This window comes from Coenobita brevimanus, chromosome 30, assembly GCF_032717465.1.
Source record: "Coenobita brevimanus isolate Jiangsu-jjx chromosome 30, ASM3271746v2, whole genome shotgun sequence".
NCBI classification, from domain to species: Eukaryota; Metazoa; Arthropoda; class Malacostraca; order Decapoda; family Coenobitidae; genus Coenobita; species Coenobita brevimanus.
In genome coordinates, this window is record NC_136983.1 from 23,119,253 (window position 1) to 23,187,991 (window position 68,739).

The 68,739-nt window shown below is 42.2% G+C and overlaps 1 protein-coding gene across 1 annotated transcript; it reads left to right on the forward strand.

Moving 5' to 3' along the window:
* The first annotated feature begins 54,881 nt into the window (after positions 1-54,881).
* Positions 54,882-55,367, forward strand: LOC145395254 (uncharacterized). The gene has a single exon (XM_080268941.1). The coding sequence runs from the start codon at positions 54,882-54,884 to the stop codon at positions 55,365-55,367; it is 486 nt and encodes a 161-aa protein (XP_080125067.1).
* Positions 55,368-68,739: the final 13,372 nt, after the last annotated feature.

Genomic DNA, 68,739 nt, shown 5'->3' on the forward strand with positions numbered 1-68,739 from the left:
TGGCACTATCACTGAACCCACTTCTAGTATCATTGGAAAGAGGTTTGGCAGGGGTGGATGATGCAATTGGCTACAGGTGGCCAAGACAGAATCAGACGAAGAGGAACCCAAAGAAAGCATTGTACATCTGGCAAAGGCAAGGGACAGACTGACTCTCGCAGTTGTGGTATAGAGAGACTCCCTTCCTACCCTTTGGTTGTGAGATTAAATAGTGGCTAGCTCAAACAGTGGCTGGAAGACACTTGCGTGTATGGCTGCTAACCGATGGCCCCATGGAAACCACACTGTGACGTGTATAGACGTTGCTCGGCAATGAGAGTTAAAGCGATATTTACTTATAGACAGCTTAATTGATACTCCAGCATTGGCTAACTCGTTTAGGAGTTGGTCTAATTTCTGTAAATGCTTGTCTATTGTTTTTGTTGGAATTATAATGCCATCAAGAGAAACAAAAATGCCATCACCTAGCATTCCTGATAACACACTATTCATAATCGCTGGAAGGTGTCTGAAGCCATACGAAGCCCCATAGGCATTCTGCGGTACTGAAAATTACCACTATTTGTTGAAAATCCTATATATTTGTGTGATTCCTCATCTGATTCTATCTGGTAATAACCATTGAGTAAATCGATTGTTTAAAATGCTTGGTTTTCTGGTCCAATGTATTATAAGAAATCACTTAACAATGGCATGGGAAAACAATCATAAATAGTTTGCTCCTTTAGTTTTCAATAATAATTGACTGCCTGCATTTCAATGTTTATTTAGGTACAAAGAAAAGTGGTGCATTCCATGGGGACACCCAAGTTTCACTGATGCCCGAACTTAGCCTTTCATCCACATTATTTATCCAATACACGCTGCGAGTGTGCAACTCTATATGCTGACACATAGATAGGTTGTGTGTCAGGTTTTACATTAACTGTGTGCTGTACTGAATTTGTACAACCTAATTTTTCAACAGGTAATGCAACGCAACTGTCTGTAGGTGTTTCTGTAGGAAATCCATCAGGTCATTCTCTATATTAAAATGTTCCGAGTGAATAGGATGTTCTTTGCACTCTCTGTCTGTCAGTTTACTTTTGCTTGATGTTCCGGATTTGTTACTTCACGTATAGGAGCAAGACAAGTCTCTAAATTACATATACAAGTTCCTTTATTGATTTGCACATCTCCATTCATCAGGTTAACTAGGAGAATATTTGTTTCCCCGTTTTCCTCTAACATAGAGTACATTCTATTGATACACATTTCACTCTGCAAGTTTCTTCTAATACAGTAACACTGCAGTTCTTGAACATATTCTATTCGTGAGTTTCATAAATGATCTTGGTGGTAAAGTCCTGTCATAGTTGTTAATAGATGAGTGGGTGGTTGTTTGACCTGGGGCCTTGGGTGGGAGATGTGCCCTTGGCTGGGAGAGTCTGGGTGTAGTGTGAGAGAGTTGGTCTGATTTCTCATTTTCTCTGAGACAGTGTATGTCATACTGCCTGTTTCTTCTTTTGTGTTTAACCCCTAATGTACCATGACTGACGATCATCAGTTCGCAAGTTTGCCACGTAGAGTCCTATGACATAACTGCAGGTGTCAAAAACTACTGAGCACTAAGCTAGTCCATTTTATGACATACATGGTTCCTACCCAATCAGAACTAGGGGATGAGATGGTGGGACGGAAGATCCCGCCCCCTCACCAGGTCTATGGGAGGGACCCCCCCCCTCACCAGGTCTGTGGGAGAGACCCCCCCCCCCAGCCACTTCTCCACCTCCCTCCGGCTGATTGGATACAGCCTGCTCTGTCCCTTCCCATCCAAACTACACACCAATACCACATCTACATCGTATGGGGGGGGGTGTCTCATGCTGCTCACCCCCTCCTCCCGAGCCCCCCTCTCTCCTCCACTTCTCTCCATCCCCCCTTTATATCGAATGATGCTATGATCTCTGTGTGTGTTTCCTCCTGCCATAATACCCCCACACCACCTCCCCCACATTGGAGGTGTGTCTCATCCCCTCCTCACTGCAACCCGAGGCCTCCCACCCCACCTTCACCTTCTTCCCGCCTTATCCTTTGTCCAGTATATGATGCAGTAATTTCCCTGCAAGGATCAGCTTGTGTCTGTTTACTTTCATTTTTTTTTTTTTATCTCATGCTGACTTTTGCACCTAGTTTCATCAATAAAAACATATTTTACATTGTTTTCATTGATTTTTGGTAAGGTTCTCTCGGGAAAATTAGGTTTTTGCTGTTTTTTCTCTACCGCCAGGGGGGAATTTTTTAATTCTTGACAGGCAGTTTTGCAGTAACCATTAGGCCTAGAGCATTTTCAAGTGTGTAAATTCAATCTCTTCAAATCTGTATGAAAAAATTTAACTTTGTGAAAGTTGAAAAATTGACCAGAATTGCAGGAGTGGACCATAGCTTCACAAAAATGCAGTCTTTAGGGGTTAATCGCTCCTGTTACTTTGGATTTTCGACAAATCTTGGATGTAGTATCTGGAAAGGAAATGTCTTATATGAAGTCATCTTCAAATTGTATACCGTTAAAATGTGGCATCAGTAAAATATTTTCTTCTCTCATCGTACATAAGCCAAGAAGCATATTTGCTTTAACTGATAACATCTGTGTAGAATATAGTGGTGATTGTTTTGGTAGTCTTTGTAAATTTGATGTCTAATTCAATCATAACTTTAACAGGTATTTGTTTACAATCTACAGTGCATAAATCTAAGTTTGGTTTCTCCATAAATGCTATCTTTTTTCTATTTCTAAAAATTTGCTCTAATTCAGCTTGTGTGATTACATTGACTGGTGAGACTGTAACCAACAGTAATGAAACATTTTCATCACAAAAAGAGGAAACCAGAATGCTTTCATTTCCATCTATGTTTACTAACTTTACTCCTGGTTTGTTTGATTATTTACTTTATGTATTGTTGTCTTTTGTGGTGATGTAATCTTCCCCTAAATTGTAGGAAGCTATTAATTTTTCTACCATTTTACACTCTGCGGTCCAAAGACCGACAGTTTTGTGTTTCCTGTACCGCAGTAGGGTTAAAACCCTTTTCATTTGTCTCTGTCTTCTTTAATTGTGATGTAACATTCAGGGCTCGTGTGGTGTGGATTTGCACGGTAGAAACATAGTCAGTCTTTCGAATTTGACCTATGAAGTGATTTATCATATTTTGGTCTTTCTGTGACACAGTGCCTTCTCGGGCTATGCCAAAATTTCTGAGCCTGCCTGTTGTTAGGTGTGTGTGCGAGACCGTAAGTTCTGTTGACAGTCTGTTTGTCTGTATTCTGAACGAGACTTTCTTTAGTCTTTACTTGGACTAGATTTATTAATCACTGCAACAGTCTCTGCAACTCTCATACCTGTTTTATTGCTTTGTGCCATATCAGTCACGCCAGCCTTATTGCACTGTAATTCTAGTTCATACACATAATCTGGACTATAAGATTGTTTTTTGTGAATTTTAGAGTAGGTGGTGGCGACCATCACCTACTCACTTGATGTAGTGCTGCCTACTTCTTCCTTAGCCCTTAACATTCTTTTTCTGTGCCTGCCTTCCGCTCTTCCTATTTCTCCCATCTTTCCTGTCACCTCTTATTGCTTTTCTTTCCTTTACAGGTGGCTTTACATTGAGTGACATGCCAAATGGTTTCCTGTAAGCCAAGAAACCATTTACAGTGCTGGGTGGTAAACATATAACCAAACAATACGTGCTCCTTAAGTGTCAACAAGTGGGTTGGTAAAGGGTTAGTGCCCCTCCCCCTAAAACAAATAACTCAAAGTCAAATGGCCACCCCTTACGGGATTATGGCGTCTGGCAATAGATAAATAGATAGACAACACACCTAGTGTAGCTATATATTAAATTATGTCAGCAACATGTATTGGTGACATATTACTATTATCTCCAACCCATTCTGAATTTTCTGTGCTAGCTAACAGAGTTCTTGTAATGATGGACACATCAGCTGTTATATCACCCACATCTGAAGTGGAATTTGTTTGTTTTAGTAGGTCAATAATTTTATGTAATTCTGGGCTATACCAAATAAAGACTTTCTTCCTCCAGAGATTTTTTTCAGAAATTCTTTCTTAAACTCACATATTTTAGCTTGCAAAAGCTTGTCTGACTTAAATTAAATTGCCAGCTAGGGAACATTCCTGATTTATTCCTGCTGAAAAAAGTCTATATTTTCCTTCTCATCTGTAATGTTTCTATCTATCTATCTATCTATTGCCAGACGCCTCAATCCCGTTTGGGGTGGCCACAAACAAATCGCCTCCAAGTCGCCCTGTCCCCCGCCATTTCACTCCCCTGCTCCCAACTCACACCCCCCTCTCTCATATACCTCTCCACCCCATCCCTCCATCTCATCCTCGGCCTCCCCCTCCCTCTTCCCCCCTCCTCTTCACTCACATACACTCTCTTCGTCAGTCTTTCACCCTCCATCCTCTCCACATGGCCAAACCACCTCAGTGTGTTCCTCATAACGCTTCCTATCACATCCACATCAACACCACAACGCTCCTTTATATCCTCATTCGTCAGCCTGTCCCTCCATGTGACTCCACAGGCTCCTCTTAAATAACTCATTTCCACTGCTCTCACTCTTGACTTGTGTCCTTCCAACAACGTCCAAGCTTCACTTCCGTACGTTAGAGTTGGTATCACAATACTGTCATGTAGTAACTTTTTCACTTCCATGCTCACTTCCCTGTTTCTTATCACTGCTTTCAAAGAACCAGCAACCTTTCTTCCCTGCTGTACCCTTTCAAGCACTTCACCCTCCAAACCTCCATCCTTACTCATCACACTACCCAAGTACTTAAATGTACTCACATTTTCCAATTCCTCACCATCCAACCTCGCTGTACATTCACTGACTTCACCTCTCTCAAAGACCATCACTTTACTCTTCCCTACATTCACCTTTAGATTCCGTTTCTTACACACTCTCTCAAACTCATCCACCAAGCCTTGCAGCTCCCCTTCGTCTTCATTCAACAACACAGTATCATCTGCAAACAACAGTACAGGGAGTTTCCAAACACTATCCTCTCTCACCATGGCCACTCCAACATCCACTACCCTACCTTGTACCTCTTTTATTACCCCATCCATGTACAGATTGAACAACCATGGAGACATGACACATCCCTGTTTCAACCCAACCTTCAAAGGGAAAAATTCACTTAGTTCACCATCCACACGCACTGCAGCCTTAGCACCATCGTACATACTTTTCACAGCATTCAACAACTTCCCATCTACTCCATATATTCTTAACACTTTCCACAATCCTTGTCTATCCACCCTGTCATATGCTTTCTCCAAATCCATGAAAGCCGCATACAACTTCTTTCCCTTCTCTAGAAACTTTTCCACTAAAGATCTGAGAATGAATATCTGATCTACACAACCTCTTCCCTTCCTAAAGCCTCCCTGTTCTTCTCCAACTAATTTCTCTGTTCTTTCTCTAACTCTGTCAATAAGTATCCTACCATACACTTTTCCTATCATACTAAGAAGACAAATGCCCCTATGATTACCACACACTTCTTTTTCCCCTTTTCTTTTGTACAAGGGAATAATTATACCTGACTTCCAATCCTCCGGGACTCTACCTTCCTCCCAGGCCAATCTGCACATCTTCCACATCCATTCTACTACTATCTCTCCCCCATGCTTCAGCATTTCACCACACACTCCATCAATTCCTGGGGCTTTCCCTGATTTAACTTTCTTCATTGCTTCCACAACTTCTATCCTACTGATTTCTTCCTGTCTTCTCACCTCCCTCCTTCTCCCAGCCATTCCCCAGCCACTTATACTCGCATTATTCCATCCTCTACGTTCAACAATTCCTTAAAGTGTTCTCTCCATCTGCTCACTTTTTCTCCCTTCTCCACTAGTAATCTACCATTATTATCTTTCACTCCCCTGCTAACTTCACTTCCACCCTGTCTTACTCTTTTCACCTCTCTCCAGAACATTTTCTTACAGAAATCGTGAAATGTTGTTCACATTCGTCTAACACTGTCTGTATATCTTCTCCATACCTATCATTACCTGAAGATTTTTTTAGACTTATGTCCTCATGATAAAATACACTGGCACCGACTTTGTGTAGTGTTGTTGTGAGGAACGTATTGCACTGGAACTTGCATTATTTGTCTTGCTGTGTGTGTGTGTGTTTTTTTTTTTTGTGTACTGAAATTTCCATGCAGTTGTAATATGAAAGTAATACATGTTTCCTGACCTGTCTTCTCTCATGTTTAGGTTGTTTGATTTTACGTGATTATAATAAGTATGGATGAAAGTTCTAGTATTCTCACTGTCTGTGTCTGGCAGCTCTGACCACCCATCATCATTATTTACTTACTCATCATTATTTACTTGTGAGTAATTGTCATCTATATTTTCTTGTTCTGCCCGTATTTCTTGAGGGTCAGTTGTTTCCTGGGTTTGGTGTTCTGCGTCTACTTGTATTTCTACGTATGCAGGGTTCTTTGTTTCTTTGGTTTTCTGCTGCTACTTGTGTAGAGCTATTAGGTAATACTAATGTGGATTCCCTTCGCAATAAGCATGGTGTTTTTTTTTTTAACAATGATATATATATATATATATATATATATATATATATATATATATATATATATAGTCAGAAGGAGATCGGGGAGAGTAGGAGAGAGAGTAGGAGGTTGGCAGAGATTAGCTGTCGCTCTGACAATCACTGGTTCACGTCATTGTCCGCCACACAGGTGCAGGGGTAGGCAGTGAACGATATAACTGAGTCACAAAAAAACCCTAACCCCAGAGTGTCTCTCCCTCACGTTCACTTACGATATAAAATAGAGGGAGGAATGAAAGATAAATACCAACATGTTGTACTAACAATAACATATATATATATATATATATATATAATCATCATCATCAGCCGTTTCAGTATCCACTGCAGTACCGGCCTATCCCGACCGAAGTCGGGACGATACAGCCAATGTATCTCTACCAAGTGGCTCAGGCTGTCTGGTAGAGATTGTATGTAGGGTGAGAAGTGCTTGTAAGTGTAATTGTAGTGTTTGAGTGGCTTTGGATGTGTAGTCTGTGAACCAAGTGTAATCGGCCCACGCAAGCCGACTGGGTGCAAGCATACTTTACAGTAAGCGACACTGATTCAACCACAGCACCCCTTGTGTCCGCCAATGCAGTACGTGGCCGGGTGAATACTCCCAAAGTTTATTACCCTGGCGGGGCGCGAACCCTGGCCCACCCGTGTACGAAACGCACACTCTACCACTGTACCACAGAGGCTCCATATATATATATATATATATATATATATATATATATATATATAATATTATTGTTAGTACAACATGTTGGTATTTATCTTTCATTCCTCCCTCTATTTTATATCGTAAGTGAACGTGAGGGAGAGACACTCTGGGGTTAGGTTTTTTTTTGTTACTCAGTTATATCGTTCACTGCCTACCCCTGCACTTGTGTGGCGGACAGAGTGACGTGAACCAGTTATTGTCAGAGCGACAGCTAATCTCTGCCAACCTCCTACTCTCTCTCCTACTCTCCCCGATCTCCTGACTCCTACACCTGATTTCCAAGTATATATTACTGCCTGGTGTCCGGCTGGCTGATGTGTGTGTGTGTGTGTGTGTGTGTGTGTGTGTGTGTGTGTGTGTGTGTGTGTGTGTGTGTGTGTGTGTGTGTGTGTGTGTGTGTGTGTGTGTGTGTGTGTGTGTGTGTGTGTGTGTGTAGCATGCTTCCATCACGTGGCTAACTAGCTTCCGTGAGTTACATCCTGTGTTTGACTTACATCATGTGTTTGACAATCTTGGTAGTCTGGGCCAAGGGATGTGTGTGTTTCTCTTCCTGATGCGTCAGACATATCCACCTGCTTATTGCATATTGCGCTAGAATTACATATTGTGCTATGAATATTTTCATGCCTGTAACTATCACATATTGTACTATGACTATATTAATGCCTATACATGTGTGTGTGTGTGTGTGTGTGTGTGTGTGTGTGTGTGTGTGTGTGTGTGTGTGTGTTTACCTAGTTGAAATGTACAGGAAATGAGCTACGCTTGTGGGGTCCCATCTCTGTTTCTCGATAAGTCAAATTTTGCGCTGAACTCGTTTAATTTTTTAGATTGGCTGGTCTCTTTGTTGAGGCTATTCCACAGGTCTGTGCATCTATATGGAAAACTATATTGTTTCATATCCTTCAAGCAATTTGGCTTTTTTAGTTTCATTCCCTGTCTTCTTGTTAATCTCCCATCCCATACAAACAGATCTTCTCTGTCAAACTTCCATCCTGGCCCTGAACATTGCAATCATGTCGCCCCTTTCTCTCCTGTCTTCTAAAGAAGGCAGATCTTTTTCCCAGCCTTTCCTGCATGACAGATCTGCCAGGCTAGGGACCATCTTGGTTGCTGTTCTTTGAATTCTCTCAATCTTGTTTATATCTTCCCTTTTATGTGGGGACCACACTACTGCTTCATATTCCAACCTGGGGAGGATCATGGCCACTATAAATTTTTTCATCATCTCCTCATCCATGTAATGAATTTTTTTTAACGCAAGGAAGAAGGAACCAAAGGCCAGGAGCCCGCCAACCGTTCCTTCCAAGAAAAAAGCAAAAATAATACAAAACAGAGCCTAATTCAAGATCCGTTCCTTTCGAGATGTCTCGACACACTGCCTTTGAAAGACTGTAGATCATAGGAAGTACAAAATACAGACAGAGTGAAACAGTTCCAGAACTGACCTGTTGCATAAATGAAGGGCTGGGAGTAACGGATAACTCTTGCATTAGAGAGTTGGACAGAAAACGGATGAGAGTTTGTTGCTAGTCGGGTGCTATGTACCCGTCGTAGAGGTGGAGGGATGCAAGCAGACAGTTCACAGGAGCAGTGACCATTGAAGTAGCGATAGAAAAAAGAGAAAGATGCAACAGTGAGGTGAAGAGACAGAGGTTGAACGGAGCCAGTAAGAGAAGGAGAGTTGATGAGACGAAAAGTCATTGACTTCACCGTATTGAGAAAAGCTGTGTGGAGGGAGCCTCCCCAGACATGAAAGTTGTACTCTACACATGGGGGAATAAAACCCATGTATCAAGTCAATAACTGTGCATGGGTAAAGAAGGTACGGAGTCGGCATAGCACACCTAATCACTTGAAAGCAGATTTTACAAGAGATGTAATATGATCTTTCCAAGATAAGTCCTGAGTGAATGAAGCCCCAAACATGTTCAAGGGTGATGCAGGATTGAGCTGGATATTATTAAACATTAGTGGGTACTCCTGTGGAAGGTTTTGTCGGGTTGGTGGGTGTAAAACCTGAGTCTTTGATCCATTAAAAACAACAAGATTACTTTTACCCCAGTCAGAGATATGAGCCAAGCCAGTCATTAGGTGTGCCATAGCCTCATCCCTTGTCTGATGAAGTATAACTGCTGAACTGCTAGGATGGACATTGCGGGAACCGAATGGAAAGGTGAAGGGTGGAATCATCAGCATACGAGTGGATAGGGTTAGAATGGAAAGGTGAAGTGTGGAATCATCAGCGTACGAGTGGATAGGGTTAGATGTACAGCTTAGAAGGTCATTGATGTATTAAAGGAATACAGTTGGTGATAGGACAGACTCTTGAGGAACACCACTGTTGATAGATCTAGGAGAAGAATGAAATGCTACTCTTATGTTAGTCAAGAGATTATATGTCCCTCTATCTTGTTAATATGTTTTTCAGGTGACAAATTATCCTGGAGAGCACTCCCGAATCCTTCTCTTTTCTCGCCTTTGTGATTGGTTCATTACGGACCAAATAATTCAGTGATGGTCTCTTGGTACTTTTACCTAATTCCTATATTATAATTTTTTTGGGGGGATTGGATTTCACTCCCTACATGCCGCTCCAATCACGAATCCTATCCTGGTCCTCCTGCAGCATTATACCGTCATCTTCAACTTCTACCCTCCTCATGATCTTTGCATCATTAGCAAACAGACATGCATAACTGTTCATTCCATCAACCACATCGTTTACGTAAATAAAGAACAGTACAGGCGTTAGCACCAAGACCTGTGGGACTCCACTTTTTACTTCCCTCCATCCAGACGTCCTGTCTTTTATTACTGTCCTCATTTGTCTGTCTCTCAAGAAGTCTCTCATCCACTCTAAGAAGTTCCTCTATAGTCCTCCTGTATGTTCCAGTTTCCACATTAGTCATTTGTGGGGTACTTTGTCAAAGGCATTCTCCAAATCTAAATACAAACAATGGACCCAACTCTCTCTCTCCTGCAGCACATCTATCGCCCTTGAGTAGAAGCTCAACAAGCTGGAAACACACAACCTTGCACTTCTGAATCCAAACTGACTTTCTTGCCAAAATGTCCATCTACCCCAGATATTTTATCCATTTGCTTTCAGGATTCTTTCGCACATTTTCGCAACCATGCTGGTCAGGGAAACTGGTCTGTAATTCAGGGGTACCTCCTTGTTCCCTCCCTTATAAATTGGTACCACATTGGCCTTCTTCCATTCTCGAGGAACTTTCCCTTCTTCCAGAGAAAACACAATTTAACCATGAATCTTATTCGCCATTTGTTCCTGCATTCTTTTAGTTCCCGATTAGAGATCCCGTCTGGTCCTGGGGCCTTCCTCACATGCTGAGTTTCCAGTAATTTGTATATATCTTGCACTTCAACCTTTACATCTTTTAACACTACATTTCTAGTCACTCCCTCCTCCTCCAAAAAATCACTTTCTCTTGTGAAGACTGATTGGAAGCATTTGTTCATTATTTCAGCTTGTAAAACCGCATTTTTATAGACATTTCCATCTACTTTCAGCTTATTGATTCCTTGCTTTTGTTTCAATTTGCCATTAAAACACATGTAAAACAATTTACGTTCTTCCTTACATTTGTCAACTATGCCTTTTTCGAAGTTTCTTCTCTTCCCCTCTACTTATTCTTGTATATTCATTTCTAGTTCTTTTGTATTCCCCCTTTGTTCTGTCATTATTTCTCTTTCTCCATTTGTTCCATGCCTTATCCCTTTCTTTTTTTGCTATCATACATCTTTTGTTGAACCAGTCATTTCCCCAGTTTTCTTTCCCACTAACTTTTGCCATATACTTTTCCACACCTGAATTATAGAAGTCTAGACAGATATCCCATTTCTTCTTTATCTCTCTTATTTCCCAGAATTCTCCTCAGTCCGCTTCTTCGAACAATGTTCTCAATCCTGTGATGTTTGTTTTCCCAAAGCTGTATCTTCCATGCCTGTATAACTTTTCTATTGTGTCCCCATTTCCATCTATAATTTGGAACTCTATCACTACATGATCAATTTTTTCTATGGGACACAGATATTTCAGAGATTCAGTTGCATCAGGTCCTTTGGTTAGAATTAAATCTGGTTTTGCTGGTGTGTCGTCCGCCTTAAATCTTGTCCCTTCTTTAGCCCTGTGGGTCATTACGTTACACATTGTTATATTTAATTGTATACTGTCCCACGAATCTTCACTTCTTCCTGAGTCCCACTCTTCCCAGTTTAACTCATTCCAATTGAAGTCCCCCATCAGGATTATGTTGTTACTTTTCTCGGTCACTTTCTGTGGGTATCTAACCATGTCCGACAACATCTGATATTCCTCCTCATTCCATGCCCTTGTCTTGGGATGTCTCTCTTGCCTTTTCCACTTGTTTCTATTACCCTGTTTATCACTTCAGCCATACCTTCTCCCAGTTCCACGCTGTCATCACTCCTCATCCCGTTTTTTTTTTTCTCTCTTTTATCTCTTCTCCATAGTTTGTATTTCCCATTTCCATTTCGGTATTCTCTCTTAGCTTGGTTTCTATGAAGCACATAATGTCTGGCTCATTTACCCTCAAGAAATCGTTTATTTCTAGCCTTGCTTAGATTAGGCCATCTACTGTACATAAGCATATGCCACTTTCAGTCTTTTTGCATTGTTTTATATTCTGTCCTTCTCCCTTCCTCTTTCCTTCGGTACCACTTCCTCAATTTCTGATCCATATATCTCCAATAGAACTCTGTCTTCTCTTCCTCTGTTCTGTTTTTTTTTTTTTTTTCTACTCTTCCTTAATAACTTCCTTTTTTTTTTTTTTTTTTTTTTTTTTTTAGCGTCTCATCCTCATTTGCATCTTTCCATATTCAGATATTTTTCAATCCTTCCTTATCTGCTGTTTTTCCAAGTTTTGTTTATTATTTCACTTACTGTGACCTGAGACCGAAAATTTACTTTCAGTGGCCTTCCCCCTGCCTCCGCATATTTCCCCAGCCTAAACACTTCGTCGATCTCCTGTTGGGCTTCGTCCTTTCCTACCATAACTCTTTCCTTCGCCCATCTCAATTCTTCCCTTTCCCTTTCTGACCTCACTGACATCGGAATTTCTGTCAAACCTGAGATAATCACGCAATTTTTCTTGTCTGTTGCAGCTCTGGCAAGTGATTCTTAATTTTTTAGTACCTTCACCACTTCCTTTTCCACATTTTCCTGGTTTTCCTTTTTCTGTGGTTCTAGAATCTTAAGACTTACTTTATTTCCCGTTGATTTTTTTCCCACTCCTTATGGTGTTCTTGGATTTCCCTGATATATTCCTCATGCATCTTAGTTTTAGATTCATATTCGTTAAACATACATTTCATCTTGTCCCTTTCCTCATCCAGCCTCTTCTTTTCCTATTTAAGCTGTTTTATTTCACTTGCGGCTGTTTCATTACCCGCTTTTAATGCAGACACATTTCTGTCCTGGTCAACACTGCGTAAGCAGACGCTCTTTAACCTATTTCTCAGCTCTTTTATCTCCCTCTCCTGTTCCGAGGTTCGTTCTTGTAATTCGCTAATTATTGTCCATACTTGTTTTAATTCCTGGGCATTCTTCTCAGCCATTTCCTCCACGTTTGTTACTCTTGTGTGGTTCAGTTTGATACTTCCGTTTCCTTGGTCATCACTGGAGAACCCCGCGAGCTCACCATCAGTGAATGTAAACAATGAACTGCTTCTCTCGTCCATGGTGCAATCGTACAAAATTGAAAACTGTCACTGTGTTTTACGCGTATTTGACATACCTCCGGCTTATTTACGCTCAGATGAGACGGGACCACCACTCACGTATTCAATTCACATATTCACAATAGACATGCTTCCTTTTCGCCGCCGATTTTGCATTATCTTCCCACGATCTGCATGGAGCTCCGCCTCTGACGATGTCGTGTGTGTGTGTGTGTGTGTGTTCTTACCTGATTGTATTTAACTGGAATGAGTCACGCTCGTACTATCCCGTGTATTAAACCATTTTTATCATACATATCTTAAATTTATTAATTGTTTTGGCACACACTATTTCATTCGGTAGTGCATTCCACTGATCAATTGCCTTATTTGGGAAACTGAATATCTTTACGTCGTCATCACCTCCCTTTTTATGTAGTTTTTTGCACTGTCCTCTTCCTGGTGCTTCCCGATAGCTTATACACTGATTTATGTCTATTTTCTCTCTCTCTGAGGTACATTTATATAGCGAAATCGTGTATCCTCTTTTCCTTCCCTCTTTTAATGTTGATAGGTTCAGTTTTCTAGTCTTTCTTCATAGCGTAGATCTTTTAAGATTGGTACCTATCATGTAGCGGCCCGGTGTACTTTTCCAATTTAATCTATGTGTTTTTTTGAGATGAGGATTCCAGACTACTGATGCATACTCCAGGGTGCGTCGGATGAATTATGTTATCTTTCTCAGCATGTCTTCAGTTATGTATGTGAATGTTATTCTCATATTAGCAAGCAGTGTGTACATGTTTCGTACCTTCTCACTGATGTGGTCAGCCGGAAATAGTCTGTTACTGATTATTACTCCTAGGTCCTTCTCCTTTTCTGATATGTATAATGTTGGACTTCCTAACTCATAATCCCAGTCTGGTGTTTTTTAACTTTTACCAATCTTGATTACCATACATTTGTCCATATTGAATTCCATTTACCATTTATTGCTCCATTCATGAAGATCATTTACTTCTTCTAGCTCTCTGCAAGAATCTGTGTTAGAAATTCACCTTTGTATTTTTACATCAACAGCAAACATAATTAGATAGCTTCCACTCCAATGTTACTGCCTGTCATATATATATATATATATATATATATATATATATATATATATATATATATATATATATATATATATATATATATATATATATATATAATCTTGATTTTAAAATCACAATCAGTATTAGCAAATTTGCCGATTAATTACAAAACATCAAAAGGATCTCAGTATGTTGTCGAAACGGTCTAAAAATAGGCATATGGTACTGTAAAGCATTTATGGAGGTCAAATCCATCGCAGATACTGGGTACAACTTAGCAACCATAGATATTAATAAACTGGAAGGCAACAGAGATCTAGTCACGATGACTAAAAACCATAAACCAAGGCAACAGTGTATTGATGCAGTGTAGTTTTGGTGTCCGGACTATAGAATGAATAAATATTCGCTACATGTACGGAGAGCAGTGACAAATTACAGTAGATATATAATGTTCGGAACCTTTCATATGAAGACACTAGAAAAGCAAGACTTAATTGAGGAATTATGTGAAGTGAATAAATATTGGTGATATTAGCTAGGTATGTTTCGGATTCAATTAATTCCGTTTTAGTATGGAAATAGGTAGAAAATGGTTTAGCAATGAATTATTGGACGAATGAAAAGCTAATGAGTGATGTCCGAATAGTTGCTGCTCCTTCCACTGAGCATCAAATATAGACTAGATAGGATAAGCAGATGACAAGTAAGAGTTGGATTTAAAAAAATATATATAATTACTGATGCTAATTAATTTTTTACCTTTTCAGGCTTTACTAAAAGTCTCAAAATCTCCATTCGCACTTTCCTATAAAATTTCCAGTCCAGTTTTTCTACAGTGCTCTGTGTTCATTCTTTTTCCTGACGGTTTTGCCTTTAAAGTTTGGCGGGCTTGGGAAAGCCATCTTTGTTCTCCTTGTCGTATTCTAATAGTTTCGTCGTACTTTTGTAGGAACTGCCTATCATGGGCCAGTTTGTCTACTGCAGTTATCTTTTCGTATTTTATTCGTAGAATTATTACTCAAGTAACAAGGACTTTTTCGTGTGTTATTATAACCAAAATTCTTTCAGTATGGCAACGCCCTTTACTGTTGCTGTGTCCAATCGATTTTATTTAGCGTAAGGAAAACCTACCTTAGTAATTGTATTCAAGCCTGGGGAAAACCTTCGAATTTACCCCTTCAGTCCAGTGACGTACTTTATATTTGGTAGCACCTGATTGTTTTTATTTAGCTTGTGACAGCCCTCCAGTATAGCTAACTCGAGTTCGAAGTCTCTCGAAAGCTGGAGAAAATCACCATATGATGGCATTAACAGAATGTAAAGTACGTCTGCAGAATGAAGAGGTTAGTAAGTATGACATGGTTGGGCTGAGAACGTGGAGACGTCAGATGAAAGCGACATTTCTCATTTACTTTGAAACACAAAGTTTACAATTTATTTTGGAAAATAGTAAAATGATCTAGCTGAAGCCACATTGAATTAGGCTGATAAAAATAACACGGAAATAAAACTGAATCATTGTTTGGCATGAGGTAATAAAAGAAGTAGATAACGGAATTAATGTTTTCAAATGTTCACCGAAGGAATCGATAAGGAATAAAGATATTCCTTCATTTTTAGATCTTTAGTGGAAAACTTTCTAGGGAAGGGAAAGAGGTTGTTTGCGGCATTCAAGGATTTGGAGAATGCATATGACAGGGTGGAGAGGTAAGGATTGTGGAAGATATTAAGAAAACATGGAGTAGATGGGAAGTTGTTGAAGGCCGTGAAGAGTATGTGTGAGGGTACTAAGGATGCAGTGCGTGTGGATAGTGAACAGAGAGAATTTCTCTATTTGAAGGCTGGATTGAAACAAGGATGTGTCATGTCTCCATGGCTGTTCACACTGTATATGGATGGGGTTATAAAAGAAATAAAAGGTAGGACAATGGGTGTTGGAGTGGCTATAGTGAGAGAGGGCAGTGTTTGAAAACTCCCTGTACTGTTGTTTGCCGATGATACTGTGTTGTTAAGTGAAGACGAAGGGAAGCTACAAGGCTTAGTGGATGAGTCTTGGAGAGTGTGTAAGAAACGGAATCTAAAGGTGAATATAGGGGAGAGTAAAGTTATGGTCTTCGAGAGAAGTGAAGTCAGTGAGTGTACATCAAGGTTGGATGAGGAGGAAATGCAAAATGTGAGTGAGTTTAAGTACTTGGGTTGTGTGATGAGTAAGGATGGAAGTTTAGAGGGTGCAGTGCTTGAAAGGGTACGAAAAGGAAGAAAGGTTGCTGTTTCCTTGAAAGCAGTGATAAGAAACAGGGAAGTGAGCATGGAAGTGAAAAAGTTACTACATGACAGTACTGTGATGCCAACTCTAACGTATGGAAGTGAAGCTTGGACCTTGTTGGGGGAACAAAAGTCAAGAGTGAGAGCAGTGGAAATGAGTTATTTGAGAGTGGCATGTGAAGTCACATGGAGTCAGACTGACAAATGAGGAAGTGAAGGAGCGTTGTGGTGTGAATGTGGATGTGATAGGAAGCGTTAGAAGAAATTCACTGAGGTAGTTGGCCATGCGGAGAGGATGGAGATTGAGAGACTGACGAGGACAGTGCATGTGAGTGAGGTGGAGGGGGGTAGAAGGAGGGGGAGGCCAAGGATGAGATGGAGGGATGGAGTGGAGCGGTATGTGAGAGGAAGGGTGTGAGCTGAGAGCAGGGCAATGAAATGACGGGGGACTGGGCGACATGGAGGCGATTTATTTGTGGCCAGCCCTTACGGGATTAAGGCATCTGGCAATAGATAGATAGATAGATAGATAGAAGGGAACATGGAAGTAAAAAAAAAAAAAGAACGCGTATGGAAGCGAAACTTGGACCTTACTGGAAGGACACAAGCAAGAGCGACAGTTGTGGATATATGTTATTTGAGAGGAGCATTTGGAGTTACGTGGAGAGACTGACAGACAAGTGAGGTAAGGGAGCGTTGTGGCATCGTAAGTGTTAACAGAAATACTGTGAGATTGTTAGGTCATGTGTAGAGGATGGAAAATAAGAAAGTGAACAGAGGACTGTGTGGGTGGGATGGAGGGGGAGAGAAATAGGGGTAGTGACCGTCGGCCAGATGGAGAGACAGAGTGAAGAGATACATGAGAGACGGGGTGTGTGAGTGGACGGAGGGCGGTCATGGTTGAGGCCTGGGCGAGATGGAGGTAATTTGTTTGTTCCCTTCCCTCCGCCCCCCTCCTTCCCTTACGAAATTGATACGTCTGGCTACAGATAGACGGATAGGGAGAAAATGTTAAATGTGTAATGTATATATTAATGTTTCCAGAAATTTTAGAGCATTACTCAATTTATTTATTTACTTACATTTTGTAAATGAATGGTATCTCAGTTCATTTTCTACAGAGGCTTTTCCTAATGCTGATTAACTGTACAGTCTTTTGTACTGCAGACTTCTCTGAAGTGGACTGGAGTAGGTGCTTGGTAAGTCAGCAGACAACCACTGAAATTCTCACATGACCGTCAAAGGTGCGACACCAGATTCAAAAGCATTTAGAATCTTTCTCGACAGTGTCAGTGAGTAAGACTGACAAAATACTAACGATGTAACTAAAGATTAATGATGACGGGTATGTACAGGTAGGGCTTAGAGAGGCCAGAGTCGCATCACCTTTGTTCTGCCTGTTAGAAAGTGCTCTCTTAGACAGATTTCTGTCTTTCTGTTTGTCTTTTTTTTTTCTCTCTCTCTGTCTTTAAGCAACCAAATAATGTCACTGGTACATCCAATAACAGTTAAACACTTACTGTATCATATCATATTGCATCTTTTTTTTTTATAGACAAGAAGAATATGATTTTGTTTCAGGAGGCCTAGAGTTCGAACAGATAAATGTCAGTGTGACATCGTCTGTTGGTAGTTTGAGTAGATTTAACAACCATTAATGGGTGTGGTGACCCTCTTTTTTTATCTTTAACCCCTGTCCCCCAAAATGTCTGTGAACGCCACTGAATGGCAGCAATGAAGATTCCCACTATGTTGTGCCGTATACAGTTGCACAAACCATGTTCGATCGGGTCTAATACAGAGAAAATGAAAAAGACAAGACAGAGGAAAGAGATGGAAGTAGTGGCATTCCAGATAACTGACACCAACACCGATCGTCTGTGAAGAGCACAGCAACATAAACTTAATGACCTGGATTTGCAGGCATCAGAATAATCACTAAATAGAACTGAGGCTTATGGCCACCTTGCAGCCGATGTAAGTTATCATCCGGTTTCACTCACTCTGTGTGGAAAAGAAACTGAAAGGAATGCTTTTGCTGAACTTATTTTACATGTACCAAAAAATGTACAGAAAGGAATCTTCTGTTTTAATTTATCCTTGTTTCACCAGTTATTTGAGGATCGCCAGTCAGACCTTGCGATACCTAGAGAAATTAGTAAGAAGCGTTTGACAGCTCACATTCTGGGTCAGTGTCAGAAAGTGAAGTGACAAAATGAAGAAAAACTGCGTTACTGATCTTCGAACAAGATGAAAAAAAAAAATGCTGAAGTGGCTTCTGAACTGTGACTATGAAGATGCTCTGATTCATCAAAAAACCTGCAAAAATTATGACAACGATGTTGTTTCAGTTGGAAGGGTTTCAAATCTCCTCCATTCCCATCTGGAAGTCAGGAGATTCACTTCCCCCGTCTCTCTGGTTTTTGAGCCCTGAACCACTATTGCCCCTGTAAACTTAGCTAAACGTTTACACGCAAACTAAGTAATAAAAGCCATTAACTCAGAAATACACTTTGGGATTCTGTGTACAATAAACTCTTTTTAGATTTTTGACCTTGAGCACCAGTTGGTTACTGCTGTCTGGTAAGCATCAAAGAAACAGGCTTTCCGTGTTCTGCTTAACTGCACAAGGGTCACTTTATGACTGGTTCCTTGGACAGTTCAGAATATAGCCTATTAAATACCGCGGCCAAAGGTTCAGGAACAGAATTTTTTGGTTCCTTCTAAGGCCCTGTTCACATGAGGCGTTTTTAAACGTGACGTCTACCGCCAGGGAAACGCGGTAGTTGTACACATGGAGCATTTTCAACTGTGTCGTTTAACGCACGTTAGGCTCCGAGGCTTCCTCCGTACGGGTGTCAGTGTCAACTCCATGTGGACTGCCTGCTGGGGTCGCCATGGCAACGCTTGATCGCTCTTCTCATTGGCTAACGTTGCAGGCCACACTAGCCAATGAGGCACGATGTAGACATCGAAATGCGGCGTTTCCTGCTGCATGTGTCCATTCCCAAGCAAACACATGTACTTTGAACCGCTGAACAAACACGTGGTAGGAAGGGAAATGTCAGATCGCACGTTTGGACAAGTGCTTGAGAAAAACATGTGGTAGCGTGTGTACAGTCCAATACACTACCATTGTCTTTGATAACGCGCATTAGGAAATGCGTGTTTGAAAACGCCTCATATGAACAAGGCCTAAAGTCAATATTGGGTGAATCTCAGGACAGGATCACTCTTCCCCCTACAAAACATAAACATGTGCTGCCAAACGCCGTTATCGTGGTGGCTGCTGTTTCAGTGAAAAAAAAAAAACAAGTGTTACTGTATACAAAACACCAAGTCCTGTAAAGCTAAGCTTGTGGGGAAGGGAAGGGGTATGGTATCTGGAAGGGAGACATGATGTCAGGGGGAGGGGTTGTCAAGAGGGAACACAGGAGAAAAAGAAATATTAGGAGGGGGTTGGGGATGCAGTTAACTTGATTATGCAAGGAGAGTTAATCAATGGGGATGGTGTATCATGATCAGCCTACCACACCAGTCAAGTTGACATATTTGATGACGTACAACCTGCTCTCACACATCTCATACCATTCGTCTCCGATGACATACAACCTGCTCTCACGCAACTCATACCACTCGTCTCTGAGACATCTGTTCCTGCTGCCATGATTCTGCATGAACTAAATCTGCTGCCTGAAAGCAATGAGTTCCGGAATCCAGTGAAGATTCCACAGATTACTTTGGAAGTGCCACTGTATGTTCTGGCCAACTTTGTTCGGTGGAACTGGCTTTATATTCATTGTGTAGACTAACACTCAGCCTCGATAGGTGGTATGCAGATCGAGAAGGAAATATGGAAGACTTGCCCATCCATCCACTCACCAACCCATAAACCTACTCACTTACCCATCTTCTGCCTTATCCTATGATAAACCACACATTCATTCCCAAACCACAGAGGCCATTCACTCATCCACAAAGCCCATCTAAACCATTCAGCCCACATACCCAGCCACCCACCCTGACCCCCCCCCACCCCAATCACCGCTTTCAACCACCCTATAACACACCCACTCAACCACTGCCTGCCCCACCAAACCACCCACCAACCTACTAACTTATCATCTGGCAACCGGGTTCTACCAGCAAGATGACTTGCAGGTTCACACACACACACACACACACACACACACACACACACACACACACACACACACACACACACATGAGAGAGAGAGAGAGAGAGAGAGAGAGAGAGAGAGAGAGAGAGAGAGAGGCACAGCTCCTTTTACAAAACAGATACCGGTACATGACTATCCCTCACATTCCAAACAGATGACATTGTGTTCCTCTGACTCCATTATCATATGCTTATGATCGTGTGGTCATATATGTAATTACAAGGGATGGCAAAGCCCTCGCGAGTCTCTCGTCAAGTAGTGGCATTTTCTTACATATGAGCTGTCCAACCTGGCCTGGCCCGACCCAGCCTGACAGTAACGATTTTGACCAGCTTCTCTCTCAGTAACCTCAGGGCCGAGCACTGCGTGGTTTGCACCATATCATAGCCCCATTCTTTAAGATTTGTTTTTGACAAGTTTCATCACACCCAGGTGCTGCACTTGGCGCGTGACATGCGCCAAGTGCAGCACGTCGAAAATCTTCAAAAAAGGGACACAGGCCAAACAGTTTGTCATAATGGCATGAAACTTGGTAGGCAGATAGCCATCAATACACTTTAGGCATCCTCGAGGTGTAAGGCGACATTTCAATGCTTTTGGATGTAAATGGCCTCGCTCATGCCTTGCCGACAAAGGCGTTTTACTGGTTTTTAGGCGAAAAGTAATATTATCCTGGCCCCAAACATCTTTATTTTGTCCAGACATTTCGACCTATTTACCCGTCGTCTTCAGTGGGTCATAAAAGCAAAAATAATAATCTGTAACGCAAGTCTTAAAAGAACCATTAGCATTTGAGTGCTTCATACAGTCGGATGTAAAAATAAGAACCAAACGTAATATCCAGGGGCGACTTAATTGCACAACACTGAAGGGAACAGCATGCTACAGATATTTATGGCTAATCTGTATGAACTGCCTTGAGTACCCCTAAGACCCAACATGTCTGCCTTTAACACTGCCTTATTTTTAAATTAGCTGAATTTTTCATCCCTCTTCTTTCAGTCCTGGAAACCAGTGAATATACAGTAAAAAATTCATATTGGCTCTTCAATTATTTCTCTGGACTCAGACCACTGTCGTCCTCTTACGTGTCTATCTTATGTAATCTCATTATTTATGAACGTTCCATTGAATTACACATAGATTTGTGTTGATTCAATAGATAATGCTGTGAATAAATCCGTGGGTATGAATAGAGACTGCCATTTTTGGTTTATCCCATTTGTGCCAAGTGTCTTCACATTAGGACGGAACTTGGCATTATCAAAAGTTACCAAAAAGCGGAAGCCCGGGGTAGGGACCTATGAGCTTCGCAACTATGAGACGACAGACGGAGAACAGTCCGCTTAATATCCTTCCATCACAATCCCTCAAACAGGAACCCTCTGAGCTAATGAGTTAATAAAGAAGTGTACGAGTACGAAAGAAAATAATTGTGTGGCTGTAGACTCAGTTGGTTTAATCAAGCTTGTTCTAATGATATTAGTAACGAGAAGAAAGTCTATAAAAGGTACAAAAATCAATACACTCCTGAATCTCATCTCTTTTATGACTGTCTAGAATGGTGCTTGGCTGTTTTTTCACTCTGCAAAGAATAATTTGATTCATACTATATCCTCTACATTCTCCGACACAGATTCTTCCTGCTTCTTCTGGCACCTTACCAAAAACCTTTATAACAATTCAAATTCGTCATCCTTCCCTCCTCTTTTCAGCTTCGATAGCTCGATAACTGTATCTTCAATTGAAAAATCAGGACTCTTTGCCAAGATATCCTCCTCCAGTTTCACTTTAGAGGATTCTGAGTGTGTGTGTGTGTGTGTGTGTGTGTGTGTGTGTGTGTGTGTGTGTGTGTGTGTGTGTGTGTGTGTGTGTGCTTATGCAAGGAATTGTTTCTTCCAAGAAAAACAAAAACAAGACACCAAAGAGCCAAATTCAAGGTCCGATCATTTCGAGGTGCCTGGACACACTGTGTTTGAAAGACTTGAGGTCATAACCAGTAGGAAATACAGACAGAGGAAGACATTTCCAGAGTTGACCTGTTGCTTACATGAAGGACTGAGAGTAACGATTAACTCTTGCATTAGAGACCTGGACAGAAAAGGGATGAGAGTTTGTTGCTAGACGGGTGCTACACACGCACTGTAGTTGTGGAGGGATGCAAGCAGACAGCTCAGAGGAGCAGTGACCTTTGAAGTAGCAGTAGAAAAGAGATAAAGATGCAACAGTGCAGTGAAGAGACAGAGGTTAAAGGGAGCCAGTAAGAGGAGGAGAGATAATGAGACGAAAAGCCTTTGACTCCACCTTGTTGAGATATGCTGTACGCGAGGAGCCTCCCCACACGCGAGAGTTGTATTCTCCACAGGGGCAAATAATACCCGTGCATAAAGTCAACAACAGTGCAACGATAAAGAAGGCACGGAGTCTGCATAGCACACCTAATCTCATGGAAGCAGATTTTACATGGGGTAATATGATTTCCAAATAAATCCCGCGACATGAAACCCGAAGTATGTTTAAATATGATACAGGATTGATTTGGATATTGTAAAAAAAATTAAAAGATACTCCTGCGGAAGATTTTCTCGGATTGAAAGATGTAAGAACTGAGTTTTTGATCCAGTAGAAACAAGAAGATTACATTTGACCCAATCAGTGATATGAACCAAGTCAGACAGTAGGGTGCCATGCCTTCATCCCTCGTTTGTTGAAGTAACTACTGAGATGGGTGCTGCAAGAAGTGAATGGAATGATGAAGGATAGCATCATAAGTGCATTAGGATTAGATGTGGAACTTAGAAGGTCATTGATGAATAAAAGAATGGGAGTTGGTGATAGGACAGAGCCCTGAGGAACACCACTATTGATAGCTCTAGAAGAGCTGTGGCTGTCTACAACAGCAGCTGTAGAGCGACCAGAAAGGAAGCTAGAAATGAAGATAGATAGCAGGATAGAAATGCAAGAGGACAGTTTGGAAATTAAAGATTTATGCCACACTCGATCAAAAGCCTTTAAGATGTCATATGCAATGGCAAAGCTTTCGCCAAAGTCCTGAAAGGAGGATGACCAGGAGTCTGGAAGGGAGATGAGAAGATCGCCAGTGGAACATCCCTGGCGGGACCCATACTGACAATAGGAAAGAAGTTTGTAATTGGAGAGATTTTTCTTCTTTTTTTTTTTTTAAAGTATAGACTCGAAATCTTTTGAAACTCTGGATGATAAAGCAGTCAGACAATCAGTAGAGCAAAGGGAATAGTCAGCTTTCTTTGGGACAGTCTGAATGAGAGCAACCTTCCAGCAAGAAGGAAAGGTACAATTTGATGAACAAAGGCAAAAGAGTTTACCTAGGCAATATGTAAGCACGGAAGCACAGTTCTTGAGAACAACAGGAGGGACCCCACCGGTTCCATATGCCTTGTTACTAATGAGGCCAGTGATGGCAGAAAATACATCAACTAAAGACAACTCAAGAAATTCTAATGTCAGCCATGAGGAAATCAGTGGGGGTAGGTGATGGAGGAACAGCTCCGGAATCAGCTAAGGTGGAATTGGAGGAGAAAGTCTGATAGAAGAGTTCTGCTTAATCACCTCCCTCGTCTGACTTCATGATCCATGTTAATTCATGTACTCTTTGCCATCACTGGCATCAATACTAACAAGACACATGGGCCTGTTGTCCTCAAGAACCGTGCTTCTGTGCTTACACCCTGCCTTGGTTAACATTTCGCCTTTGTCAGTTGACTTGTACCTTTCCCTCTACTTGGAAGTTTGCTCTCATTAGCCCGTCCCCAAAAAGGTAACCATTTGGAATCTGTTCTTGAAAAACATGTTTCCTCTAACTTTCTCTCTGTTGAACATCACCTCTCCTCCTCTAAACCCTACCTTCTCTTCCTTACTGAGACTCAGCTGTCTGAGGCAACTGACAGCAAACCCATTTCTGTATCCTCTCTATACCCATTTCAAAGCCAAAGGTGGATGTTTTGTATATGTACACAACGAATTATCTTCTCGTGTTCCTGAACTTAATTCTTCTGAATTCTCTACTCTCTGGCTTCGGCTCTTCTGTCATTCTCTGACTAAATACATCTGCCCTGTTTACTTATCCCTTAATTCTACTGACTACCAAAAATTCTTTGACTATCTTACTTCAATGGTGGAACACATTCTATCCATTTCTCCTTTCTCTGAAATCACCGAGATTTCAATGTTCACCAAACCTTTGGCTCTCCTTTCCTTTCACTGATCCACCTGGTGAACAAGCCTACATCTTTTCTACCCTTAATGACCTAGAGCAGCTTGTACAGCACACTACCCTTATTCCTGACCGCCTTGAAGAGAGCTCTAACATACTCGACCTCTTCCTCACAACTAATCCTTCTCCTTATGCTGTTAATCTTTCCTCTCCACTGGGCTTCTCTGATCACAACCGTATTACCTTAATCTGTCCAATCACTCCAGTACGGCCTGTGGACCCTCCAAAGAAAGGTCAACTTTGGCACTTTGGAGCTGCAGATTGGGAGGCCCTCAGGCAGTACTTCATTGAGTTACCTTGGAATGAATATTGCTTCCATGGCCGCTAGCCATCTGAGTGTTCCTTGCGCATTATGGAGGTTATTCTCTCGGGCATGGAAGCATACATTCCCCTCCCATATCCTTTGACTAATACAAGAAAGCCTTGGTTTAATCATGCTTGTTCTAATGCTGTCCGCAACAAGAAGAAGGCCCGTAAAAGATACCAGAGCCAACCCACCTCAGAATCACATCATCTTTACATTTCTGCCCAGAATCATGCTAAGTCTGTTCTTCGCTCTGCTAAAAATAATTTCATCCGTACTAAATGCTCTCAACTCTCCAACTTGAATTCCTCCTGCTCCTTCTGGCACCTTACCAAAAACCTTTCTAACAACTTTACCTCATCACCCTTCCCTCTTCTTTTCTACTCTGATGGCTCTGTAGCTATTTCTTCTACTGATAAAGCAGATCTCTTCACTCCGACTTTCTCCTCCAATTCCACCTTAAAAAATTCCGGTGCTGTTCCTCCATCACTTCCTCCCTCTGACTTCCTCATGGCTGACATTAAAATCTCTTCAGCTGATGTATTTTCTGCCATCACTGGCCTCAATACTAACAAGGCATATGAGCCTGATGGGGTCTCTCCTGTTGTCCTCAAGAACTGTTTTTCTGTGCTTACAATCTGTGTGGGTACACACTTTCGCCTTTAATTTTCAATTTGTACCTTTCCTTCTTGCTGGAAGTTTGCTCTCATTCAGCCAGTCCCAAAGAAGGGTGACCATTCCCAACCTTCTAACTATCGTCCAATTGTTTTAACATCCTATATCTCAAAAGTTTTCGAGTCTATTCTTAACAGAAAAGTTTTAAAGCATCTTTCCTATCACAACCTTCTTTCTGATTGTCGGTATAGGTTCCATCAGGGACGCTCCACTGGCGATCTTCTTGCCTGCCTTTCAAACTCCTGGTCATCCTCCTTTTGGTGAAAGCTTTGCCATCGCACTTGACATCTGAAAGGCTTTCGATCAAGTCTGGCATAAATCTTTAATGTCCAAACTGCCCTCTTACGGTTTCTATCCTTCTATCTATGCCTTCATCTACAGCTTCCTTTCTGGTCGTTCTATAACCACTTTTGTAGATGGCCATCGTTATTCTCCTAGCTCTATCAACAGTGGTGTTCTTCAGGGCTCTGTCCTATCATCTTTCTTTTATTTATCAATGATCTTCTAAGCTGTACATCTAACCCTATCCACTCGTATGCTGACGATTCCACCCTTCACCTTTCCATTCGGTTCTCACAACGTCCATCTCAGCAGTTACTTCAACAAACAAGGGCTGAGGCTATGGCACACCTAATGGCTGACTTGGTTCGTATGTCTGACTGGAGTAAAAGTAATCTTATTGTTTTAAATGCATCAAAGACTCAGTTTTTGAACCTATCAACCCGACAGAAACTTCCACAGGAGTACCCACTAATGTTTAATATCCAACTGAAGCCTGCGTCATCCTTCAACACGCTTGGGGTTTGATTCACTCGGGATTTATCTTGGAAAGATCATTTTACATCTCTTGCAAAATCAGCTTCCAAGAGATTAGGTGTGCTAAGCCAACTCCATACCTTCTTTACCGCTGAATAGTTGTTGACTTTATACACAGGTTTTATTCACCCCTCTCATATGTGGGAAGGCTCCCCACATATAGCACTTCCAAATAGGGTGGAGTCAAAGGCTTTTCATTTCATCAGCTCTCCTTCTCTTACTGGCTCCCTTCAACCTCTGTCTCTTCACTGCACTGTTGGCTCTTCATCTCTTTTCTATCACTACTTCCATGGTTACTGCTCCTGTGAACTGTCTGCTTGCATCCCTCCATCTCTACAACGGGCGCTTAGCACCCGTCTAGCAACAAACTCTCATCCCATTTCTTTCCAACTCTCTAATGCAAGAGTTAACCGTTACTCCCAGTCCTTCGTTTATGCAACAGGTCAGCTCTGGAACTGTTTCCCTCTGTCTGTATTTCCTACTTCCTATGATCTCCAGTCTTTCAAACACAGTGTGCCCAGGCATCTCGAAATGAACAGGTCTTGAATGTGGCTCGTTTTTGTGTTGTTTTTGTTTTTTTCTAGAAATTGTTTGTGGGCTCCTAGCCTTTGGTTCCTTCTTACTTGCATTAAAAAAAAAATTCCTTCCGATCATCAGTATAGGTTCTGCCAGGGACGCTCCATTGGCAGTCTTCTCACCTTCCTTTCGGACTCCTGGTCATTCTCCTTTCGGGACTTTGGCGAAAGCTTTTTAATTGCACTTGATATCTCAAAGGCTTTGGATCGAGTATGGCATAAATCTTTAAATTCCAAAATGACCTCTTACAGTTTCCATCCTCTTATCTTGGCTTTCAGCTCTAACTTCGTTTCTGGTCGGTTTATAATTGGTCTTGTAGACGGCTATCATTCGTCTTCAAAAACTATCAGTAGTGGTGTTCCTCAGAATTCTGTCCAATAGCCAAATATCTTTCTTATACTCACCAGTGATCTAAGTTACATACCTAACTCTACCCAATCATACACAGTGGACTCCACCCTTCACCCTTCCATTTCCTTAGTGCAGTGTCCATCTGAGCAGTTGCTTCAAGAAACAAGCAATGAGGCCATGGCACACCTAATGTCTAACTTGGATAATATACTGGCTGAAGTAAAAATGATCTTGTTTTTAATGCTTAAAAAACTCAGGTCATATCTCTTAAGACATGTCAAAATCTTTCCCAAAAATATCCTCTTTTGATCATAATATTATCTCTCTCACAAAATCTGCTTCCAAGGGATTTCGTGTGCTAGGCCAGTTCCGTCTTCTTAACCCCTGCACAGCTGTTGACTAAGGGTTATATTCGCCCTTGTGTAGAGTACAACTCTCATGTATGGGGAGGCTCACCATTTATACGTCTTCTAAATAAGGTGGGGCCAAAGGGTCTTCGTCTCACTAACTCTCCTCCTCTTACCGGCTCCCTTCAGCCTCTGTCTCTTCGCCGCACCGTGGCATTTTTTTTTTTTTCTATCGGGAGATGGCTGATCGAGTTGAGCAGAGGGTGTTGCGATGGTTTGGGCATATGGAGAGAATGGATAATGAGCGACTGGTGAAAAAGATAACTAGATCTGATGTGAGAGGTGTAAGGCTGAGAAGGAGACCACGAATAGGATGGATAGACAGTGTGAAGAGTGCGTTGGATGCAAGAGGAATGTCTGATGAGCAAGGAAGAGTGGCTGTACGTGACAGAAATAAATGGAGAGAAATTGTGAAAGAATAAATGATGACGCAGCCCTGAAGGGATATTCTCCCACATTTGGTCTGATCAGCTAATCGGGTCAGGTGCGGGTAAGGGGATGGATCTATTATGATGTGGCAGGGGTAAACCAGCTCTGCTGTCGGGCCCTGCTGCGGATGTCATTGATTGCATTGCGCAGTTGACCCTCGTGAGGTGTGATGCGGTGAGGATCTGTCCCTTCTTCCCTTTGGGGCTCATATGCGAATGAATGTGTTTGACTGGATGAGTACATTGGGAGTGTGTCATCCTGTCTCGGCTACCTCCCTTTCCTTGGGGGAAGTAGCCTAAGTACATAGATAGATAGATCGATGGTCACTGTCCCTCTGAATTATGTGCTAGTGTCCCTCAACCACTACGGCGGGTGCGTAGCACCTGTCCATCAGCAAACTCTCATCCCATTTCTTTCCACTCTCTAATGCATGAGTTCACCTTACTCTTAACCATTCTTGTGTGCAACAGGTCAACACTGGAACTGTATTCCGCTGTCTTTATTTCATAGTGCCTATAATCTCTAGTCTTTTAAACTCTGTGTCCAGGTTTCTTGACGTGCACTGATCTTGAATTTGGCTCTCTGTTATTTTGTTTTCATTTTTTCTTGAAGGAAGAATCTTGCAGGCTTTGGCTTTCTGGTTCCTTCATTCTTGTATTAAAAAGAAATAATGGTTACTGTGGAGGAAGTGAAAAACAAATTACCGCATCTGGACACAGTGATTTGGAAAGGAAGTCGAAGAGAAAAATTCTCAGTGAATACTGCAAACACACAAGCAAGGACAATTTTGTCCGTCTCTATTTGGCACATGATAATCTGTAAGGACAAAGGGAATGCTTTCAGAGCGCTCAGAATATGTTGGAAGGCATTTCTTGGGAAGGAACTCAAACATAGCATCTACGGGTTCACAGTTGTGCTATCCAGTGTGATAATTAGTACGATTAAAGAAAAATCAGTAATGAAAAAAAAAAACACACAGGGGAAAAGATAACTTAAAGGAGAAGAAGAAAGATATAGTGGTCCCAGATTCCATTGAGTCAACATACACACAGCGAATATTTCTTCAGAAACACAGGGAGAAACCTTCTAGCAGCAACAGCAAGAAAGATAATTGACGTTGTGATGCTAGAAAGTAGCGATAGGGACACCAATGAAAACCTTGTAGCGTATAGCTTACCATGTAGTGAATGCTCTTCTATTTCCTATGGTGAATCGTCTTGGAGACTTAATAAGATATATGAGGACAAACATGATGAAAGGTGTCACAGGCTGTCATATTCATTAGTTGTACACATAGATAAAACAATTACTTATCAAAATAAAAGGAAGCAAATGTACTGCACAAGGGCTTATGTAAGTCCGTAAGGAAGACAGTGAAAGCAGCTCCCATTTGTGCAAACATGGATAACGCAACTAATCATCGCGAGGATTTTCTGTGCTGATCAAGGTCGAGTGCGGAGGTACAGTGAAGTTACATCAGACAGGTCGGGTCATGTGAAGACGAGCTGGATAGTGAGAGGTGAGATCCAGCATGTACTTAAACAGGACACATCACTCGAAATTTGGCAATCTTTTTGATGAAGGATATTGGTTGAAACGTCATCCAATAAACTCAGATTTCTCAGCTGTGCTTTTCCTAACCATTCAAAAATATCCACTTCTCAGTATGGAACATTCACATCTGCAGGAAAACTGAATCATTGAAAACTCGCCCCCAGCAAAGGCAGTCTCGTTATGACACTGAAATGTACAGTTTATAAAGGTGGAATCTGGACGACATGTGGACGAAAGTAGTTCCTCTGAGCAGTCCTTGTCGTAGTTGGTGGAATTGGTCATTTGACAAACTACATTTTGGCGTCCTGCATGGAGCATTCAGCCAGTAGCATCTGAGGCATGCTGTATATTGGTGAATTGTAGCTGTAAAGAAGTGAGTGTTGTGGTGTACGATGTTCATGTAAAAATGAAACTGGAAAATACAGAGTTTTGTAAACATAAATGTAACCTCTGCTTACCCAGCAAGTGCAATTTGAGCTACACATACCAAAAAATGCTGTTTTCTCTTCTCCATAGAGCTATCACCTAATCCAGTTTTGACCCATCATGAGAGTAAAGCCTGAAGATGTGCTGCTCAATTAGGACTTTTTAGGCGAGAATATCCAGTTCCTCCGTCTTAATTCACATTATGTGAGAAATAAACTATAACCACCCCTCGGGAGGAGACACATATGGGCCACAGAAAGTTGGAGCACCTTAACCGACTAGAACAAGCGTTCAAAACACTGTATGACAACAACACATAGAATGCATTACAGGGTGTCACGTTTTTTTTTTTTTTTTGAGATTATACAATATTGAAGGATAATTTCCAATTATACTGAAGAGCAGGGACAACGAATTGTCTTGCTAAATCAAGCAATGATTACTTTATGCCGTCTTGCTTCGCCGATTCTTTCAGAACGAGAATTTATAAACTTTCTCAACAGTACACAGCAGAGACTAATTACTCACAATTGCTGTTTATTAGTACTGTTAGCCTCTGGAGAAAGTGACTTCACCCCTGACAATAAATAACTAATACTATTCATGATATCAGGTTCTTGCTGCTGCATTAACTCCTAGAAGGCACAACGGATTTTAAGCTTAATACAACAAGATTGACCTAAGTACCAGTTATGAATGGCAAAGCATTTCTGCAAGCTAGGAGCTAATAGAGAAATAAGCTTAGTATGGAGAAATGAAACACAAGCCCCATTACATTAAGCTCCGAAGAAAAAGAACTGTTAAATTTGTGATTACAAAGAAATAAATTAGTGCCATTTACCCTTTCAAAATGAATTCAGACCAAAGATACACTCACTGGCTGCTCACTCTTAAACCTGGAAAATACGAAAAGGAAATATTAGTCAATGTAGCAATATCATACCAAGGAAGGGTGAGGCCTGGAGAAGCTGTAGTCTCGGGTCGCCTCTGTGGGGTTCTCTCTCAAACTTCCCCCTTAACCTACAGTCTATCTATCTATATATAGCCCGACGCGGCAGCGTGTGGCAGACAATCAGCTGGCCTGCACAGCAAAACTGCTACACCCAACGCTGTACCTGCAAAATCAATTAAGGTGGAGCATCAAAAGTGTCAATGAGACAAAAATTCTTATTACATTACAATTACTCTCTCTGCTTAGCGATCAGTACATGCTACAAAAGGTACGCTCTAGCTGAAAAATATGAGTGACAGCCTAAGCTTCGTACATCTGAGGTCGCCATTAATTTATTAGGTACATTATTATCAAGGAAACGTAGTCCCTGGACGCCGTTGGCCTCAAGGACTCGTGTGGTTTACTGGTTCAACTTAACTCTACACTTACAATTAGTGTTGGCAAGTTGAGAATCCTTATGCAAACTCGGGCTCATGTGTCCTCAGACACAGCCTCGGACTGCACACGGGTCCTCAACCTCTGCCTTAACCTAGTGCCTATATTAATTTCAGGGAGCTGAGAATCCTTGTGCAAACTCAGGCTCGTGTGTCCGCAGACACAGCCTCGGGTCGCCTCTGTGGGGTTCTCTCTCAAACTTCCCCCTTAACCTACAGTCTATCTATCTATATATAGCCCGACGCCCTAATCCCGCAAAGGGTGGCCGCAGACAAAACGCCTCCAAGTCACTCTGTCACCCACCATTTGACTCCCCTCCCCCCAACTCACCCCCCATCCCTCATATACCTCTCAACTCCATCCCTCCACCTCATCCTCGGTCTACCCCTCCCTCTCCCTCCCTCCACCTCACCCACATACACCCTCTTAGTCAGTCTTTCACTCTCCATCCTCTCCACATGTCCAAACCACCTCAGTGTATTTCTCCTAATCTTTTCAACCACATCCACATCTACCCCACAACGTTCCTTCACTTCTTCATTCGTCAACCTGTCCCTCCATGTCACTCCACATGCTCCTCTCAAGTAACTCATTTCCACTGCTCTCACTCTTGACTTGTTCCCCTCTTGCAAGGTCCACGCCTCGCTTCCATACGTCAGGGTAGGGATCACAATACCATCATGCAGAGACTTCTTAACTTCCATACTCACCTCCCTATTTCTCATCACTGCTTTCAGTGTGCCAACAACCTTCCTTCCCTGCTGTACCCTTTCACGTACTTCATCCCCCAAAGTTCCATCCTTACTCATCACACTACCCAAGTACTTGAATGCACTCACATTCTCCATATCCTCACCATCCAACCTCACTGCACACTCTGTGACTTCATTCCTCTCAAACACCATAACTTTACTTTTGTTTACATTAACTTTCAGCTTCCTCCTCCTACACACTGTCCCAAATTCATTCACCAAACCTTGCAACTCCCATTCATCTTCACTCAACAATACTGTATCATCAGCAAACAGCAACACCGGAAGCTTCCAAATCTCACCCTCATTCAGTACTTATATTAATATCGGGGACCTGAGAATCCTTGTGCAAACTCGGGCTCCTGTGTCTGCAGACACAGCCTCAGACTGCACACGGGTCCTCAAACTTCCCCCCTTTAGCCTAGAATACACATGTATATACAATATCGGGGCAGCTGAGAATCCTTACACAAACTCGGGCTTGTGTGTCTGCAGACACAGCCTTGGGTCACCTCTGCGGGTTCTCTCTCGAACTTTCCCCTTAACTTACGGTACATATGTATGTACAGGCCCTGGACATGATGTGTCCTGTGGGGCCAATGGGCGAGACGTCAAGTCTGCACCCACTTCACCACTACCCTGTCTCTCAACTGACTCAGAGATTACGGTTGTGGTTTCAAATGGCACAGGAAGGACATGTCCATGATTAGTGGTGTTACGTAGACACACCTTGCAGGAACACACAAAACTATCTATGTCTCGTCCCATCCCTGGCCAGAAAAAGTCAGCTCGGATACTGCCCTGGGTCTTCCTTTTACCCATGTGACCTCCTGAGGCTGAACAATGACCCCATTGTAACACTGCTATGCGGTAATTGGCAGGAATGACAAACTTCAGTCGAACCTCGCCCTCAGGTGTTCGTGACTCACGGTAGAGCCGTCCTTGTTTGCGAAGGAACTTGGCTCGACCTCCCCGTGATTACTTTATCACTCGACCCTTTTGTTTCTTTCGCACAGCAGCAAGTGTCGGGTCAGAATGTTGTTCTTGAACAACAATTTGGCTACACATCAGATCTTGCGGCGATTCAATGGTCACAGAGGTGAAACAGTTTGGAGCCTCAGTCATGGCTCGTGTTTCTGCAGCTGAAGTCTGAGTAGCGTCATCTTCGGTGCAACTATCCTTGATACCGGGAATATTGCCTATAATTAGGTCAAATAAAGGTTCTGGCATGACAACTGCGAGTGTCATACAAGTATAAAATGGAGATGCCACCGGGATACATGCCTCAGGGAACAATCTCATTGATCCATCAATAAGGTTTGCATGGATCTGTCGACCTGTGTACTGCTCAGGCCAAACTAGACTTTGCTTGACAGAGCAACCTGAGGATCCATTATCTCTCAGGACCTTCACAGGGATGCCTCCCACAAACCCTGGCTGAACAAGGAAGGCACTGTCACCTGTGGGAGGGCCTGTAGAGGAAGCAGCTAGCCACTCATGAGGCTGCTGCATAAATGATGCGGCAAACATGGTGCCTTGTGAATTAGATACTTGAGGGGTCGTACTCACTGCCTGTGGAGATGGAACATTGGCCATCTGTGGAGGGGGTTAACTGTCGCTGTGGGACTAGTGAACTGTGGGGGAGTAACCATACTGGTGGGGACGACACTACCGTGCTACTGCTGGGGAATGAAGGCAGCGTTCGCCTCCTGCCTCCTGTTCACTTGAGCTGGTGGTGAAAAAGACAGTCCCGACGGTCGGTTGCGTGGCTGATACTGCTGCTGGTTAGGGTACTTGTTGTACCTCTTCCACTCAGGCTTCTGAGTGTTTTGCCCCTGGTCCTTCCACTGCAGTTTTGGACCCTGACCATTATTCTGAAAATGGCCTTGTTGCTGGGGTTCAGTCTGAGACGGCTTCCCAGACTTGTCAAGTTTTCTGTTCCAGGTAGGCTGCTTGCGAGTTAGATACCCGTATGCAGTGAAATATGCGTCAGCCTTTTTCACCATTTGGCTGGCATCTCCCACCTGGCAGATCTTAAGCTGAGCCACAAGTTCAGTAGGCCACGACTTTTCTAGCTGCGTGCGCAGCATAAGGTCAATTATCCCCTCACGCGTGAAAGGAGTTTCATCTTTCTCCATCCACTCATCTAAGTAAGCAGTAAGCCGGTCAAGAAACTGAACAGCAGTCTCTTTATCCTGTAAATACGCCTGCATGAACTGACTCTTGGCGTCGTCAACTGTGAGATTGTATGCTTTGACGAGTGCGGCCTTCATCATCTCATACGTGAGATTGTCTCCACGAATTCTGTGGAGAATATCGAGGGCAGGGCCCTCAAACAGGCTAAGAAACTGAAGCCGCTTAGCTGCATCATCCAGTTGGTAAAGTTGAGCCATGTCTTCAAAACGAGCTATGTATGGCTCGATTCACTCGCCTTTCTTGTATGAAGGAAGCTTGATGCGTGGGGTCGCCAGGACATGTGTAGGAAGAGCGCTAGTGGAGCTTGGACCAACTGCACCAGACGTGTCTGAAGCCAGGGAATCTCACTTGAGCTTCAAGATTTCAAATTCATGTTTTTCGCGTGCTTCTTGTTCGGCACGTTCGTGTTCTCGTTCTCTCTCTCGTTCCTCACACTGTTCTCGCTAGTGTTCTAAGTCAAGTTTGCGCTGTTTTCACTCGTGTTCGTGCTGTTCTCGCTCGTGTTCGCGCTGTTCTCGCTCGTGTTCGCGCTGTTCTCGCTCGTGTTCGCGCTGTTCTCGCTCGTGTTCGCGCTGTTCTCGCTCGTGTTCACGCTGTTCTCGCTCGTGTTCACGCTGTTCTCGCTCGTGTTCGCGCTGTTCTCGCTCGTATTCGCGATGAATCTTACGCTCTTCACGGGCATCACTCTCGCGCTGCTGCTCCTGATTATGCCATGAGAGTATGTACTCTTTAATTTCCTGGGGATCGGTAAGCCCCATGTCTTTGGCTTCTTGTAAAAATACAGTGGTAGCCATGACGCTAATTTACCAAGCAAGCCGAAACTGAGTACTGACTGCTGCTTTGCAAACGAATGCTAATAACACAAGTAAAGAATACAGACACAAGCTAGTGGCGACCAGTCTTATCTAGTTAACTGACAAAGAATAAAGCAAAAATGCAAATGACTGGGAAGACTCACTAATTAACGCAATGGGTACGGCGACTTCCCAGGAGCGAATAAAATCGTCTGGCGTTACCAAGAATAAAGTACTAAATAGAGTTAAGTACTCTATGGATTAATAAAGCAGAAATTCACTTGCTAAACTAACGGTAAACACCAGTAAGCTTGTGCCTATAACTTTAATGCTAAATACCTAAATATGAACGAGTGAGTATTATCTCGTGAATAGCTTTAGAGCTAGGAGTTAATATCCTGGAATGAGGTCGCCAATTGTCACAGTTTTTTTTTTTTTTATACAATATTGAATGATGATTTCCAATTATACTGAAGAGCAGGGACAATGAATTGTCTTGCTAAATCAAGCAATGATTACTTTATGCCGGCTTGCTTCTCCGATTCTCTCAGAACGAGAATTTATAAACTTTCTCAACAATACACAGCTGAGACTAATTACTCACAATTGCTGTTTATTAGTACTGTTAGCCTCTGGAGAAAGTGACTTCACCCCTGACAATAAATAACTAATACTATTAATGATATCAGGTTCTTGCTGATGCGTTAACTCCTAGAAGGCACAACGGATTTTAAGCTTAATACAACAAGACTGGCCTAAGTACCAGTTATGAATGGCAAAGCGTTTATGCAGGCTAGGAGCTAATGGAGAAATAAGCTTAGTATGGAGAAATGAAACACAAGTTTACATTACATTAAGCTCGAGAAAAAGAACTGTTAAATTTATTGATTACAAAGAAATAAATTTAACATTACATTTCAAAATGAATTCAAATAAAGAAATCGCACTCACTCGCTCACTCAGAAGCTAAACTCTTAAACCTAGGAAAATACGAAAAGGAAATACTGGTCAATGTAGTGTATCACCAAGGAAGGGTGGGAGCCTGGAGAACTGTAGTCTAGTGGAGTCTGGGTGCTAGAAGACCTCTCTCACTCTCACTACTGGAGCACAGAACCACACTCCGTCGCGACATATAAAGGACTGATTCAAATTCGCTGTGTGGTGTAGGATGCCCAGGCCAGCCGGAAGAAGGGCGTGGCCAACGGTTGAGGCAAGCAGGGGCGAACAATATAGAAACAATAATATCGCTCAGTAGAGCACTTAATGATGTGCATTAGAACGGTCACTTTTGAAACAGTGACGAATGTTTTGAAAAAAGTATACCATCGAAATGGAGAGAGAAACGGTTAACTGAACGATACACAGTGAGTTTCCCACTAATAGTTCATGGTTTCTCACAAAAGGAAAATGTCGCGAATTTGATTCCTGACACAGGGGACACAACACGAAGTTCTGCCTGTGATCTCCTTTCATGCATTAAAACACTGTCTCCTAAGGGGAAATTGTTAAAGAGCTACATTTGTAAGTATGATTTTCCATCCAATCACATAACCAGTTTCCATTTTTTGTGTACATTGCCATATGCATGATGTCACTTCATGAACAATACTTTTTTTTTTCTTGAGGTTGGTGGTGGATATTCCTCTTGTGTGCGTGAGTGTGTATATATATATATATATATATATATATATATATATATATATATATTAACGTTAACTATATCTACATCTATATCTGTATCCGTATCTATATATCTGTATATCTATACCTATATCTATCTATCTATCTGTCTCTCTCTCTCTCTCTCTCTCTCTCTCTCTCTCTCTCTCTCTCTCTCTCTATATATATATATATATATATATATATATATATATATATATATATCTGCTGGTACCAAGAACATTTTAATTTTCTTGCTACAGTTGACAATTGATTTGAATGACTGTAAGTCTAATTTTGTTCTAGGTGCTGAATGGGGCTCTGTTCCAGTCTGAATGTGGAAGTGTGCATGAAAAGTTAGAAAGGAATGAGAGAGTTTTTTTTATTGGAGATATGAATGTAAAAGTAGGAAATGTGAAGGTGGCTGGAGCAGTTGGTGAGTGGGGTGTGCCTGCAGAGATGGAATGGATGAGAATGGCAGTGCTTTAGTGGACATTTGTGCCGGGAGAGGGTTGGTGATAGCCAATACCCCTTCAGGCACAAAATGATCCATAGGTATACATGGTGAGTGATGAGAAGGGTGGGTGGTGAACTGAATTAGTGGATGTTGATGATTGATTATATGTGTGTGGATAAATGGATCAGAACGTGTGTAATGGATGCAAGAGTATATAGAGGCTGTGGGAGTGGACTTCCTGACCACCACTTGGTGGTGGTCAGAATCAAAATCCAAATGAATTGGAGAAGAAGGTGCAAGGAGTGATAGGAGGAAGTAGTTCATATAAAGATGGTGCAAAGGTTACAAGAAGATGGAAAAAAGGCAGAATATAAGAGGGAAGTGGAGGAGCGATTGGGTAAATATGGATTGTAGCAGATGGGAAGGGGGGATACAAGGTGTGTGCCAGATATTCACAAAAGAAATCTGTGCAGCATGTGAGGTGGTGTGTGGGGTGAAGAGATGGTGAAAGGGGGTGCAGGGAACAGCATGGTGGAATGAAGAGGTGAGACAGGCTGTGGCACAAAAGAAGAAAGCATATGGTGAGTGGATGAGAAACAGGGGCGTGGAAGAAGCTGAGAGACGGAAGAGAGTTATATGCAGAGAGGAAGAGACAGGTGAAACGACTAGTAAGAGAGAGTAAGAAGAGAGTGGATGAGGAATATGGAAGGAATTTGAGTGTAAAGTGGAGGGAATGTAAGTAAATGTTTTAAAAAAGAGGTAAAGAGAGTTAGACAGGGTGCCAAAGATGTTAGTTGGGGAGTGAAAGATAAAAATGGTTGATTACTAGTGGAGAAGGGAGAAAAAGTGAGCAGATAGAGAGAACACTTTAAGGAATTGTTGAACATAGAGAATGAAAGTAATACGAGTATGGCTGTTTGGGGAATGGCTGGGAGAAAGAGGGATGTGAGAAGAGAGGAAAAAATCAGTAGGATGAAAGTTCTGGAAACAATGAAGAAAGTTAAATTGAGGAAAGCCCAAGGAATTGATGAAGTGTGTGGGGAAATGATGAAGCATGGGGGGGTGATAGTAGTAGAATGGATGTGGAATATGTGCAGATTGGCCTGGGAGGAAGGGATAGGATTGGAAGTCCGGTATAATTATTCCCCCTGTACAAAAGAAAAGTGGACAAAGAAGTGTGTGGTAATCATAGGGGCATTAGTCCTTTTAGTGTAATCGGAAAAGTATATGGTAGGATGTAAGGACTCCATATTATAAATACAATTAATTATAGAAAACATGATAGATAGATAAATAGATAGATAGGTAGACAGAGCACCAGGCAAGCTGGGAACGGGATATGAGCTTGCAAGTGTAAGTGAGGAAATGTTGACAATACACCGGAAGCAGCAAGTCAGGGGACGAGAAAGGTAGTGTGTCAGCGATATAGGCACACGAACAACGTTCGTGACCATACACACACATACACACATACTCACACACACATTTCTAGAACATTTCAACAACAGTGTAACACACGGGACACGACCCCTGCTACACCAGAATTTAGGAATCAGAACTCAGAAGGAGGCTAGCTATAGAACCGACAGGTAGTGGAGAGAGTGAACAAGAAGAGGGGTCCAACTAGACTTACTTAGTATATTAAGTCTCTGTAATATATACGCTGCTCAACTTAAGACTTTCTCTGAAGATAATAAATCAAGATCAACTCCCTGTATTCATCTTTAACTCCTACTGCTATTCAATTATCAAAATAACAATAAAAACTCAAGACTCACCTATTACAAGAAGAGAGAGTCACATTGCAGGCAGCGAATGTACGGACCTCGTCTACGAATCTACAGTGAATTTCTACAAAAGCAGGCGAGACTCTACAAGATTAGCTTCAGTTCTATAGTGAATTCCTACAAAATACAGCCTACGAGCCTATGAGCCTACAAGTCTACAATACAACTCTATAATCTTCACATAACTTCAAGCAGCAGCAAGAAGAATAAAAAACAAAGCAAGTAAAGAAAAAGAAAGACCAAAGCAACAAGCACACAAAACCCCAACACTCTCTCCCGCCTACCTCCATCGCTGACGCAGAGGTCAAGACACACAGCAAAACACCAGAGCCACATTTATAACGCATCTTACTCACCTTTCTTCACCCAGGTTACGCATCGCTACTCAGTTACTCACCACAGCTACCAGTGTGGGAAGCCGACGTTACTATGTGTATCTGCTGAGATGACATCACCACGCGAGTTTGCTGACACAAGTCCACGCCAATCAACGTGTGACTGACACCAGGAACTTTTCACCCACTACTCATTACTCATTATTCACATAGCTCCTACTCATACTCATTTATTTCCACAGTATTGAGTTGGAAATTCGACGTTCTATGCTGAGGTTTGCCTGTGACTACAGCTGTTAACCACCACAAGCACCAGGCCATGGATTTTCCTGAGTAATATCGTCCATCAACACAGCACTAGAATTATCAAGAGATCTTCACTCAACCCTGCATTTTTCTTCCGAAATCGACAGTTGCATCGACACGCCTCTCCGATCTGTATCAAGTGGGTAAAATTATACTTACTCATTTCTTCCCAGTGCTAAAAATTAGGTATATTCAACTCCTTTACTTATTTCTATATATACACTTATACACTCACTATCTATCATTTATTACAACTCATTTACTCATCTATTTAGTTAGGACATAAACAAAAGGCGTATTTCATAACACCATACCTTAATGACAGGGATATTTTCGCCACCACCCACGTTAATACCAGATGATAAACAATTAGTGCCCACAGCGGATCCACAGTTAGGAAAGCACCAAGGCAACACACCCATTGTACAAAACTCAACACAAACTAAAGATCAAGAAACAAATACGTCAGTTCTAGATGACGAGTGGGAAACCCCCTCTGACGTAGCAAGTGAGGACTTTGTCTCAGACTTGCACATATATGACAATATACTTAATAGGGTTCACCGTTCAGGCCGAACTTATTCCACTATTCCCTCACACAACGATAAACAAGTCCAAGTTAAATTAACAGAGCAAACAGTGAAAATGAATAACGCAACAAATACCGCGGATCAAACATCCCCACCTTGTGTTTACGTTTATCATGAGGATAAAGCTGCCCCAAAATTCTCTGGCACAGAAAAAGTTCGTATTGACATCATTTCATTGGTCAGTCAGTGCGAACAAATCTTTATCTATCTATCTATCTATCTATTGCCAGACGCCTCAATCCCGTTTGGGGTGGCCACAAACAAATCGCCTCCAAGTCGCCCTGTCCCCCGCCATTTCACTGCCCTGCTCCCAGCTCACACCTCCCTCTCTCATATACCTCTCCACCCCATCCCTCCATCTCATCCTCGGCCTCCCTCTCCCTCTTCCCCCCTCCACCTCACTCACATACACTCTCTTCGTCAGTCTTTCACCCTCCATCCTCTCCACATGGCCAAACCACCTCAGTGTGTTCCTCATAACGCTTCCTATCACATCCACATCCACACCACAACGGTTCTTTATATCCTCATTCGTCAGCCTATCTCTCCACGTGACTCCACAGGCTTCTCTTAAATAACTCATTTCCACTGCTCTCACTCTTGACTTGTGTCGTTCCAACAATGTCCAAGCTTCACTTCCGTACGTTAGAGTTGGTATCACAATACTGTCATGTAGTACCGGTAACTTCTTCACTTCCATGCTCACTTCCCTGTTTCTTATCACTGCTTTCAAAGAACCAGCAACCTTTCTTCCCTGCTGTACCCTTTCAAGCACTTCACCCTCCAAACCTCCATCCTTACTCATCACGCTACCCAAATACTTAAACGTACTCACATTTTCCAATTCCTCACCATCCAACCTCGCTGTACATTCACTAACTTCACCTCTCTCAAAGACCATCACTTTACTCTTCCCTACATTCACCTTTAGGTTCCGTTTCTTTCACACTCTCTCAAACTCATCCACCAAGCCTTGCAGCTCCCCTTCGTCTTCACTCAACAACACAGTATCATCTGCAAACAACAGTACAGGGAGTTTCCAAACACTATCCTCTCTCACCAGGGCCACTCCAACATCCACTACCCTACCTTGTACCTCTTTTATTACCCCCATCCATGTACAGATTGAACAACCATGGAGACATGACACATCCCTGTTTCAAACCAACTTTCAAAGAGAAAAATTCACTTAGTTCACCATCCACACGCACTGCAGCCTTCGCACCATCGTACATACTCTTCACAGCATTCAACAACTTCCCATCTACTCCATATATTCTTAACACTTTCCACAATCCTTGTCTATCCACCCTGTCATATGCTTTCTCCAAATCCATGAAAGCCGCATACAACTTCTTTCCCTTCTCTAGAAACTTTTCCACTAAAGATCTAAGAATGAATATCTGATCTACACAACCTCTTCCCTTCCTAAAGCCTCCCTGTTCTTCTCCAACTAATTTCTCTGTTCTTTCTCTAACTCGGTCTATAAGTATCCTACCATACACTTTTCCTATTATACTAAGAAGACAAATGCCCCTATGATTACCACACACTTCTTTTTCCCCTTTTCCTTTGTACAAGGGAATAATTATACCTGACTTCCAATCCTCCGGGACTCTACCTTCCTCCCAGGCCAATCTGCACATCTTCCACATCCATTCTACTACTATCTCTCCCCCATGCTTCAGCATTTCACCACACACTCCATCAATTCCTGGGGCTTTCCCTGATTTAACTTTCTTCATTGCTTCCACAACTTCTATCCTACTGATTTCTTCCTGTCTTCTCACCTCCCTCCTTCTCCCAGCCATTCCCCAGCCACTTATACTCGCATTACTTCCATCCTCTACGTTCAACAATTCCTTAAAGTGTTCTCTCCATCTGCTCACTTTTTCTCCCTTCTCCACTAATAATCTACCATTTTTATCCTTCACTCCCCTGCTAACTTCACTTCCACCCTGTCTTACTCTTTTCACTTCTCTCCAGAACATTTTCTTACAGTCCCTCCACTTTACACTCAAATTCCTTCCAAATTCCTCATCCACTCTCTTCTTACTCTCTCTTACTAATCTTTTCACCTCTCTCTTTCTTTCCACATATAACTCTCCCTTCCGCCTCTCAATTTCTTCCACGCCTCTATTTCTCATCCATTCATTGTATGCTTTCTTCTTTTGTGCCACAGCCTGTTTCACCTCTTCAGTCCACCACGCTGTTCCTTGCACCCCCCTCCGTCTTCTCTTCCTTCCACACACCACATCACATGCTGCACATACTTCTTCTGTAAATATCTTACACACACCTTCCACGTCTCCCATCTGCTCCAATTCATATTTGCCCAATCGTTCCTCCACTTCTCTCTTATACTCTGCCTTTTTCTCATCCTCCTGTAACCTTTCCACTCTCCTTGCAACTACTCCTTCCTCTCGTCTTTCCCTTCTTCTATTCCTCCATCTTACTTGCATTCTAATTCTGGCCACCACCAAGTAGTGGTCAGAAAGTCCACTCCCCAAGCCTCTATACACTCTTGCATCCTTTACACATCTTCGCATCCTTTCATCCACACACACATAATCAATCATTGCCTTCCTTTCATTCAGTTCACCACCCACCCTTCTCATCACTCGCCATGTATACCTGTGTATCATTTTATGCCTGAAGAGGGTATTGGCTATCACCAACCCCCTCCCAGCACAAATGTCCACTAACGCACTCCCATTCTCATCTATCTCAGCAGGCACACCCCACTCACCAACTATTCCATCCACCTTCACATTCCCAACTTTACCATTCATATCACCAATCAAAAACACTCTCTCATTCCTTCCAAACTTTTCCATGCACACTTCCACATTTGTCCAGAACTCTTCTCTCACTCTTCTAGCACGATCCTGCGTTGGCGCATACACACACACAATCGCCCACATTTGTATTCCAACTTTCAACTTTACCCACACAATCCTTGACCCAACTGATCCATACTGTCTTATGCTCTTCTTCCATCTTTTACTCACAACTATACATACTCCTTCCTTTGCCCTCTCATTCTCACCTACTCCTACACATATACCCCATCCATACTCCCATTCTCTCACACTTTCTCCTCTCCATTTTGTTTCAGTTATTCGACATACATCCACTTTCGCACCCTCAAGCACCTGGACAATCTCTTTCTCTTTCGCCTCATCATTCGCTCCTCTTACATTCCATGTACTCATTACCAAGTCCTTTGTCCGGTCCTGGGTCGTCATCGTTTGGTCAGTCCTTGTCCGAGGCTTCTTGTTTGTTTTTTTAGTTAGTTATTTTCCGGGAGGGGCACTAACCCTCCGCCAACCCTTTTAGTCACCTTTTATGACAAGCAGGGATACTGGGGGAGTATTCTTGAAAACCCCCCTACAAGAGAAAATTGCCATTTTTTCATCTTGCATAAGCCAGGAAAGATGTCCAGCAAGCAATTTACTAAGGTCAGATAAGCTCCTCAAGGCTAAGACATATGATGAATTTCAAACTGAATTTTGAAGAAATTTTCTGGATGTATGAATTTCTTGCCAGGTATAATTCCAGAATTACATAAGGTTGTAGATCTTGTAAGGGAGCACACTACAAACCATGTGCTCAGTGAAAAAACTGCTGATGTCTCCACAATCAAAAGAACATTATTAGTTACTTTGGAAAACTCAAACTGGATAACAGATGATGGAAAGATGTCCCCAGACCTGGTCGTGGACATCATTGGTTATGTAGCTGCCTTGTGTAAATTACCTGATAGGACCCTTAAGATCGCCAAGACGATCGCGTACACCCCAGGCATGTGCTTACTAGACTTAATGAACGAGGTAGAGATGCAGTGCAGTAAAGCAGGGATGATCGACACACATGCACATTCTAGTAGAATGAGAGTACCTGAGACAGTATCAGCTGTGAAAACATCTACAACGACTCCAAACAGAGAACAAAATCGATCGTGACCCGAAAGCAGGCAGAGCAAACAACTAAACATGTTGAGGGTTCGATCACAAACACCAGGCTATAGGCAGTTTCATAAGTTTCCTCGCAGCCCGAGCAGATCTCGTGCCACAGGCAACACTACATATGGGAGGTCACCTCGTAGGTCACAGTCAATAGATAGGTCCATTCTATGTCATTACTGTGCAAAACCAGGACACACAAGGAATGAATGCTTTATCAAAACAAAAGAGGATAGACAAAAGACACAAGGATTTGGTCCTTACTGTAGGCATCATAGATACCAAGGGCACTGGACCAGTGACTGCAAAACAGTAGAAAAAATTGTGTCTATGTTCAAATCGGGGGAAGACCAAGTCATGACAAAAAACAAACAAACGTAAAGAAAAATAAGTCTAAAATTCACATAGGAGGCATGTTGGGAAATGAGTGTATCTTGATACTAGCTGTATGTGAGGATCAAAACGTTTCCTTATTTTTAGACACAGGCTCTCCAGTGAATTTAATAACACAAGAAGAAAAAATAGAATTTTTAAAAATAAGAAGAAAGTAACTTTTCTGGAAGAAGCTGATTTAGATTTATATACAGTAGCTGGAAAAAAAATCACAGTGAAAGGTATGATAAGGTTAAATATCAGTTTCACAGAGACTACAAGACCAATCTCTGCATTTTTCTATATCGTTGAAAACTTAGCAATTAAAGCTCATATGTTACTGGGCTTAAGATGCATGAGAGCAGAGAACATAACTTTACTCCCACAAATTAATGGAATAGACTTTAACGATGAATTCATAGAGGAAATACCATCAGAGCTCTCACCGATTAGTAAAAGAGAGCCAAAAAGAATTGGTAATATTAAAAGCTTAAACAAACATACACAAACAGATGAGTGTATAGATCCACTCACACCACCAGCCCCAGCCTCCATAATTAGAGACCCAGGTAACAGTACTGATTTATCAGTTTTTCCCGCCCATCTCACCAATGATTTAGTTATACCACTTAATTCCTACATGAAAGTTACCATAATGAGCAAATTACGGAATAGTACTGTTCTTGTCTTAGAAGAATTATGTAAAGTAAAGGGATTGTCAGTAGAAAACGCATTATGTCAGATGAACGACAAAGGGCAAACTCAGATATTCATAATTAATCACATGAATGGGGAAGTTCAGTTGAAAAAGGGGACTTCCATAGTTAATATTGAAAAATGTCCTGCCCCTGTGAAGGAAATAGTTATAGCTGGAGTGACAAGTGAGATAAAATCTACGGATAGAGAAAGCATAAAAGAGAATTTAATTCACTCAGGTGAATTTGATAAAGAAAATGATTTGTTAACCCTGCTGGAAACACACAGGGACACCGTAGCATTGCCCGGAGAACAATACGGGTGTTCTAACCTGATTAATCACAAGATCAATGTGCACCCAGAAACACCACCAATTTTCGTACCAGCTTACCGCATCCCACAATCTCAGCGTACACTTGCAAATCAGTATGTCGATGAAATGTTAAAACTTGGAATTATTGAACCATCAGTCTCCCCGTGGAATGCCCCATTATTCTTCGTGCCCAAACGAAATGGAGAAATGCGTGCGGTAGTAGATTACCGTAAACTAAACAATCACACAATCCCAGACATGACAGATTAGGAAAGGACAGAGGAATTAGTTGGAGAAGAACAGGGATGTTTTACGAAGGGAAGCAGTTGTGTAGATCAGATATTCATTCTTAGATCTTTGGTCAAAAAGCTTGTGAAGAAAGGAAAGAAGTTGTATGCGGCCTTCATGGATTTGGAGAAAGCATTTGACAGGGTGGATAGACAAGGATTGTGGAAAGTATTAAGAATATGGAGTAGATGGGAAGTTGTTGAAGGCCGTGAAGTGTATGTGTGAGGGTGCTAAGGCTGCAGTGCGTGTAGATAGTGAACTGAGAGAATTTTTCTATTTGAAGGTTGGATTGAAGCAAGGATGTGTCATGTCTCCGTGACTGTTCAATTTGTATATGGATCTGGTTATAAAAGAGATACCAGGTAGGGTAGTGGATGTTGGGGCAGCCCTAATAAGAGACAGCAGTGTTTGGAATCTCCTTGTACTGTTGTTTGCAGATGATACTGTGTTGTTACGTGAAGACGAAGGGGAGCTGCAAGGCTTGGTGGATGAGTTTGGGAGAGTGTGTAAGAAGCGGAATCTAAAGGTGGATGTGGGGAAGAATAAAGTTTTGATCTTCAAGAGAAGTGAAGTCAGTGAATGTACAGTGAGGTTGGATGAGGAGGAAATGGAAATGTGAGTGCATTTAAGTACTTTGGTAGTGTGATGAGTAAGGATGGAAGTTCAGAGAGTGAAGTGCTTGAAAGGGTACAAAAAGTAAGAAAGGTAGCTGTTTCCTTGAAAGAAGTGATAAGAAACAGGGAAGTGAGCATGGAAGTGAAAAAGTTACTGCATGATGGTACTGTGATACCAACTCTAAAGTATGGAAGTGAAGCTGGGACCTTGTTGGAGGGACAGAAGTCAAGAGTGAGAGCAGTGGAAATGAGTTATTTGAGAGGAGCATGTGGAGTCACATGGAGAGACAGACTAACAAATTAGGAAGTGAAGGAGGGTTGTGGTGTGGATGTGGATGTGATGGGAAGCGTTAGGAGAAACACGTTGAGGTGGTTTGGCAATGTGGAGAAGATGGAGAGTGAGAGACTGACGAGGAGAGTGTATGTGAGTGTGGTGGAAGGGGGAAGAGGGAGAAGGAACCAAGGTTGAGATGGAGAGATGGAGTGGAGAGGTATGTGAGAGAGGGGGTGTGTGAGCTGGGAGCAGAGCAATGAAATTGCGGGGGACAGGGCGACATGGATGTGATTTGTTAACAAATCGCATCCATCAAGATAGCTTGATGGATGGAACTTCATATTTTCATTAAGTAAATAAAGTATCAGAAAAGAACTAATTCAATGGTGTTCTTTTTTCGTTGAGCTGTACATTAAAATGTTTGTTTTCCTGGTCACGAGGTGTGTGGTAATGTGAAAAGCCAAACTGCCACTCCTGCCACTTGACACCCACCTTAGTCCTGCCCCATCAGGCCCTCGTCCCAGTCTCCGTCTCTGTCCTGACCTCGTCCCATCTCCTTCCCCGCCCTGTCATCATTCCTGTCCCTGTTCCAATCCCATTCCCAACCTTTACCCATCTACAAACCCACCACACACCGACCACCAACGCCACTCCATCCCTATCGTTATTCCTGTCCCCGCCCACTCCGTTCCCATTCTGTACCTGTCCCATTCTCATCCCCATCTCATTTCCCCAATACCCCGTCCCCGTCCCCACACCTCCCCGCGGGTGCATTAGGAACACCTGGTTACCCTAATGGTGGGGTAAGTAACGTTATAATCCAGTTACTGTGGCTCTCATTACAACACACACACACACACACACACACACACACACACACACACACACACACACACACACACACACACACACACACACACACACACACACACACACACACACACACACACACACACACACACACACACACACACACACACACACACACACACACACACACACACACACATTCTTCCCCCCCCCCTCACTATTTTGCTGGTTTCGTGTTCGTCAAGCGTTCCCTTATCTGAAGAGCTGTAATCTAATTACAGATTGATACTGATACATTCATACATAGTTTTTGGACGAATGATTAGGATTGGGAGCGCAAAGGGTTCGACCAGTTTGGTGATAAATTCCGACGAATGGCATGCAATGGAACATAAAATGGAAAAGATACTGCAATAGACCTGCTGATCTTCTTGAGGTTAAAGAGAAGGTTATTACTCTGGTGTCTGATTCATTCAGTTGGGGATAGTAGTAACAGAACAAGAAGATTCTCATTCCTACAAATCCCTCCAGCTGAAACAGGCGGGGAAAAGTGAGAAGGACCACCATGCAGTGTAGAAAGATGTCATGGAATTTTCGTAGGAAAGGATGAATGAATAACTATAGTTTCTACACTAGCCTAATCCACAAGGAAAAGTCCATTTCCTGAACAATGTTGTATTCTCGCTGTATACTTCATGATCAGCAGGAGGAAAGTCATTACTCAGGATACTGTATTTATCCACGTAAGAATGTGCTTAGTTAGGGCATAGAAACTAAATACTTATCTAAGTGAGGTATAAAAATTGCCAGCAACATAAGCCTGTTTCCTGGCTTGTCCTACAGGAAGCCGCACAGTCACCCACCCATTTTGCCCATCCACCTCACCTACCTTGACCACCCACCTACCCACCCCCACCCATCTGTCCACCAATCTACCTACTTGCCCACCCACCCATCCACCTCACACATATAGCCACCAACTCACTCACCCACCCCATACCTCCACCAGCAGGATGACTTGCATGTTTGTACACACACACACACACACACACACACACACACACACACACACACACACACACACACACACACACACACACACACACACACACACACACACAGACGCACACACACACATAGAAGCACAGCAGTTTTATTACGAGCGAGCAAGCATAGCGAGTGATGTGATGTTTACGTTCAGTTGAGAATTGAGCGTCAAGACATGACACGACCCGGCCTGGCCCGACACGACACAGCCTGATCGCTATGGAGTTCAGAGGGTAATAACTTTTCCACTATGTGAGATAGAGAAGAGATTCTTTCAGCAACTACTAGATGCATTCAATAAATTTTGTTTTTAACTATATATTTACTCATAAGACCAAAGAAACCCCTTGGAATTTCAGCTTTATATTGGAATGTACCGAGGATATCAATTGACATGCTCCACTGTGAAATAGAATTGAAAAAGAATTCCTGCTGTAACATCACGTTTTCTTGTATGAATTCTGACAATCAGATATCGGATATTACGCTCATAATTTACAAGAACTTTTTTTGCATGTTTACGGGATGAAATCAGCAATGGTAATTGCCCCATTTCTGGGTTTTATCATTTGATCAATAAACATTTACCAGTGCAATTCGTTGACACGGCAAGTCGTGTGATAAATGTTATGGCGCATCGCTATATGCACATCCAGAGAGCAAAATGTGAGCAAGTAAATATTTTAGCTCAATTATTCTTCTGTTATTGTTCAACTACCTCATTATAAATGTTGAAAGTTTACACCAAGATGAAATTATGATGTCAGGCATATGTACAAACCCTCGCTCGCTCCCCATGCGCTCAGAAACCACACTTTACTGGTATTATGAATTACATTATTGCAATCTATCATATCTCTAGGGGATTTGTTTCACATGTTTATAACTCTGTCTAAGAAAAAAGGCTTTGTTTGATTTGACTGGACACATTAGCCAATACTTTTGTAACCAAAGTTTGGAAGTGTGAATGGAAGACTGTCAGGTGTTGATAGAGAAAGGGCACGAGAAGATGTGGCCTTATTAGTGTGCCCGGAAGTGCAGCAGTGTGTGACTGAATGGAAGGAGTTGTCATCGAGACTGATGTGGATGAAAGCGAAATTTGAACGTGAGTTGTTGGTATTTGTGAGTGCATATGGGCCTGCTAGTGAAAGGGATGAACAAGAGAGGGAGTCTTTCTGGAATCATGTTGATGAGTGTCTGCACAGTTTTGGAGCGAATGTGAATGTGGTAATGATGGGAGATCCGAATGCTAGAGTGGGAAATGTAACAGTTGAAGGTGTAGTTGGTATGCATGGTGTGCCTGGAAGAAATGAAATTTGAGAACAAATGATAGGGATGTGCGTTGAGCAAGATATGGTGATTGGAAATACCTTGTTTGAGTAGAACGATATTTATAAGTATACATGGGTGAGACAGGAGGGTGGAAGGGTTGTTGATAGGGCATTGATGAACTATGTGGTTGTGTTCAGGAATGTAATAGGAAGATTGTTGGATGTGAGAGTTCTGAGAGGGGAGGGTGGAGGTATATCTGACCACTATCTGGTAGAGGAAAAGTTGAGAGTAGGTAAGACGTGAGTGAGAGCTACTGTAGGAGAGTTAGGTGTGCCAGGGAGGTTTTGAAAGTGAGTGCGTTGGATAAAAGAGAGAAAATGATAGAGTATCAGGAGAAATTGAAATATGAGTGGAACGCAGTGAAACATCAGGAGAACGGCAGTGTGGAGGAGGAATGGCAGTTGTTTAAGAGTGCTGTGGTGGGGCCTGTGGAAGAGGTGTGTGGTGTGAGACAAGTGGGTGGTGATGTAAGAAAGTGAAGTGAATGGTGGTGCGAGGAAGTAAGTATGGCTGTGGTTGAGAAGAAACGTGCATATGAAGTGTGGCTGCAGAGGAAGGATGAGATGTCATATGAAAGGTATAAGGAAAAGAGGAATAAGGAGAGAAGGGCTGTGCGTGATGCTTAAGTGGCAGCAGATGAGAGGTGGGGTAGGCGGCTGACTGAGAATTTTCAACAGAAAAAGAAAATGTTTTGGAAGGAGATGAAAAGGGTTCGAAAGGGAGTCTGGGAAGGAAGAGCGAGTAAAAGCAGAAGATGGAAGGATGTTAACTGAGATGGATGCAGTAAGGAAGATATGGGAGGAGTATTTTGAAAGATTGTTAAATGTAGAGGAGGAAAGGGTGACTGAGATTGTGGCAGATGGAATAATGCAAAGAATTAATGTATTGGGAGAAATGAATGATTATTTGATCATGATGGAGGAAGTGCAGGAGGCAGTAAAGGAGATTAAAACAAGGAAAACTGCAGGTATGGATGGGTGTGTTGTGAATGCCTGAAAGATGGTGGAGCGACTATTGCCGACTGGTTAGTAAGATTGTTGAATATGTGTTTTGTGAAAGGTATGGTGCCCATTGACTGGGCAAGTGCTTGTATGGTCCAGTTGTATAAAGGTAAGGGTGATAAGTATGAATGCACTAGCTATAGGGGTATAAGTCTCTTGAATGTTGTAGGTAAGGTGTATGATAAAGTGTTAATTAAAAGAATTAGAGAGGGTACAGAGGGAGTGATGAGTGATGAGTATTGTGGCATTAGGAGAGAGAGGGGATGCGTGGATCAGGTGTTTGCTGTGAGACAGGTGTGTGAAAAGTATTTAGCGAAAGGATTTTGAGAAAGAGTATGATAGAATTGATAGGGAGACTTTGTGGACTGTTTTAAGATTGTATGGACTTGATCGTAGGTTGCTAAAAGAAGTGAAAAGTTTTTATGTAAATAGTAGAGAGTGTGTAAGAATGGAAAACACTGTGAGTGATTGGTTTCCCGTGAAAGTGGGGCTGCGGCAGAGATGTGTCATGTCGCATTGGTTGTTTAATGTTTATATGGATGGTGTTGTAAGGGAGGTGAATGCAAGAGTGCTAGGTGGAGGTCTGAGTCTGGTAAATGTTGATGGTAGAGAGTGGAATCTGAAGTAGCTGCTGTTTGCGGATGAAACTGCACTGCTAGCTGTTTCAGAGGAGAGATTGAGACAGTTGGTAGAGGAGTTTGGATGAGTGTGTGAAAGGAGGAAATTGAAAGTAAATGAGAATAAGAGTAAGGAGATGAAGTGAACGAGGTTAGTGAATGGTAGGAGGATGAATATAATTTTGAATGATGAGTTGCTTGAAAAAGTAGAGTGTTTTAAGTATTTAGGGTCACATGTTGCTGTGGATGGAAGAATAAATGCAGAAGTGAAGTTTAGAATAAATGAAGTAGGAAAGGTGCTGGGAGGAATGAAAAAAGTGTTTAGATGTCGTTCGTTTAGAATGGATGTAAAGAGAAGACTGCATGAGGGTATTGTGGTACCGACTGCGTTATATGGGGCTGAAACATGGAATATGGGTGTAGCAGAGAGGAAAAGTTAGAATGTAATGGAGATGAGGTGTCTGAGGAGTATGTGTGGAGTAACGTGTATGGACTGAGTGAGAAATGATGAAGTGCAAAGAAAAGTGGAGTTGTTTGGGAGATGGCTGATCAAGTTGAACAGAGGGTGTTGCGATGGTCTGGGCATATGGAGAGAATGGATAATGAGCGATTGTTGAAAAAGATAACTAGAGCTGATGTGAGAGGTATAAGGCTGAGAGGGAGACCACGAATAGGATGGATCGACAGTGTGAAGAGAGCGTTGGATACAAGAGGGATGTCTGTTGAGCAATAGAAATGACTGGAGAGTAACTGTGAATGAATAAAGGATGACGTAGCCCTCAGTGGATGTTCTCCTGCATTTGGTCTGATCAGCTGATCATGTCAAGTGTGGTTAAGGGGATGGGTCCATAACGATGTGGCAGGGTAAACCAGCTCTGCTGTCGGGCCGTGCTGCGGATGTCACTGATTGCACTGCGCAGTTGACCCTCGTGCGGTGTGGTGCGATGAGGATCTGTCCGTTCTCCCCTTGGGGCTAAGATGCGAATGACTGTGTTTGAGTGGATGAGTAAATTGGGAGTGTGTCGTCCTGTCTCGGCTACCTCCCTTTCCATGGGGGTATATATATATAGATAGATAGATAGATAGATAGATAGGCTCTGGTGAAAGATGACCGGTCTGTTGCCAAGTACTGTACACCAAGTACGTTGTCGTAGTATAGCGTCATTCGGCAACGTTGTAATCTTGGATCAGATCCCATTAAAGTCTGTCCCTTGATAAAGGTATTATAATTAACACTTCTAACCATTCCTCTTGTGTGGGAATCATATTTGTCACATTTCCCTATACTCTCTCTATTTTCTGCACATCATTTATTTATTAAATATTTACAATACGGTGACCGAAACTGAACACAGTAGTGCAGATGTATGCATACCAATATGCTGAACAAAGGGAACATGATTTAATCTCATTTTGATTCGATTATTATATATATATTTGCAGAACCAACTAATCTCCTATCCTTCTCTACTGCCCCTGAGCAATGTAGACTTGATTTTATTAAAATAATTTTATGATTATTCCTACACGTTTTCCTTGTTGTACATTGTCGGACTGGACATCATTCACAGTGAAGTTATCATTTCCATATTTACTACTAGTATTTAACCTGCCACATGCCAGCCGACTTGGGACCTTCATGGCACCCCAGTGCCGGCCTATTTTTTTTTTGTTTTTGTTTGGTAGATAGGTTAGGAATTATGACAAAAAATGAAGAACAACCATAAAAGTAATTACAGTTGCCTAAAAGGTCGATTTTAAGGTCAATTCTCTCTCGGCAGGCAACTGAAATGTTCGGAGTAATGCCCGTAGACTTCTTCGGCCAAAGCCGACACCCAGCGAACTGAGGTAGGTGATCGTTTTCTCCATGGGTAAGTATCCCAAATGACCCAGGAACACTTTCAGAAGGTATACAGATGATGTGGGAACTGTCCCCAAGCATAATTAGGTGCGGAGGCACATTACAACATTCGAGTGAGTGGCATTTTTTCGATAATGTTCGTATTAATGGATTTTCTAGTTTTCACATAAGTGTTTGTCCACACATATATATTTTACATTTGCATACTTTTTCGCACAACGAATTAGTCTCGCATATTGTACTCGTTATTTGTGTAAGGTTAATATATGGGGCATGTATAATAAATGTGGTTAATGCATATGCACCACAGACAGGATCAACGGATGAAGAAAAGGAAGAGTTCTGGAGAAAGCTAGAAAGTGAGATGGAGACAATTGCTGTGGAGGAGAGAGTGGTGCTGGGCACGGATCCGAATGGACATGTTGGAGCAGATAATGAAGGAACTGAAAGGATACATGGAGGCCATGGGCTTGGAAATGTAAATGCAGAGGGTGAACGGATACTGGATCTGGCCATTTCCTTTGACCTGGCAATTGCTAATACTTTCTTCTGCAAGAGGGAAGAGCATATCATTACGTATAAGAGAGGAGGATATTCTACCCAGAGAGACTACCTTATGTACAGAAGACCAAATCTGGTAGAGATAAAAAGACTGTAAAGTTATACCAGGTGATCACGTAGCACCGCAACACCGGCTGCTGGTGATGGATGTGTGGCTAAGAAGACCAAGAAAAGGAAGGTGGAGGTATGAGAAGAGGATTCGATGGACGGCACTGAAGGAGGAAGCGAAGAGACAAGAGTTCAAGACTAAGGTACTGGATAGGGTGAACGTAAATATAGAGGGAGTTCAGGACTGGTGGAAAGAGAAAGCAGAGACCGTGAAAGGAGTGGCCAGAGAAGTACTTGGAGAAACATCGGGAAAGCGACGTACAACTAGAGAAGAATGGTGGTGGAGAGGAGACGTTAAGAATGCACTAAAAAGGAAAAAGGAAACAAAGAAGCAGTGAGAGCAAAGCAGATCGTGGGAGGACAAGATGGTGTATAGAAGTGCAAAGAAGTTAGCACGGAAAGCAGTGGCAGTGGCTGAGGCTGAGGCTTGTCGTGATATGTATGAGGAGCTGGAAACACCTGAAGGAGAGAAGAGAATATACAGGATAGCAAGGATTAGGAACAAGTCTACAAGGGATGTAAATCATGTGAAACAGATGGAAGATGTAAATGGTGTTGTGCTTATCGATGAGATGAAGGTACTAGAGAGATGGAAGGAGTACTTTGAGGGCCTTCTAAATGAGGAGAACCCACGGGATCATCAGGACGATGGAATACCATACCTAGGTCTTGCGAGTTGTGCAGAGAGAACAGAAGTGGTGAGAGGACTTAAAAGAATGAAGAACAACAAGGCAACTGGACCAAATAAGATCCCGGTGGAGGCGTGGAGGGCCCTGGGAGAAGCGGGAGTGGATTTGTTGTGGAATTTACTGTGCAAGATAGAGGAGCAGGAAGAGATACCAGATGGGTGAAGGGAGAGTGTGTTGGTACCCATTTTCAATGAGAAAGGAGATGTACTAGAGTGTGGCAATTATCATGGAATTAAAGTCAAAGTCAAAGTCAAAGTCAAAAGTTTATTTAGCCATAGAGATTACAATAGTTGACATAACACTTAGTTTACTAGCGGCTGAGCCTTTTGAGAGTCCAGGAACTCTCTTTAAAGGCACCTTGTATTTCTTGCACTTTTGGTAAACATCAGTTGTCTAGTAAGGCTAAAACTACGATTTGACTAAATCAGCTGTATGACTTTTAAGTAATAATGGTCATCCCCGAATGACAATAATTTAAGATTTTAATAAAGGGCATATACAAGATAGCACTACAACAAAACGGAGGTAATTTTATATTAATGCCAGTAATAATAGTAATAATAATAATAATAACTACCACAATAACAATAATAATAATAAATAATAATAATAATGAAAGTCAACTAATTTAAAGAATTAGTACTTTGATAGTAAGTAGGATTTATAAGCAGATTTGAAAGATACAGGCTCTCTTAGTTCCCGAATGGCCATTGGGATACCATTCCAAACTTTGGGTCCCTGATAAGTGATATGTGACTGGGACTGGGTTGAAGCCATGAGCGGTATTTATAGATTACAGTTATTTCGGAGATTATACCGATCATTCATATTAAAATCAAAGTAACTGTTAAATGACAGGTTGCGCACAGACCTGTAAACAAACAAAGCAGTGCAGTAGGACTTTATATCAGGCAATTTTAGGACACCCAATTTCTTGAAAGATGGATTAGTGTGGTCATATTTGCGTAAGTTTTCCATTATACGGACCGATTTCTTTTGGGCTATAAATAAGCGGTTTAGCTGTGTCTTATAAGCACCACTCCATACATTGTTACAATAAAACAATAAAGGAAAAATCAGCGATTAATAAATGAGCTTAAAAGACCGTGTTGTTTGTTGATTACGAATTTGGTACATGATACCACACTGTTTGCTAATCTTTGTATGGAGATACTGGATATGTAAATGCCATGACAAACGTTCATCAATTATAACACCAAGGAATTTTATACTGTCCACTCTTTCAATTGACTGGACACCTATGTAGATGTTGGGTTGATTTGCAATGCTTTGTTTCCTTCTAAATATAATGTAATGAGATTTGCTTACGTTTAGCGTGAGCTTGTTGCTTGTTATCCATTTTTCAATATCTATTGGGCTGCTATTTACAACATTTGATAGTTCATTGAGATTTTGGTGGCATGCATAAAAGGTACTATCATCAGCAAATAGTATTAAGCTGCTATCACACACAATGAAGGTTTGGGAAGGGATACTGGATGAGAGACTGAGGCTGGAGGTGGAGGTGGCCAGAGGTCAGTTTGGTTTTATGCCGGGAAGAGGAACAACGAACCTAATATTCATACTGAGGCAAATGGTAGAAAAGTATAGAGAAAAACAGAAAGAACTACATAATTGGTATTTATAGATCTAGAGAAGGCCTATTTTAGAATACCGCGACAGGAGTTGTGGAGATGTTTGAGAGAGAGAAAAGTACCGGAAAAATGTGTAAGACTGGTAAGAGAAATGTACAGGAATGTTAAGACGCGAGTGAGGAGTGGAGCAGGCATGACGGACAGTTTTGGAGTGGAGGGGGACTGCTTCAGAGCTCTGCGCTGAGCCCCTTCCTTTTCAACATCGTATTCGATGTGTTGACGGAGGATGTAAGAATGGGGACACCGTGGGACATGATGTATGCCGATGATGTGGTTTTGGTGAGTGAGTCAAAAGAAGGGATAGAGCGCAGACTGAATGAGTGGAGATTAGCACTGGAGACTAGAGGAATGAAAATAAGTAGTACAAAGACAGAATATATGATGTGTACAGAGCAGGTGCACAATAGACGTGAAAGTATTAGGCTGGATGGCGTGGAGCTGAAGAGGGTGGATGCATTTAAATACCTGGGATCCACCCTATCAGCAGACGGTAGTGAAGATAAGGAAATAATCGGAAGAATCCAAGCAGGATGGAGAAGTTGGAGAGACGTATCAGGGGTATTGTGCGACAGGAGAATGCCAGTGAAATTAAAGGGAAAGGTGTACAAAACTATGGTAAGACCAGCAATGACGTACGGGGGGGGCGCGGAGGCACTACCTGTGAAGAAAGTAAACGGGAGGAGGATGGAAGTAGCGGAAATGAGGATGTTGCGATGGATGTGTGGCGTGACAAGGGAGGACAGAATCAGCAATGCAAGGATCAGAGGAACAGTGAAGGTGGTGGAGGTTTCGAAAAAGGCACAAGAGGCAAGACTTCGATGGTACGGGCATGTCATGAGGAGCGATGGACAAAGTGACGAGAGGAGAGCACTGGATATGGAAGTATAGGGAAGGACGAGGAGAGGAAGACCCAAAATAAGGTGGAAAGATTGCATAGTGGCGGATATGAGAGAGAAGAGTCTGGATACCAACATGGCAGGCGATAGAGGCAGGTGGAAGAGACTCATCAAGAACAGCGACCCCATATAAAGATGGGTAAATAAAGCTGATGAAGAAGAAGAAGATTGTACTCATTATTAATTTTGTGTCTTCTCTCGAACACACAAGACACATTACACAAGTTATATATGAAGTACTTACACTGCACTTATCATGAAATCACTTACACTAATTTATATATATATATATATATATATATATATATATATATATTACAGTTACTTATGAAATAGCTTACCCAAATTTATATATACATTACAGTTACACTCATAAGGATCTTTTTTCGTACATAACACAGGTTTCTAACACTTAGAAGTGTGACATTCCTCAAAGCATGGGATTAGGCACAACCCTACATCACACTCCACACACTGGTACCTGGTGTCCTTCCACTGGGTCCATGGCCGTTCTGGGCTATTCTGGAAGATGTGACACCTGCATTGGGGAGTCATTTTTTGTGCCTTGTGGGGTGACAGGTTTATGGAAGTGGCGTTTGATGAGGCGTAGGGGGTTGTCACCGCAGTGTGGATGTTGGTGAGGCCCACGATCACGTCCGTGGGTGCCAACCAGCTCCCTACACAGCTCTCTGATGAACCCCTTGAAGGTCTCGCTGGTTTCCGTGGTGCTGGCGTGGAGGAGGTGGGCATTCAGTTATATCCAGAAAATGGAAGAAAAGTTTCTTGTATCACTTCATCTTGGGCCTGGCACAGTCCACACTTAAAATCATGGACTCAGAGTGGTCCACTTGCCTCTGGCTTCCAAAGGTGAACCCATTCTTCCCTGTGGTAGTCCACGGTCTTGGTGAGGTGCATCAGGGGGCGGTGAACCATCGATAAGAGGTTCACTTCTCAGTTGTGGTGCCAGGTGGTGGTGAGGATATTGTTCGCCTTGTAAAACACAGCCTCCTTCCTTTGAAGCTTCTGGCCTATCTGTATCATGTGCCGCTGGGTGTTCTTTACTTTCCTACAGATACCTGTCTCCTCCTGGAGCAAGTACCGAGCAAGAATCAGGCTTGTGTACCAGTTGTCCAGGTACAGGATGCGCCCACAATGAAGGTACTTCTCCATCATAGTCTTCTCCATGGCCACTGACAGTCCGACTGTTCTATCTTCCATAATGTCTGACTGTGCATCTGTGTACAGGACTATGTCCTGCACATACACGGTCTTGCAGTCACACATGACAAAAATCTTGAACCTACAGAGGTATCTCTTGCTTGGGATATACTGTACTGCCTGAAGGCGATGTTTTTCCTCCATAGCACAAGACTCTCGTCTATGACCAGGTCTCTGTTGGGCAGTGGTCTCCAACTTTTTCTAATTCTCGCCCCCCCCCCACACTGAATGACACGTTCTCTGTGCCACCTTCCTCAAATACTGTATTTCACTGGCATAGCTGGCACGTGTCAATAAATATCATAGATTCTTAATCTTTGAAATTGTTTATATATTCAGATAACTAGATTTCTTATTCATATCTGAAATATTTTCACCATATTTAGAAAATATTGAATTCCATCATAATTCATAGTTTCATATATAATTAACCTCTTTATCAAGCCTTAGCACTCCCCCAGGCAGCCTTTCATGCCCCCCTATGGGGGAGCACCTCACAGGTTGGAAACCACTGCTGTATAGGGAGAGAAAGAGGTGGAGAACTGTGCCCTCAGGTGATCAAACACGAGCTTAATCCTCCTCATCCTGTCAGTGTTGCCAATGTTGCTGGAGTCCTCAACATCGAAAAAATGAAGGCAGCTTAGTATGTACTGGAGCCTATTCCACCCCATAACTCTTCAGAAGAAGGGTGTCAACATAAGGGAGTCAACAGTCCGGTACGACAGCAACTGATTTTTCTTGATTAGTCCCATCAGGAGAACCAAGACCAGGAAGAGGTACAATTCGTCACTCGTTATGTCTGCATCAAAGAGTCGGCTGTAGGGTTGTGCCACGGCAGAAGGTGGCATAGGTGTTAGAGAAGAGAAAGATTCTCAATATTAGCTCCCTCTTTAAAAAGATTCTTGAAGGAATCGAGTCTCCTTGATATGGAAGTCACCTCCAGCACAATACAACCTGCCGTATCACCGCCTGTGAAGGGATGAATGATGGGAACGAAATTGCTCCCATGTTCCCATTCCCATGTGACTTCATCCTCTCCTTCAGTTTCGCCTTCATCACCAATGGGGCCACCTCTGTCGCCGTCATCAGGATGGGGAGGAAATTCAGTAGTAGGTTGCAGAGGAGGTTGGGGAATAGAGCTTGCCTACTCACTTTCCCCACGACTCACTTTTCTTCTCCCTGCCTTTTCTCTTCCCTTTTACTTTACCTTTTGCTTCTTTTCTTACTGTTTGAGACAAGGGAGGAAGCGCAGGGAGGGTGTGGGAAGGGAGTGTGGTGAGGTTTAGGTGTGGTGGAGGTGCTGGGATGGGGAGAGGCAGCACAGTGTGGAGCTGGAGGTGGTGGGTATCGTCATTCACCATGTGAAGAAAACAAAGCACTGCTCACCTACCTTGCACTTTTCACTAACTAGTTCTTCCCCACTCCTCTAAGTTTTCCTGGGCAAGCCTAACCACGAAGGCAGCTGATGTTCACCTGAGGGGTTGGCTTTGTATTCTTCATCACTAGAGGAATTATCCATTGAGTAAGAGTGGCTTGATGAGGCAGAAAGTGGTGGTGGTGGTGTTGCAGGGTAGATACAGCCATGCAGACAGCCATATACTTCGCCTTTCTTGGGGATGAAGTCTCGTCCTCGCTGCTTGATTCCAACTCAGGTTGGATGTAGTCTCGATGAGCAAGATCATCAGTGGGAGAATCAATTTCTTCTTCAAAGGGGATTATTCAGGAGCTCATCAATCTCGTGTTGGGGAATACCGTGATGCGCCATTGTGCTCACTCACCCACTCACAAGGTGGGACAGAGATGGCAGGGCCTCTCGCAGGAGGAGGGACGCAGTGATGACTCTTGGCGTTGGTATTAGGGCTAGACAGGCACGGGAGTATCCCTAGCAAACATCTCGTGCCAATATTGAAGTTTTGATTTTTAGCAAATATTTCAAATTGATGACACATATACATGTCACTCGCATTTTGTGCATATGCAAGGCCTGACTTTTATATACGTTGCTGACACGGGACGAGTTAAAACTTTGCATTTATTAATATTAAAATCCATTTTTTGTAACTGAGCCCATGTGAACAATTTATTAATGTCTTTTTCAGTTATCTGTCTTCATCTGGGTTTATCTGCTGTGCTACCAATTTTTGCAATATAAGCAATTTTGAATCCTTTACAAATCTTTGTCATTATCATTAACACAAATTAGAAACTGAATGGGAACGAAAAGGGCAAATTTGTTTTGGAAAAATATATGTATGGTGGTAACATGAATATATTTATTTGGTGATAACATGAGTAAAACTGATTGGTGCTATCAAGAATCAAACAGAAATAATTGGCAATGAAGAAGTAAAAGGGAGATTTGAACTACGGTATCAGATGATAGTCGACATAAATCTAAAATGTCATTGCAATGAAAACATAAAGACTGCTCCTCTCTTTCTCTATGAAGGGTCTCCCCATGGGCTTATGAAAGTGCATGAAGGTAACAGGAATTAGAATTACCGTTGGCAGGAGTAAACTTGTCACAGTGAAAGTGTTAATGGAGACTAACACTTTCTTTGACTGTAAATTAGTCCCTGAAGATCAGGAATTAAGCCTTTGTCTGTTCGTTTTTTACAATAACAGAACAGAGGAAGGAAAAACAAATGAATAAACTAGAGGCTCCACCAAAGGGGGAATCACAAAAACCGCAAGCCGATACATATCTGATTCTGCTTGGAATATAACCTTGACCTACTTTCATCAGTTTCATACTTGTAGATTTTCATCTCTACTACACACCCGTAAAATTTTGTGATGATATCTTGAGCGGCTGCTAAGTAACGGTGCTAACACACAGACACACCGACAGACAAGCTGAAAACAATACTCGTAGGAGATTTTCATCCCAACTACACACCTGTAAAATTTTGTGATGATATCTTGAGTGGTTGCGAAGTTATCGTGGTAACAGACACACAGACCTTGACCTACTTTCAGCAATTTCGAACTCGTGATCGATTTTCTTTTCTGTTACACATCTGTTAAATTTTGTGATGATATCTTGAGCGGTTGCAAAGTTATCGTGCTAACAGACACAGACACACACACAGACAAATTGAAAACTATACCAGCTTCACTATTGTGGCTAGTACAAAAATAACCCATACACCAGATTACAGGTGTCCTCCATTCATAAAAAATCTGTGACAGTTGGACTTGAACATCCGCAGGTTGAAGTTTGGGGGGAACCCATTCTGGGGAAGTGAGTTCCAAAGAGATGCAGTTCAGGAAATAAAAGAATTTTGATAGGCAGAAGTTCTGCAATATGGCAGTATGACAGTCCATTCATGAACTCTAGCAGATGCCCTGGTAGCAAGGCGGAAGGCATGAAGAGGTAGCACAATGGATGCAACGTCGTCTGAGCATGTCATAAAGTATCTGTTGAATAATGCAAGGCAGGCAACATTCCTTCTCATTTGCAGGGGAGGTGGTTCATCTGTATTAGTAGGGTTATTACCAAGAGAATATGTGATAACTATTGGTCTGTAATCAGAGAGGTCAGAGGAACTTCCTTTCTTCGGAACTGAGTGGATATTGGCTTCTTTCCAAGAATTAGGGAATGAAGAAGTACATATGCATAGTCTGAATAATTAAGCTAGAGCAGGAGCAAGTTCTGGGAAACACTTTTTAAAAACAATTGGAAGAATTCCATCTGGACCTGGAGCTTTGTTGGCTGATAAATTATCTAGGATAGATTTTATGTATGTACACTGTATCTTAAGTGGAAAAGTTTCGGGAGAGTCAAGTTCTAGTACAGGGACGTTCTGGCTGACTGCCTCAGGTAGAATTTCTGGCAAATGAACTGGCAAGGATGTTCGCTTTACCATGTGGGTCATTTATAGCGTTAGCATCTGAAGATATAAGTGGGATAGTGGGTGATGACTTGTTAAAGTTATTATTAAGGGAACTGAGAGTTGACAAAAATATTCTACTGTCAATAGGATTATTTCATAGTTTCGATGCTTGGTTATGAAGAAAGTTTGATTTAGCGAGATTTATCACTGCTTTTCCATGGTTTCTCGCAGTATTAAATTGGTTGAACAATTCAAATATTTTTTTTTTTAATTTTAAACAAAAGGTATATGCTAAGGATTTTCGGGTCTTTGCTCAAGCGCAATTGCTATCAAACCATTTTGGGGAGTTCGATCTTTTAGTAAATTGTTGACTGGGTATGAACAATTCCATTCCAGCTTGTATTAAGTAACTGATGTGGGACTGCATAGAACTGATATCACTGGCGAAGAAAGAGGGCCATGGAATATCAACAAGATAATTTCTAAATCCGTCCCAGTCTGCCCTATCAAAGTGCCATCGGATCACCATGATCGGTTCAGAACGGGGAGGCTCGGGGCAACTGACTAATGAGGCTTTGATGGGATTGTGGTCGGAGGATCAGAGTGGTGGCAGTACGTCTGTCCTGTATTGATCCAAGTTATTTGTATGGAATATTTCCAAGATATAGGTGCTATGGTCAGGACTATCTAGTATTCTGCTTGGTTGTTTTACCAGTTGCTTAAGAATGAACGATTCTCCAAAAAGCTCAGATTCTAGACCAGTATCGTCAGTCCTGGCAGAAAGTGATAACCATTCAACATTATGGATGTTAAAATCACCCAAAACAGTAATTTCTGTGGAATATAAAAACATAGGAACATAGGAAAGAGGATAAATGCAGCAGGCCAGTTGGCCTATGCTAGGCTGCTCCTAGAAGACTAACTGAACTACTAGAATGAGATAAGGATAGCAAAGAAGAAGGCCATCCCCCGCTCACCAAACCCTCCAACCGAAGCTGGCAGGAAAAAGAAAGAACACCATGCAGTATCGAAAAACTGGCGTGGACATTTTATAGGAAAGTGTGAAAGGTGAAAAAAGAGACTATCATAGTGTAACCTGAAAAGGAAAACGAATGAATTAGTACTGGTTATATGTATTTTATTTTTTTGTAAGGATGAGGTTAACCCTTAATCGCCGGTTGACGGTTATATCTCACGCAAAATTGGTGGATCGCCAGCACCGGGTGATGGCTATAATCGCAAGTGTTTTTGCGCCACAGTTTGAAGTGTCCGCCACTTGCTCTCATCACCAAAGGGTGGGGGTAGCCTTCCAGCACCAGAGGCAAGCATGCCTCAATCGTCTCTGTGACTCTTCCAGGTGTAATACGATGTTTTTTATGTTTTTTTTTTACGTCTTTCGTCCGATTCTGTTCCTGCCTTATGTGGACCCTTGCATCATCCACCCCTGTCAAACCTCTTTCCAAGAATAGTAGAAATGGATTCAGTGATAGTGCCATAAGGGATGCCTTGGATGCAACAGTGTCTGGTTTATCTAGGAGCTGAGTAAGTAATCACATTGAGAGGCAAGCAACAGTCGGCACCGTGGCCAAACACATGAACACGTCCTGCTCTCACGCCGCTCTCGAGGCGAAAATGAGTTCTCTTCCTCGCGTAATTACTCAACAACGGAACGACCTAGAGACCTGGGGATACTTTCATTCGCAAGAAGAGTTGATGAGTAAAATGTTTGTTAATTCGTTTCCGTAAGTGCTATACTTTTTGAGATATTAAGATTTGAGGACAAGCAGTTTTCAGCAGTTTCCGAAAAACTGCCCATAGTGAGGTGACGACTTCGGTAAACGTTGCTCGGCATGTGAGGGTTATGGTTCGTCAACTGTGTGAATATGGAGACAAATACGCTGGGTTCTGAAGAAGCATTGGGGAGCAATAAACTAAACGGATATATATGGTAATATTAATCAAATTTAGCTTATATTATGAATAATCAAAGTTAGCTGAAGTGAACTTCAAAATAGTGTCAACTGCAAATTCAGATTTGATAAAGCAAGAGGTTCCACGCCCTTGTTACGGAAGTTTCGGGGGAGATGGTAACCAGGGAAACAAAATGGGGATATGTCAGTAGAAGGAGAGATTTGGGTTTCTGTGAGGAACATCGCTACAGGGGATACAGACTAGAGGAAAAAGTGAACAGAATTCAGATTGGTACTAAGACCACGGATATTAGTGAAATATAAGGCCGAACCTGCTCTTCTCCGCTGACGTACATGAGCAGTGTTTGCAACAACTGCTGTCAGTACAGTCGCTTGATTGCCACCAGGAGGACCCTATGCCCCCTTGCCGGTTGTGGTAATCCGAGATACCACCGAATTTGCTGACAATAATGCAGTGGCCACTGCTAGGAAGAGGTGGAAATGGAAGGTGTGACATCTAATATAGTATTAGTAACAAGTATTCTTACACACCTCAGATTTGCATCTCCCAGATTTCATCTGGTAACACTGACTCAATGTCCAGATGTACGATGTTATATGTCCCCGCCTCATCTTCCCTTCACGCGTATATACTTCTAGCTATTTACTTACCCTTGGACAAAATTCTATGAATGTTTTTATTAATCCCTTCAGTCAGCCAAATGTCTATTTGCTCTGATATTACTTTTATGTGTGGAGGAAACTGGTCTCTCCTCCCCATCCCCCTTCTTCCCTCCCTCTCTCGTTCTCTTTCATACACCCTCCCACCCACTGGTCATTGCCTCCCTCCTTATCCTCCCCTTCTCTCATTCTTCCTTCCTCGTTCCCCTTATTCTCTCTCCCTTCCATCTCTCTCTCTCTCTCTCTCTCTCTCTCTCTCTCTCATACTTCCAGCTATTTACCTCGCTTAAGGCAATATTTCTTTCGTCAATTATGCCATTATCGATGAGTAGCTTTTGTTAATCTCTCCAGCCGGCCAATAATTTATCTAAAGTATTTGTTCTTATATTCTGATATAAATCAAGGCTCTTGCCGGGTACCAGGATTTGTGGGATGGACTCCTCATTTACTCCTAGACATATTTTTTTTTTTTTTTTTTTTTTATGTGTCCGACTCTGGGCATAGGCTTCACAGCCTGCTATCAAGGCCCAGCAGTCCTCCTACATACCATACACCTCTACATGTCACCACTTCGGCGCTAACACCCACCGTCCATATTGAATACATGCTAGGGCTGTCTCATACAGGACTGGTGTATTGGTATTAGCGGGGGTATTTTTACGACATGTCGGCGGGTCTTCTGGTAGATCAGTAAAGCCTGATTTAAAGAAATTCAAATCCTTAAACTGTTCCCTGCCCCAGCCAGGATTCGAACCTGGGTCCGTAAGGACTGCAGGCCACCTCTCTACCGATTGAGCCACCGCCTCCCCCTCGCCCTAGTCTGACGACTCTCGCTATCAATAGCGCATTGGGCTTTGACTTTCCGAGGAATCTGTTCAGGCTTGGTCAGTTGTGAAATAAATAAGAATAATATTTTAAAAATCATCAATTGGTCCCTCCTCCCCTTCTCTCTCTCTCTCTCTCTCTCTCTCTCTCTCTCTCTCTCTCTCTCTCTCTCTCTCTTTCCCCACCCCTGCGTGTCTCTTCTTCTCAAAGTGTTTTTAAAGAGCGATACCACTCGGACGACCGCCTCTCTACATGGGCAACCTGTGGTCCGTGGTCAGCATGCGACCCTACGCTCCAACACCAACAACGCATGATGGCCGAGTGGGAACTATTCATAAGAAATTAGAGAACTGTAGTTATACAGACCTGTTATCTGTGTGTCTGACAGGCTGCAGGAGGTTATCGCATATTGCGGGGAGGAACGATCCATTATACACTTTTCTCTGCATAGACTGTGCGGTAATTTATAGGCTTTGATAAAACACATATTTGGTTATTAGGTTATGTAGAAACACCTTCTCTTCATGCTAAAGGACTTTTGCCAGTGCATTTATATAGTAATATTTCCATAATATTTTATGGAAATTTTGCTCCATTAACAAACTAATCACATCCATATTACCTTCTTAATCTCCATATCCTATACACAGATGTGTAGATATTATCAATACCACTCCAGCTATTTACGAAATATGGAAGAGTACTGCAAGAAAAGTATGAAGAGTTCGCCATGAAACGACACTGAAATACAGGAAAAAAAAAAAAACTTTTTGTTAGAGTGGGAAAAATACTTGCAACAATCTTAGGACTGCCAACTGTGTATTTGACAGTCATAACGTATACGACAGACAGACAGAAAGAATGGGGATGGGGAGAGAGAATAAGGGCAGCGAGGGAGGGAGACCGAGAGAGAGAGAGAGAGAGAGAGAGAGAGAGATGAGGAGGAGGAGGAGGAGGAGAAGAAGAGAGGGAATGGGGAAAGAGAGGGCAGGATGGAGTAGGAGAAAGAGAGAGGGAGGGAGGGAGAGGAATAGGAGGAGGGGGAGAGAGACCAATTCCCTTCACACATAAAAGTAATATCAGAGTAAATAAACTTTAGCTGAATGGAGGGATTAAGAATTATACTCATAGAATATCGCCCTAAGGTAAGGAAATAACTAGACGCATGTGAAGGGAAAATGTGCTGGGGAACATAGGATATTGTACATCTGGACATGGAGTCATTGTTACCAGATGAAATCTGGGAGAGGCAAATCCGAGGTGTGTAAGAATACTTGTGGCCAATAGTACATGAAGTGAGCTGTAGACAGTTGGAGGTAGTGGCATTATGAGAGTGTGCCGTCCTACTCCCTTTGTTAATGAAAACACTGAAAATGTTCAGCAAAGGGAGATGGTCAGGAACAGGTCCCGAGGGCTGATGAAACGTGAGCTCCAGCTCTCCTTGTCACCAGCTTTCCATCCACCTCGGGAGTACCGCCCTGTTCTACTAGTGCTACAGTTTTGTCAATAGGAGCTGTCTAGTGGCAGCAGGAAATATACCCGGTATTTGTAAATGTGTAGTGGCAGTGAAGGAATTAATGGTGGTTGTATCCTTCACTTATTAAATCATCTGGTAGCAGGAAAATGAAAATATAATAAAAAGTTTACCGAGCTGAATGGGTTTAGAATTAAATGTAACCTGATTCTTTAACCCCTTCGAAAAAAGGATGTTCTTTTTCACTGCATTCCTGCAATCTCTGAATGGTTTCATTTAGCTAACGAGAGACATTTTAAACTGCAGAAACTATGATTTTCATTAACCCCTACAGCCTGAGGATATACTTTTCATTCTTGCTATCAGTAGACGAATTTATTCACCTTAACAGATACTTTTAAAAGTATGATGGATGGATAGAACTTGCATTATTCCTTGTGAGTTTAACGTGCTCTTCAATACTGAGTAAAATCGTCTGGAAGAGCATCATGGAACTGAATAAATTCAGTCAAGTGAAAATATCTGGTGACAGCCAAAAAATTAAATGAGATTGCTAGTGAACGAATGAACTGAAGGTTGATTATTAAACATTTTCCACAGTGCCCTTCCTAACTTGAATAAATCTGCTTTCTGGCAGAAACACAAATGTGACTTAATGAAGAAGATTGATGGAGATTATTTCAGCAGTATTCTTTTGGCTAGAAGATTATTCCTTAACCCATTTAGCTATGACACATTATTTAGTGTGGTCTTACTTCCTTCAGTCAAGTTTATTCAGCTTAGGATAGAGCTTTCGAACTGAACGAGTGAGATGGATTGTAGTTTTCATTTACTCCTTCAGTAAAAGAGGTCTTTGCTGTGTTTGCTAAATTAGGCTGGTGGTGGACTGATTATAAAAAAAAAAAGGCCATCGGATTGAAATGTTTAAGCTGAAAAATTTCCTTGATAAAGCAATGTGAGTTAAACCCTTCAGTTCTGTAACATATTTTATTTCATTTTATTCTAACTACACATTGGATATTTTATTCAGTTTACGACA

Excerpts from the sequence above, each read along its gene's own strand:
- LOC145395254 (XM_080268941.1), top strand. The coding sequence starts at position 54,882 with ATGGTGTATAGAAGTGCAAAGAAGTTAGCACGGAAAGCAGTGGCAGTG.